The sequence below is a fragment of the Falco peregrinus genome, chromosome 2, assembly GCF_023634155.1.
Source record: "Falco peregrinus isolate bFalPer1 chromosome 2, bFalPer1.pri, whole genome shotgun sequence".
Classification (NCBI taxonomy): Eukaryota; Metazoa; Chordata; class Aves; order Falconiformes; family Falconidae; genus Falco; species Falco peregrinus.
Genome location: NC_073722.1, coordinates 46,247,206 through 46,316,540, shown reverse-complemented (window position 1 = coordinate 46,316,540; position 69,335 = coordinate 46,247,206). Strand labels below are relative to the sequence as shown.

The 69,335-nt window shown below is 41.0% G+C and overlaps 4 protein-coding genes across 15 annotated transcripts in view; 3 read left to right on the top strand and 1 right to left on the bottom strand.

Annotated features, from left to right (window-relative positions):
- The window catches only part of TACC3 (transforming acidic coiled-coil containing protein 3), a 20,368-nt gene extending 4,764 nt beyond the window's left edge, over nt 1–15,604 (bottom strand). Inside the window, exons 1-11 of one of the 4 annotated variants that reach the window (XM_055796200.1) lie at nt 15,448–15,604; nt 11,580–11,757; nt 11,297–11,442; nt 7,972–9,018; nt 6,726–6,825; nt 6,091–6,283; nt 5,039–5,091; nt 4,058–4,182; nt 3,275–3,386; nt 2,417–2,569; nt 4–80 (exon numbers count right to left, since the gene is read on the bottom strand). In XM_055796200.1, coding sequence (XP_055652175.1) covers nt 4–80; nt 2,417–2,569; nt 3,275–3,386; nt 4,058–4,182; nt 5,039–5,091; nt 6,091–6,283; nt 6,726–6,825; nt 7,972–9,018; nt 11,297–11,442; nt 11,580–11,756 — 2,183 coding nt within the window. In that variant the 5' untranslated portion in view covers nt 11,757; nt 15,448–15,604. Of the gene's footprint in view, nt 1–3; nt 81–2,416; nt 2,570–3,274; nt 3,387–4,057; nt 4,183–5,038; nt 5,092–6,090; nt 6,284–6,725; nt 6,826–7,971; nt 9,019–9,699; nt 9,917–9,974; nt 10,040–11,296; nt 11,443–11,579; nt 11,782–15,447 lie in introns of those variants that run through there. The other 3 variants (XM_055796202.1, XM_027791294.2, XM_013301938.3) reach the window with 3 other exon arrangements.
- A 2,218-nt stretch (nt 15,605–17,822) lies between these two features.
- TMEM129 (transmembrane protein 129, E3 ubiquitin ligase) lies at nt 17,823–33,936 on the top strand. Of its 6 annotated transcripts, none has more exons than XR_003555860.2 (5): nt 17,823–18,152; nt 18,848–19,322; nt 21,708–21,867; nt 29,578–31,796; nt 31,924–33,936. XR_003555860.2 is itself a non-coding variant. In XM_027791335.2 (5 exons), exons 1-4 carry the CDS (start codon nt 17,948–17,950, stop codon nt 29,824–29,826), a joined length of 1,089 nt encoding a protein of 362 aa, XP_027647136.1. In that variant the 5' UTR covers nt 17,823–17,947; the 3' UTR covers nt 29,827–29,837; nt 31,924–33,936. The 6 variants fall into 6 exon arrangements, 5 of the variants coding, with proteins under 5 accessions (XP_027647136.1, XP_027647128.1, XP_027647153.1 ...); XM_027791335.2 differs by having other exon boundaries at nt 29,578–29,837; XM_027791327.2 differs by having other exon boundaries at nt 29,578–29,837; nt 31,706–33,936.
- A 607-nt stretch (nt 33,937–34,543) lies between these two features.
- LOC101920918 (histone RNA hairpin-binding protein-like) lies at nt 34,544–49,731 on the top strand. Of its 4 annotated transcripts, none has more exons than XM_055794813.1 (12): nt 34,544–34,883; nt 36,552–36,668; nt 38,438–38,539; nt 39,247–39,378; nt 42,479–42,628; nt 43,505–43,636; nt 44,321–44,437; nt 45,427–45,534; nt 45,932–46,045; nt 46,345–46,458; nt 47,230–47,422; nt 48,325–49,731. In XM_055794813.1, the coding sequence occupies exons 1-10, from the start codon at nt 34,819–34,821 to the stop codon at nt 46,448–46,450; spliced, it is 1,143 nt and encodes a 380-aa protein (XP_055650788.1). In that variant the 5' UTR covers nt 34,544–34,818; the 3' UTR covers nt 46,451–46,458; nt 47,230–47,422; nt 48,325–49,731. The 4 variants fall into 4 exon arrangements, with proteins under 4 accessions (XP_055650788.1, XP_055650789.1, XP_055650787.1 ...); XM_055794812.1 differs by having other exon boundaries at nt 34,547–34,883; nt 43,502–43,636; nt 47,247–47,422; XM_055794811.1 differs by having other exon boundaries at nt 34,548–34,883; nt 43,502–43,636.
- Nucleotides 49,732–55,222: 5,491 nt separating this feature from the next.
- Nucleotides 55,223–63,413, top strand: SLBP (stem-loop binding protein). The gene is made up of 8 exons (XM_055797606.1): nt 55,223–55,416; nt 55,879–56,007; nt 58,450–58,554; nt 59,092–59,151; nt 59,392–59,523; nt 60,168–60,317; nt 61,605–61,689; nt 62,428–63,413. Exons 1-8 carry the CDS (start codon nt 55,373–55,375, stop codon nt 62,542–62,544), a joined length of 822 nt encoding a protein of 273 aa, XP_055653581.1. The 5' UTR covers nt 55,223–55,372; the 3' UTR covers nt 62,545–63,413.
- Nucleotides 63,414–69,335: the final 5,922 nt, after the last annotated feature.

Sequence of the window (69,335 nt, the reverse complement as noted above, 5' to 3'; positions counted from 1 at the left end):
TACCCCATTTCCTTGTATTCCATATGAAGCTTATCATACTTTTTTTTCCATTCCTGAGTTTCCAGCTCTTTCTTTTGAACCTTTGAGGGGAAAAGTAAACCTTTATTTATCACACAGGAAGAGATACAAGATTTGATACTCAGAACAGTCTGAAGGGCAGCTTAGGTATACTTGTAACTTGATATGGAGAAAAATAAGTTCTAACTGCTTAACAGAATCAAAATTAAGTGTTTCTTTATAGATTTGAGTCAAACAAGTTTAGATTGATAGGTACATTTCACATACATGATTTCCAGTCAATATTACCAATGTTTCTTCAGATGGCAAAACCACAGGCCAACCTCTCGCCTGCTCTTAATCATAGATGTCATCATTGGCCAATTATGTTCTTAATCATATACATTCCTTGGCCCATTAGGTTCTCTCAAGATACATGTTTCATTTTATTTACAAGGTAGACAAAAAAAGCCACACATCTGCTAATTTTAACACAGGAAAGCACAAATACCAGAGGTCTAGTCTAGTCAAGATCAAGCTGCTGTTTGGAGTAATTCATATTCAACACTCAATCCTCCCCCTACCATGTCTCCAAATTTAAAGACATCTCAGTTCACTTAAGAATAAACACAGTTCACTTAAGAATAGCCATTATTAGTTTCCCATTAGCTCAATTAAAGCACAGTCCACAGCAACAGTATTAGAAGTATAAGCACAAATGCTTTGTGCTAACTCCATAACCTTAATTTTGTCCTGGGCTTTCTATTCAGAACTATAACACTGACAGCTGGCTGTAGCATGGGAGGCCTTGAAGACAGAGGCCCAAAATACATAAAGTTGCCTGGAATTTTTATTTTTTTTTAAAAAAAAAGAGAAGGTCAGAGTACATGATTACTGCCGATTCCCCCCTCAAAGTTGCACAGTAGATAAATACACTGATTTTCAGTATTTAGGGTAATTTTAAATGTATTGTAATATTTCATATGACAGGAAGTGGGGCCCAAATTTAAAAAGGTACCAAAATTTTATGAAGAGAAAGAATTAACAGCAGTTAGGCTAGAAACAGATGTTACAAAAGCAAAAGTACATGAAGATGGAAACTTCCATCTGCAAACTCAACAGAAATGCTTTAGTAAACCCAAAAAAGCATGCTTCCATGAAGTGCTGTATTTTCCCAAAAAGGAAAAGTTTTTTCATCATCTCCCACTCCTGAGTTATTTCAGCAAAAAGTAATCTAAGATTTAGCCTGCCTTCCTTTCAGGTTAATATAGTACTTCCATACATTTTTGTTGTTGTTGTTGAAGTGACACACAACAGGAGTCATCCAGTCACACCTGTCTCGCTACAACTATGTTTGCATGTTTAAAATAGTTCTTTGAAAGAAGAGATTAGAGCACCAGTTTTTAAAATATTACAAGCTTTACTCCCTGTTACTATAGAAAGTCTTCATTTTAGATCAATTCACTAAGAGCTGTCCACTGCCAGAGATGCACTTGTTTTACCCAGCATGTTGTCTAGTACAGGAAAAGTGTCCTCCTAAATGAGGAAAAGCAAAAGTTACTCCCAGAAAAGTGAGTATCTTTTCACTCTGAAAGAATAACTGGGTGTCCTTCACATCAGTGCCTGCAAAATTCCTGACTAGGTATATTAAATGCTCCATTTTCTTCTGAAGTTAATTTTGAAGTTACATGATTAGCTTTAAGGGGGGGTTACGCTTAGGTACTCCTCTTACATCATTTAGTATCTGTAATGTTACATTCATTATCCTGAATCTGTAATGAATCAAGTACTCAAATTTCTGAAGTGAGTGGATACATAGCTCTTCCTGTATCATTAAGACATCAGGGGTTCAAAAGCAATTTCTGTAGCTACAGAACATGCTTGAAATCCCCCAACTACCACTAATCTACTCTCTCCCACTAATCTTTCTCCTCCAGAGCGAGCTCCAGATCTCTCATTTTCATTAGCCAGACATACTGCTTTGCCTCCCCATCCCACAAAAAAACCGATCACTGCACTAAATTGGATTACAGTTTTATGTTGTTTTAAGGAAATAGTTATAAGAAGTTGCTCCCTCCCATTGGTAGGAAGGGCTATTTCCTGCCCAGTTAAATAAAGGGTATTCAGATCACCAATATTAAGCTTAACCATTCCATCCAATAACAGATGCTTTTTAATACCTACCAGTTCTAAGGCAGAACCTGGCTAATACTGAAGTTCACCATACCTCCTTAGGTATTAGCTCTGAGGAGTTCTGTACCTACAGCTCCTATCAAGTGCACAGCAAGCTCTTTAGAACAAGGTGCTTATGTCAAGTATAATGGAAAGAATTGCCAAGCATAGAGATTTATACCAGATAATCTAAACAAAAGGGACTTTAAAGGCTATGCAATGTTCTGCTTTGGAAGGTTCGCCATACCTCTCTCTGAACCAGTTCAACAGCTGCATCCATGTCTTTTTGGCTATATTTTAGCACATCGATAATAGCATCCACTGCACTGTTTGCCGAAGCAGCAATAGGGAGTGGAGGAACATCGCTAGTCAGGGAATCTATAATTACGGGACCAGTGTCCTGTGAGAAGCAAAGAGTACAGTTTCAGCAGGTTCCCATTTTCATGCCATTGATTAGCTGTGTGCAGATTATCTAAGTCAAAATATTTTACTTAACACCAAAAATACTTCCGTAACTTTGTTACCGTAACCTTCTTACTTTAAAGATAACTACATACTTCTAAAAGATATCTACAAGGCATAACAAACTGCTATCCACCAATTACAGCTATTGGAAACAAAGTAGGTAACACCACACTGTTCCTCGCTAGTAAAAAAAGCACCACTTCAGGATGAACTGCTGTGTGCAGATCTGTACATAAGAGCTGTTCAAACTATAAACATTAGACTGTAGAGCATCGAGTTTAATCAAAATAGTGCTTTTCATCCCAGCAGTGCTATTAAAATAAATACAAGCTTGTCTTATTTTTGTGGCTCCAGCTGAATGAAAAAGATTAAAGCATTCTAAAAATGGCTCGAATTCTCCTAGACCATGTGAAATGCCACCAGTTTCCACAAAAATGATTTTTTAATACTTAAGAAAACAAGTACATCAAGAAATTCAACTTTTATGTGACTATCCAAGCTGGTTTTTAAGATAACAGTTTAAATAAGCATTAAGCATTCTGCAATCCTTACAATATCCGTGTAAGTCTTAAGTCCATAACCTAGGCCGCCCCTTTCCTGAAGTATCAACATGAAACCTGATAATTCTGAACACCCTTACAGAAGTTGTAAATGTTCCCAGAAGATCTAGCCCTTTTGGTTTGTCTTCACTTTGAAGATTCACTGCAGGATTTTCAGTTTCCTTCAGCAATTTACTTAAATCAGCAACAGGGCTAAAAATGAACAAACATACAATGTTGTGTTGAAGTGCAGCCTTTCTTTGTAAAGCTCTTGTATCAGAAATACTGTGGCCAGCAGGGCTAGGGAAGTGATCATCCCCCTGTACTCTGCACTGGTGAGCTGCACCTCAAATCCTGCTGTTTTGGGCCCCTCAGTACAAGACAGACACTGAGACACTGGAGCGTGTCCAGAGGTGGGCAACAGAGCTGGTGGAAGGGTGTAGAGAACAAGTCTGATGAGGACCTGCTCAGGGAACTGGGGTTGTTTAGCCTGGAGAAAAGGAGGCTGAAGTGGGACACCTTATTGCTCTCTACAGCTGCCTCACAGGTTGTAGCAAGCTGGGCATCAGTCTGTCCTCCCAGTAACAAGCAGCAGGACGGGAGGAAACTGCAAGCTGTGCCATGGGAGGTGTAGACTGGATACTAGGAAAAATTTCTTCACCACAAGGGTGGTCAAGCATTGGAGCAAGCTGCTCAGGGAAGTGGCTGAGTCACCATCCTGGAGGTATTTAACAGACTTGTAGATGTGGTGCTTAGGGACATGGTTTAGTGGTGGACTTGGCAGTCCTGCATTAACGGTTGGACTTGATGACCTTAAAGGTCTTTTCCAATATAAACAATTCTATGAGTGTACATACTATAGCCTAGACCAGTTCAACACATACCCACGCTGAAGTGGAGCCGTCATGATATTTGTATTTGTTTCAACAGTACCAGGAATTGGACTGTCTCTCAACAAAGGGTCAAACTTCAAATACAGCGACTGTTTCCTCAAGGCAGATTCTTTGAACTAAGGGAAGAGAAATAAACTGGCAGATATGCTGCTTCATAGCATGACACACACACATCACACACACAAGTAATCCTCTGGGGAGAGGGTAAGCCTATTCTTCAGTGACCAGAGCATTGTTCTCTGGAAAGAAATTACGTAAGAGAACTCTGTGCCCACAAGCTTAAGTCCTTATGTAATATCAAGTGAGCTCAATCTGTTCACAGACAGAACCAAAAGGGCAAACACATATGAACTATTCAGAACAAGCAGAAAACACTGAAAGGGAAAGATAGTATTGTAAGCTGAATGAGCAGTGTATGTCATTGTCTCTGCTCATACAATAAGGACAAACACAGCATGATCAAAAACAATGTGTGTACTCTCTGTATATGCAGAGCCACTCCCACTCTGGACCAAAGTAGGAGAAAGAACTAAGCTGAACTGATTAAAACATGATGTGCCCAATTTAGAGACAAATTTCCTGAAACTGCTCATAAAACAAAAGAACTTTGAAAAAAATATTTTCAAAACAGTGATCCTGCACTTTCAAAGCATTATGCTATGCCCTTGCAGTTTTGGCAATCAGAGAGACAAAATGTCAGCCATCTCAGTTTCACTGCTACTAAAGAAAAAGAGCACCTTTGCAAAATGAAAGCAAAAGACATCTGACTTTAGCCAAATTGCTTATAACTATATCTCCTTCTACCACCACACCATGCCCAGCCTCATTGACACATTCCTTGGGAACAGGACCTGTATTTCTGTGGGCAAGTTCAAAGTGAAGTTTTTTATGAAAACATTTAAGACTTGACAGTTTCATTTTCCTTTCTTCTCCCCTCTTCCAGGGAGGCAAACATTTAAGCACCATACTCACTGATGAAGTGCCAAACTGTTCCAGATAGTCTATTTCTATGCCCATTCCTAGAACTGGAAAAGAAGGAAATGATACAATGAAGATGTAATATTGTCATATTGTCTATAGTGAAGCCACCCACAGGTGCAAACAAATAGGTACGTATATAAAGCAAATAAATCCCTGCTCCCATCTTGTGAGCCCAAGTTTTTCATTCGCTAGTACTGTATTTCTATCTGGGCCTTAAAAAAAACATTGAAGGCAGGCAAAGATTTCTGAGCTAAGCAAAAAATACAGCTTCCATTTGTCCCCAAATACCAGTAAGGATATGTAGAATTTATCACACTGTTAAAGAACTTTTGCTGTTCTATGGTTAAAGAACACACAGCATACACACATTCAGATATTCTACTCATTGGCAATCTCACCATTAAAATTCGCATACAGCTCAGATGTGAGCAGTGAAGTTATAGCCATTTCTCAATACACCGATTCCACTGAAATATTAAGGTAAGTAACAGACTGCACTGCAGTCAAATCATTAGCTCATCCTACAAGGAATAACCCTTCCAGGTAGTTGTCACATCTATGCAGTAAGCTTTCAAGACTGGCATGCAAGTCCAGAACAACCATCCACACTGCAATATGAAGCCAGTGTTCAAGTAGTGCTAAGGCCTGCAATAATCTATAATACTCAAATACAGAAAGCAGTTGCTTATCTCTAGTGCTCTCAACTTTGAAGGTCTTTATTACCAGAAATTATTTCAAGGGACCACTTTTTCAGCACACAAAGCTGTGAATAAAACTCTAAAATTGTTTCTGTACCAGCCTAAATTTCATCCTTCCAGGCAGCTGAATGTTAATAGTCGGCTTCTAGAACTTAGCTTAATCCAGAGAAAATTTTAAGTATGCTTAGGTACATTTCCCACCCCTGCTAGTCATTATAGGTTTTACATTCCTTTCAGAAGAGCAAGATGAGACAAAAACTAGAATAAATGACAGAACTGAAGCAGAGAAATACATATACAGATATTGTAACACTATCTTTTCAGCCTGTTTTAAAGTGTCCTTACCTTCTGACGATGGTCTGAAGAGCTCTTCAGGTTTAGTGTTAGCTGTCTGCTCAACTGCTGCTATTTCAGTTCTGTGGGAACTAGGTTTAATTTCTTCTGCAGACATTGACTTTTTTCCACTGTCAGCAGAAACCAAATTATCTTGAGAGAGGACATTAGCTAGAGACATTGTAGATGGGCTCATTTGTTTCTCCTGATGAGAAAAACAGAATCCATTTAAATTAATATTTTAACAGTAAAAAGAAGATCACAATAATGATCAAATTTGTTTGTCATAAACCAACTGGGCAGTCAGTGTAATAAACCAAGAGCTCACAAGCATAGAATCTAAACTAACAACACTGAGTACAGCTCATATTACAAAGGAGTCGCTTTTTTTAGAGTCCACACCCTTATGCTTGCCCTTATATGTGACTGCTGATCAAAAAAGATAAACACCAAGGCACCAATTTGGCTGTCTGATGTTACCTTCAAAAGACAAGTCTGCACAGTTGATACCCATTCTAGAGCTGCTGAAGATACATAAACCCACTAATTCTTAGACAAAATATCAAACATGGGTTTGATAAGGTTAAGTCAAAGAACTGTTTCCTGGAACAACTCGGGAAGAACTGGCTACCTTTCCTATACCTTACCATGGCTATCTCTCCTGGAAGTTCAGCTTCTGCTTGAACTCCTGGCTTGTCTTCTTGAGTTCTGGGTTTGTCTTCTACCACATTCTGTTTACTGATTTCCCTAAAGAAAAAAGAAAAAAGTTAAAATCCAAGCCATAGACAGTTCTGAACTCTGTATTACCAGATACGTTGAAGCATTGAACAAAGCTTCTTTCAGAGTTTCTACTGCCACAGTACAGCAAGTCTTACAGAAGGTAGGGATGTAAATACACTGTCTTGCCTGATGATAACTTAAATGACGAAGTCCTTCCTCAATCAGAAGCAGTGCTATCTGGGAAGAAGAAAGTCACAGCAGTATCACTTATTCCCATTCACTTAACACTCTATTTCCATTTCTTAAGCTTTTTTTTTTTTTTTTAAAAAAAAGCCTATCTTTAAGAACAGAATTACAAGCAGCCTGCTACTCTTTCCAAAGTAATGCAGTGGTTACTGGTGTAAAACACAGAACTTCAGTAGTGAAGCCTAATATTTTAGCTACTGCTGACAGCACAAACTTAACTTCTTGCCTTGGTAAACACTAGCTGATCATGTAATACAGGGAGCAAGAGAGCAAACATTCCTGTCAAATTAACATTTTGTGCCAATCTAGTTCTGGTAAGCACATACCTGGCTATCCGCAAGTAATGCTGACATTTCATTAGTTAGACTTCCTAGGAAAAGCAACACAACATGTTCTATTCTCCAGAAAGTTTTATGTGGTGCCAAAAAAATGCACAGGTCTTTTTGTTGAAGACTGCATTCAGATACCAAGAACATGTGTGGAAGAAACAGTACCTCAAAGTTCAGCCAGGACACTAAGGAGAGAACAGAATTGCCTAGTCCCTTCACAGGATGTATGATGTGTGATGCTGCTGCCTACTTACCTGTTTTTTGAAAGACATCAACACTCAGTCAGTTCTTAACATTTCAGTCTAGTCTTGGAGGACTGACAAAAGACACTTGACCAAGGTACTAATGCTCTTCCCACATAAGCCTGTTCCCTCTCATTCCTCCATATTTAAGTACATCTTTTTCCCAGAGCTAGCCATGCTGGGATGGTTTCCCTGATGAGATCTTTAACTTTTAAACACAATATGTTGCAACGGCAACATGCAAGAGACTGCTAGCCTCAGACTAAGTCAGAGGTAGGAGTAGCTAGAGATAACATCTAGCTATCTTTTCCTCACGTTAGTTCAAGGCTCTTCTACATTCAGCTAGATTTACTTACAGATTTTTGGATTCTTTTTCACAGGTACTTGGTCTGTTGTCCTGCTCCACTGAAGGAAGCTCCCTTCTTGATGAGATACTATCCTTCTCCTCGTCTGGCAGGTGAGCTTTCTGAGGGCTAGAACACTTGGGTGAGCTGGAAATTTTAGAGCCTCCTCCAAACGGATTAAAGTTTGGATCATCAAGTTTGTCCCAGTCAAACTTATAAGATGCTTTGGGAACAGGGATTTCACCTTCCACATGACCCTTATTTTGCACTTCAGTTTTCTCCGTTTTTGTCTTGGTAACAGGAATTTTTTTGGAAGGTGGCTTAATTCCAAGTCTTTTACCTAGTTTCTTCAGAGGTGGCTTTCTAACAGTGGTATTATCAAAGTCAAATTCCAATTTTACTGGTCCCGCCTTGGTGACACCAGGCTTTTCTGCAGGTTCCCCTTTGGAGACAGCCAGCTCATCCACAGAGGCTTTTTCTGCTACTGAAACATTCTGAAGCTTTGATTCCCCAGTTTTAGCAGTATCACTGGGACCCAAGTTACCAGATAACTGCACAGCAGGTGTAGATGTTTCTTCTAAGCCTGCCAAATCATCAATTTGACTCACACCTGTGGAAGCAGACTTCACATCCCTCACAGAGTCACCGATTCCTTGCTTAAGGGACAACTCTGATTTATTAGACTCTGACTCTCTCAGTACAGATTCTTTTCCAGAGGAAAGAGTCTTCTCTTCACTTGGGCAGTCTCTGCTTGCTGTGGTTGAAGCAAAAGGAGCTGTATCATCCAGCAGAACAGAATCACTACTTATTTCAGAAGTTCTCTCAGGGCTGCTAGATACTCTTACAGGAGACTTTTGCAGGTTTCCAGGAGAATGCTGCAATTGCACTGCACTTTGAAAAGGATTGATGTCATTTAAGTTATCAAAATCAATATTGTAGGAACCTCGACTCTTCACTGGCATCTCATCATCTGGGTAAGGAGCTGTGCTGACCTTCTCTGGCATTTGTGTATTTATCACTGTATTGTTCGGTCCAGTTTCAGGCTTTTGTTGACGTGTGCTGCATTTAAAAAAAAGGATCACACATGCTATATTTTTTAGACATCATTTGAAGTCATCTTCAGAAATATATTTGCATAAGTAGCTTTGCACACTCAGAGTAATCTGATTTTTTTGACATAAGGCTGCTGGCAGCAAAAAGAATATTGTAACAGCAAGAATTCAGCTGCCACCTAAACAGAAGTTATGAGCTCTGGTACACATGAACTATAGGGAGATCAATCCTTCAAACTAGTCTGTATTCTTAAGCTACCCCTTCTACACAGCTATGTGACCTCATGCCAGCCGTTGCTGGAGACTGCTGCTTTATTCACTACAGCAGATTTCCGTTTCTCTGGACAGCGAAATATACATTTCTTAGGAATATTTACTAACAGTAAGCAGCTCAAACACAGGCACAACTAGTAGCACATCTTCATGTAGATTCCTCTATGAGTCTACGACCAACCTGAGTCATGATTCAGGTCCTCCCATTCTAGTCTCTACTCTTCTCCTCAAAGTATGCACCAGCATTTCATCTATGAAGGCCTACATACCAAAACAGAACTTGGACTGCAGGCACTTTAAACTCTGTACCATAGCAGATCTGAGATCCAAGTGGTACGTAAGAAAATACTTCTCCGGTAATAGAAAAATAAGATTCTCTAGAAGAAGAAACAGATTAAAGAGTTTGTGTACTCACTGCTGCCGAGTATTCTACAAGTTACCACTCTCCACTTCGATTCCCCAAACCCTACTCAAATTCAGAGGCTTGGCCTCAGACTGCTGAGAGTTAAAACATGACTTCCTGAAACAGGATTTCCTCCCATTGTTTTGCCCCTTTGTAAACTTATTACTTCTATTGCTATCCGAATCTGCTGTAGAACAGAACATGAATAGAAGTCACACACTAAAAACACCACTTTGATAAACCCAAAAGCAAAGGCAGGAGATAAGAGTTCAGGAAGTCCTTCTCACCCGTCTGAGTGCCTCTTCCCTGCAATAGCTCAGCCCCAGGCTGGTTCAACTGCTCAAGCCCCTCCCATTCTCCTTCAGTGTTTAACCTAATAAATGCCAGTCAAGAGTGAGACACCTGCTTGAAACTTGAATTACTTGACACTAGTCAAACGTGACTAGCAACACCTAGTGCTTTAATTTATTTGCTACAAACAAATCCTTGCATTTTAAAAAGTAGAAAGGACACGTACAGTAAGTAAAGGCATGTCTTCACACATAGTTATGCCCTCACTAAAACCAATTCGGTGCTAGCCCTTGTAACTCACTTGAACCTTTTATGTACTAAATCTTCATTTATTTGTGTGAGCAATAAGTTTGGGGCCTAAATGCAACTAAGTCACTTAATTGTGGTAGCTAGTTCACAAGCACTTTTCTAAACTGGAGGATACATGCAAGTTAACAGTTGAAGTAAATCATACATTTAAAGAGCATTTAAGTGTTCCCATCTTTCTTCCTTCTTCCCTTCCCCAAAACAATAAGGGTCAAATGAAAGTATTGGGTAGATAAAAACAAGCAAAAGGATGTATTTCCTTGCAGAAGACAAAGCTAAGGTCTGAGATTTCTTGTCACTGGGAATTACAGTTGTCAGATGCTTATACAAGTTTTTAAGGGGGTTAAAAAAAGTCAGTATTAAAGCCTATTAAATAACATTGTATTAGTAACCTGTTATAATAGTTCTAGTAAAGGACAGTTGCAAAACCCCAAACTGAAACCCTGCAGACTTCATGCTCTTCTCTAGACAGCTACCATGAGCCACTTAGACACAGGCTGTTAAACTATAAAGGTGCACAAACTTGTTTGTACTTGGGATTGATGTTATATTCACTTTGTGTCGCTAGATCTTCTTTAATCTTAATACTCATTGACTTGAGGTGTCAATCCAAGCTAACCCTTCAGAAGATTTACCTTATAGAGAAAAAAATCTTAAGAGATAAAACTGTACTTAACATACAAGAGAAGAAATTTTAAGGTTTAGCTTCAGAGTAGTTGTAGTCTCACATGAAAACCTTACCGTAGGAAAGTTCGTGTTCTCTGCCCAAGGTGTCCCTTAAGCTATTTATACGTAAGTCAGCTTTAAGAAACCAGTTACTGAGAAGTTAAGAGTTCAGTATTCAATATTACAATCAATATAATTGCCATTACTTTTGAGAAAATTTTATCTTTAAAAAAGCGCATCAGTGTCAACATAGTCAACATTAATTTTGTGCAGTTTATAATGGGGAAAAAGTCACTTGAGTGTGTTCCACATAGCTAGTACTACCAGTGGTGAATACATTACTTACTCAACATTGACAGGTACAGATAAAAGATCATCCACCAAGGCTTCACTGCAATCACCAAGCATGAAAGTAGTGTCAAGTTTGTCCACCATCGCAGGACTTAAGATTTTTCGAGTCTGAGGATCTCTTAGAGGAGTTTGAAATGTTACCTTTAAGAAAGGGGTGGAGGGGAGGAAAAACGTAGAACATGAACACCACAGTATTTTCAAGCTCCAAATAACACATGCATTCAGTAGCAGAGATCATAGAAGAACATAATCAACACAAAAGCACAAGTTTACCTTACCTTCATAGCTTTTGCCACACTTTTTCGTGGCAAGTTTTCTTTCTGGGACAGGCATAGAATAGAAGGTCTCCCTGTAGGTTCTGGTGCAAAGAAAAAGCCTGAGTCTTCCGCTGTTAGGTCATCCTTGACATTTGCTCCATTTTCTCCATTTTCTGCATTTAAAATCTGCAGACTCATTCTAGAACATCAACACATATAACATCTGCATGAATGAGAGGGTGTGGTCAGCCAGATGCACTTTCAGATAGTTTAAGAAGTTGGAAGCCTGCCACTTGCTCTCAAAGATTAACAGCTTCAAAAGAAGTTTTAGAAATACTAAATATTTTCATATGAAAAGGTATATTTCAAAAGACCCTGAAAGCATCTAAGCACAGCACTGCATAGGCCTTCTGCTTTTGTTAGACATCTGAGAAGTTAATTGTTGATATTACACTTTCCACAGTTAACATTATATCCTTACTAATCAAGCTGCCCATCCTTTAAGGGGAACTCTACCATCTGCAAGTTTTTTCATTTCCGACCCCTTAAAGCCTGTAGTGACATAGTCATGCATCTTGTAATAGTGCATCTAGCTACGCAAAATGACAGCTTTTGCAAGGGGCAGATGACAGTAATTCTCCATTTTGTTCACATTGTCTCATTACTACATTGTACATCAGCAAACAGGAAAACCAAACTTTGTTAGTTCGGGTGTGTTTAGGATCAGAGCTCTGAATAAAATCATTTGGCATTTTCCTACACTGTCTGAGCATGTGCTGCTTTTGTAAGAGACACAGTACTTGAGAACCTTTTGCTGCACAGGCATTACTGGTATGCAAATCAGAAAGAAAATAAAATTAAAAGGGTATTTCTTTAATTTTGTTCTTGCATTGGACATGCACAAGCTTTAGTAGACCATAGAGGTTGATTAATCTTACTAGTATTTCAAGTGTGAAGGACTTTAAAGCCTGCATCACAACTAAGATTTAGGATGAACATAAGTTGGAGAAGGAACACATTTCAAATATGCCAGGCAAACCAGCACATTATAGGTACTTTAACTCTGTCAGCCTTTCATTCCCATTGGAGCCTTTGCAGTTCTTTAAAGCTTTAACATTAATATTCAGTGATGCTATTGCTGTTTCTTTAAAACAGCAAAAAAAACCCCACCAAAAAGTACCAGAGCACAGAAGGCCTGTTAAGGCATAATCACTGTCCATGAAGTATGACCCCTGAGAAGTGCAGTTAGTTAACTGACAAACTGTTAACAAAGCAATTTCCTTCATAAGAACTGATGTGTTATCTTGTACCACCTCTGCAAGATAATCAGCATCATCAAGTGGAGATGTTGGCTTTCTGCAATGAATAACCATGCCAAGTGATCTCAAATGCTCAACTTGACCAGAAGTCTAATCCTTACTTTGTTTTTCTGTCCTCCATCATGTAGTCAAGATTAATCCAGGAAATAAGCCGAGGAAGACTTCAAATGATTGTCTTCATTGTCATAAAGAGGTAATAAGAACACTCCCACTGAAAGTTTTAAATTATGTTTTCAGTCTCATATACCTCTGATATATTCAAATTTCTGTATTTAAGCCTCCATATGTGTTTTCCAACTGTTACAATAATCCTTATGGGAAAATTTGCTTCATACTGTCCAGTGAACTAGCTGCTCTGTCTGCAAGCCTGACAACAGCACTTCTAATCAGTAATGGAATGCAAACAATGGCTACAAAAGCAATGGCAAGCAAACAAGCCTGTATTAGCTATTTCTTCATTCCTCCATTATTCTTGATCATATTGATACTTTAGCCCAAGTTATTTCATACATAGACATTTTTACATTAACAACTTTTAGAACTTGAAGTGAACTTCATTGCTTTCCTTCATTCCAAACTAAAACTGAGACAACAGGTCAAGTAAATCTTTAAAAACTGTTGCTGTTTACTGTAATTACTTTAGAAACAAAGCCAAGGACAGGACAAAGTTGTCAACACCTTCTAAAACAAGCCTCATAAGCAGGGGAGGTTTGTTTTGATACTTTTGCAGGTTTGTCATTGAGCTACTCATACACCCTTGCTAAACCAGATTCAGATCATTAAAATATCCAGTAAATTGACACCATATACCTACACCACTTTTGCCCAGCATTTTAGATACTGAATCCAAAAATAAAACCCACAAAACCCCCAAAACCTCCTTTCTAAGATTAAATTATTGCAAGTAATTCAGCATTTAAGATATTTGCAATCAAGATTTGATCTAAATTGTATTTAAAAATTTGTTAGCTAGCAGCTGTGATAAAGTGAAAGGGAAGCTTTATTCAAGACATCTTTTTGTTTGAAGTGGTCAGTGTCTAAGGCATGCAAGTGTTGTGAAAGGCAGCAAGTTTTCCACTACGGCCTATCAAAGTTCAAAAAAAATGAACCTGCTCCTAGTTTTAGAAGCATATTTATCTGCACACAAGCAGCAGTCTGTCATTCTGTATTTGAGAATGAACATAAAATTCAATTACATCAGATAATTAAGCCTCAGGTACCTGTTGTATGTAAATTGAGGGCTTCATAGCAACTACCTGTTGTTTCATGAACACTGGGGCACAACATTCAAAACACCAATTTGGTCTCTAATGCCTGAAACGTGCCACTGAACATTCAGGGCAAAGATGGAATTTTTCTACTTAATTACCCTTCTGAACTTCGCCAGGAGCCAAGATGCAAGACACTTGCTCACTGACAAAGTAACTTAGTATAGGCTGTGAATATTTCCATACAGAGTGACACAAAGCTGACTACTTTTTTTTTAGTGCAAACATCTCAACTCAGAACAAATCTGTCTGGTTAACCGACTCTTTCATATTCACGACCTTCCCCCGACTACAGAAGTCGCCCGACTCTCAATACACCAGTGCGGGAAGGGGAATTTGCAGCAGCTTTAGCCAAAACCAAGCTTGGGAGGCAGCAGATGCCGAGCCCCAGCCTAGCCGGCCTCGGTACCCCCCCGCAACAGGCACTCGGGCCTGCAAGTGGCTGCGAGGGAACAAAAGGTGGCCTTGGCCTTCAGTGGCCGAGTCGGAGGCGCCGCTCGGGGCGGGAGTCGGCGGTGAAGGGCCTCCGCGGGCCGGGCAGGGCAGCGGGGGAGCGGCGAGGCCGGGCAGCGCCGCCCCTGTCCATCAGTGCGCCTAGCCGTGCTTTAAGGCGCAAGAGAAACCCAAACAAAAAAGCCCAAACCGCCCCTGTCGCAGCCCCCCAGCTCACCGGGTGCTCCCAGCGCTCCCGAATCTCTCCAGGCCACAAGAGCCCCCCCAACACCCCCCAGCCGCTAGGCTACCAGAGCCTCCCTCGGCCCCGGAGTCCCCCCCGCCTCACAGAAGTGCCCGCGTATATCCCCTCAGAGCGCCCACCCGGCCCCGCATCGCCCTCAAAACACACAGAGATGCTCCCGAGGTCCTCCTGAGCCCCACCTCACCCCCGAATTCCTGAGGAGCCCCTGAGCTCCACTCCATCACCCCCCCGCCCCCTCCGTTACCCCCCAGCTCCTAGCTCCACTTCATCCCCAAACTCACAAAAGTTTCCCACAAATCTCCTAGCCCTAAGCTCACAAGTGTCCCTGAGACCCCGCACCACCCCAAGCTCAAAGGGGGGGGGGGGGGGGGGCGGGGAAGGCCTGGGCCTGTGTGTGCGTCCCCCAAGCCCCGCACCACCCCAAGCTCACAAAGGGAGGTCCCCGAGCCTGCCCCCCCTTCACCCCCCAGATCCACACCACCCCAAGCTGCTCACAGAGGGGGTCCCCGAGGCTGTGTGCCCCCTCCCAAACTCAGTGGGGCAGCCCACAGCTCCGTAGACAATGGGAGCAGCCCCCTCCCCACACCCCCTCAGAGGACCCCTACCTGCCGGCGGGGCCCAGGTGCGAGCCCGCAGGACGCTCGGCTGAGGCGGTACGCGGGTCCTGGCGGCCTCAACCTTCCCCACCGCTGAAGCCACCGCCGGGCAGCACCCGCTCGGTAGCCGTCACAGGATTTCAAATTTCAACGGCAGCCACGGCCCGCGAATGAGGAAGCGGCATTCGGAAGGCGCCCGCCAATCAGAAACGCGTCCTGCAGGGAGGCGGGACAGCCGCGCTTCGTGGCTGATCAGCCCTCGCGGGAGTGCGCTCCCGCGCGAGGCATGTTGGGAAGTGTAGTGCGCAGGGCATCGCCGTGGCGCTGGCGGGAACGGCGGCTGAATGCCTCTGCCTGCTAGCGGTCCGCAGCGCAGTCCTGCTTCAGACCCATGCTCGGGCAAGCGTGTACTGGCTTTGGGTCAAAAACTACGCGTTTTGTGCTCTTCGGGAAGAACCATGTGTCGTATCTGGCGTTACTGCTAGTTCAAGATCGGGCCCCACAGGCATTAACTGTCTCTAGGAGCAGATACTTGTGTCTGCAAATTCTGAGGTAAATAATGCCACCCTTTGGCACGAAATTTTAGAAATGCGAACTCTCAATACTCGAACCCTTTTGCAGTGGAAGGAACAAAATAAGAGGGCTGGGACAAAGTGCTAAAGGCCCATATGGATTTTCACAAACCCCAGCATGCCTCTTGGGCATCAGCCTCTCCGTCACCTTGCTCAGGCAGCCAGGCAGGCACTTGCCCATTCTCAGTGCTGCATGCTATGCACACTCTGATTTCTGCGCAAAGCAAGACTGGGCCAGAATTTGAGATGTAGACTCCAGTATTATTCTTGTAGGTGTCTGCTATGGAGGTATTGTGTCAGCGGGCCTACACAAGCTTCATAAAAGAGGTCAATATAAGTAAACTTGGAATGTCCCCTAACACTCAGTCCTGTGCTGAGATCATGAAATAGTGTTGATACTATTAAGACTTCTTAAAGTAAATGAAAGTTGCTGACACAGAAGTTAATGTAGGGTCAGCCCAGAAGCTGGAAAGCTTTTGGAGGAAGAAGGTTCACAGTTAGATTTTGAATGATAAATAAACGACATAAACTTCCATCATCTTCAGGACTTTTGCACAACTGTCTCATGTAGCTGTTAGAGCATGTTACCTCTCTTAGCCCCTCACAATAAACCCACTGGTCCCCTGTAGCCCCAAGCACATCCACGTCTCAGTCATTCTGCTTCAACAATTGTCTGAATAAAACCACAGAAAGAAAACTTGCTCTTTCACAACCTGATTTTTATTATTGAACTTCGTAGTCCATTCTGCAAAAACAGTCCTTACTGTTGAGTCGTTAGACAGCAACAATGAAACGATTGTTAAAACAGTAAACTTGCTAACAATGACGTCTTTCAGAATGAAATAAGATGCCCAAAATCCAGGCATAACTTTACTGATGCAACTGTTTTATTCCACTGTCACTGGATTCCTCATGTCCATCAACAACAGTTACACATCAGCCATCTGCCAGTATAAAATTTTGCATTCTGTGGGCTGCATTTCCTATTGATTTAGTTCCCCATCAGTAGTGTGTAACATTGCATGTTGTTTCCTCTGCTGTGCTTTTCCAGTTGTGCAATTTCCCCTTTCTCTTAAGAGACAAATAATGGCTATTTATGGTTATTACAGGGTGCACGCAGTGGGTTTGTTGCTTTCTAAGAGAAATGGTGATTTTTGTGACTGTTAGTTATTATTTGTACTTCAATACCAACCAGAGATGTCAGGCTTCTCCCTTGTACTGTGTTCAGGAGTGTACAAAGGTGTCTTAAAATCTGTCTCTCTTTAAGGCCCTTTAAGAGCTTACGTCCCTGTCTCAATCATTCTGGGAAGAAAACATTACATAAAATATACCAGGAAAAAAAATGGTTTTGCAAACCCTTAAGTGGAACAGGCCATTTGCCAACTTCAGGATGCTGCCCTCATTCTGCAGTTCTTTTACATTTAGAATCACAGAACTGTAGAACCATTTAGGTTGGAAAAGACCTTGAAGATCATGGGAATTGGTCTCTTTTGCCAGGCCTGTGAAGCATGACCTGAGAGGTTTGTAAGGCGTGAGGCCACGGGGAGGGCTGGCCGCTGGGAGATGCGAGCCCTGACCAGCCCTGGGCAGACGGGGTGAGACAGCCAGCCAGTCCCCAGCGGGAGCGGGGCCCCGGGGGCTCGCCCCGGGACGGCCGGGGCGGAGCGGCTCCGCGCCTGAGGCCCGCCAGCGGGAGGGACCAGACCCGGCCGGGGCTCCCGCGGCCGCGCCGCCGCCCCGCCCCGCCCCGCCCCGCCCCGCCCCGCCCCGCCCCGCCCCGCCCCGCCCCGCCCCGCCCCGCCCCGGCGGAACTGCCAGCCCGGCAGCGGCCGCGCCGTCCATCCGGGGCTGAGGCGGGAACTACCGCTCCCAGGGAGCCGCGGGGCGGCGGCGGGTCGGGCCGCGGTGGGAGCGGGCCGTGCCCGGTGGGGCGCAGCATGGAGAGCCCGGCGGTGACCTTCACGTTGGCCTACTTGGTGTTCGCCGTCTGCTTCGTCTTCCCGCCCGACGAGGTGCGCTCGGCGGGGCTGACGGTGCAGAGCCTGCTGGCCGCCTGGCTGGGCAGCGAGGACGCGGCCTTCGTGCAGTACCACCTGCGGCGCAGCACCGGCACGCTGCTGGCGCACTCCCTCCTGCCCCTGGGTGAGCCCCGGCCGGCGGCGGGCGAGGGGGCCGGGGGGGGTCCCCACGGGCAAAGACACAGCGGGGAGACTGCATCGAGAGGCGAGCCCGTTGCTGGGTGAGCCTGCGCTCGGAAACCTGTTGTGCCCGGTGTTCTTCACCCGAGTCCACGTGTTGGGTGCACGCAGGTGTGGGTGAATCAGGCTACACAGATTGGAAATGCAGGGTTTTACTGTCGCTCAAGCTTCTTTGCAGCATATACCCTAGGCTTTGTAACTAGTTGGCTGCATCAGCATACATGCAGTTACAAAGGAATAGCATTTTATTTAACCAGCAAATTCAGATCAGCTTCCTTTAGCCATATACTTCTGCTAAAACTAAGTGGCACCTTACAGGTAAATTTATTCAACCAGCAAATTCAAATTGGCTTCCTTTTAAGTATATAATTCTGTTAAAAGTGGCATCTTACAGGTAATTTTATTTAACCTGCAAATTCAAATCAGCTTCATATAGCTATGTAATTCTGGTAAAAATCAGTGGCAGGTAAGAATTTACCTCCGATTGCTTAGGACAAGAGGCTTGAATTTGAGTTGTCATCTGGAAGTACAACAGCTCTCTTGGAGGTGAGCTCATTGGTTAGATAGCTGTATGATTCAGGGGTATGTGTTTATGTGTGTACTTAATTGCTTTCTGAAAGTAAGTCTTTTTCCTTGCAGGTTATTACCTTGGTATGTGCTTTGCTGCACCTGAAAAACATCTTTGCTTTTTCTACCTGGCTTCAAAAGGATGGAAAACTTTCTTCTTCTTTGCTGTTCTCTTTCCAGCAGTCACCAGTGCCCTGGCGTATTACTGGTCACGGAAAGGTTGGAATAATCATCCGTTAGCCCGAACACTTGCTGTTCATGCTCTCCCACAGTCTGGTTGGAGGGAAGTAGCTTCTTCCATCAATACAGAATTTAGGAGAATCGACAAATTTGCTACTGGAGCCCCAGGAGCGAGGGTGATTGTTACGGACACATGGGTGATTAAAGTGACCACCTACTGTTTACATGTTGCCCAGCAGCAGGACATTCATTTGACTGTGACAGACTCCAGACAGCATGAACTCACCCCAGACTCAAATATGCCTGTGCAGTTCCTCACCATCCGTGTTGCCAGTATTAATCCCTACGTGAAGGCATTTGATATCCGGTAAAACAACTATACAATTATATCATATATATGCCGTCTGATGGTGCTAATGAAGTGCTTTTGTGGCAGATGTAAAGACTTCTTGGGTCTCGTCTCTTCTCCAGGTTTTGCTCCCTGTCTGGTGTTCAGAGATGTTTTATGTGCAGTTCTGCCACTCAGTGCAGTGAAGAAAGGTTATTTATAAGGATTCACACACCTGCAGTATTGAATGCACAATAGTTAAACAGAGGGACTTCCCTGTTTGATCTGTTCTTAAGAGGATTGTACTGGATGCAGAAAGAAGTAACTAGAAAAACAGGTGAAAGATGGAGAACAGGAATGAAAGGGAGAGTCTTTGCGCTTCACAATTTTGGAGGAGGAGAAATAGTTATTTGTCTAACACTGGCTGTTGTTCACCCATGACACTTCTTTTCCTTCTGCTCAAGACTCGTAGTTTTGTCACTGCTCAGAAGAGTTCTCGCTGAGCTACTGCAAGCCAAATGCCCTCAGAGCAAGGAAGTAATTTTGATCCATTTCTGATGTATGTGTTCCTGTAGCAGTAAATCATAGCAAACGTGCTGTGAACTGTTAGGGCTTGTTTTCCAAGGGCCCATGAAATTCTTTTCAGCAGTCTCTCTGTGTAGTTAGGCAAAAGTACAAACTGCAGAAACCCGTAACTGAGTAGAATGGTGCTAAAGTCTGTTGTTACTGTGTCATTAAAAGGACTACACAAAGCCACGTTGGTGCTCCTAAAACTATATATTTGAAAAGGCATTTGAATACCTGTTTGCTGTAAATCTGTACATCGGCAGCATTTATTTACTAGTTAACTGAAAGTAGGCATATGACCAGACTTGTGGGTTAGCAGAGGGGTCCTGGCAAGCATAAAGAAGGCATAGAGGTGGTTTTGTTAGATCTAGGTGAACAGAGCTCAGAACGAGAGGTTAGTTAAGGCAAGCATGACAATCCTAAGAAAAGAAGAGACTTTTATAGACCTGTGAGAGTGGTGACCAAATAAGTATCAAACAACTAATGATTTTCTTCTGCAAGTGCTTCAGTGCCAGAGTGATAAAACTACATCTCCAGCTGAGAAAAATCATGGTGGCTTTGACAAGTCCTTTTAGGGAAAAAAAAATCCAAACCCCCAAAATTATATTTTGTTGCTAAACAGAACAGCACTGAGAAACAGTGTTTCAAAGTTCTTATAATAAGATGTGTCAGAAATAGCAAACCTCTGCTAGAATGCAGTCATAGAGGATTTAAGTGCCATAGGAAAAAACTCCCCTATTAAGGATATAGGATCATTGCATATATCCAGAATCAGAATTAGATACAGTGGGGTGTTTCTGGAAGAAAAACATTCTTGTGCAGGCAGGCCACATGGTCCCATGTGTTCAATGTGAATTTTTCCTCAGGATAGAAAGGTCTCTGTTATTTGCACAGATAGCTTCTTTTAACAAACAACATTATCCTATAGTAGTTAAAACAATGGAGACCACCGGGAGCTAAAGCTAAGCCAGCGTTGCATTGTACTGGAATCCAGTCAGTGAGTGGTAGGAAGAACGAGGAATTTCAGGGTGATGTTCCCAGGGCTTCTCCATGAAAGCTGTTTAGTGAATGGAAACATCGAGCTGGGGAGTTCTGAATCTACCATTTAAAACTGTTATAGTAAAAAGGGGTAACAACAGTAATGTGTCATTAAAGGATCTGCACAAGGTTTCATATGCCACTTGAGGTCTGTGGGCCTTACTTAGACTTCAGCAGAAGCAACCTAGTGTGAAACGCAACTTAATACAGGCTTGAATCACAGTGCAAGTCACATTCAGCAGCTGTTTGTAGCCTTTGTGAAATTTCAGGTTTCATCTAAGCCTGTATTATAAAATCACAGTAACTAATACCGATTGACATTCTTCTGACGCTTACATGTACTGTATCGCCTTGTGATACGTGCCACATGACATAACTCTGATTTCTGTCCTCAGGAGTTTATAAACTACATATAGTCTAAGTAAGTAGGCATTAAAAGGTGGACAGAAGTTGTGCGTGCAATACTTTACAGTTAATGCATTATTTATGTACCTGTGTTGCTTTTGTTCATGGTGATTACTTCAAAAGCCATCCTTTATTTTTGTATGATGTTTTAGTTAATCTCTGGCATATCTTGTCAGTAGTCTGACAGGGATATGAAGGAGGACAGCGTGTTCTGTTGTCTAATATAACTGCAACTAAACAGCAAAAGAAAACAAAATGCTTGCTGTGTATTTATTCTGGTTAGTATGTGACTTATATTCTGACTAAATAGCTTTTCTGTGGATTCACTTCTCTGATGCTAGCCTCTGCAATGTACTATCAAGGTATTTGAATGGATAATCATGATGACATTTTGTTCCATCTTTTCTTCTTCAGGTTGAACTCCACAGAGTATGGGGAGCTCCGAGAAAAGCTCCGTGCTCCTATTATCAATGCAGCTAATGTTGTGATCCATCAAAGCCTTAGTGATTTATTTCTAGAAACCTTTACATCTCTGGTGGAAATTAACCAGACGTATTCTGTTCCAAGCACTCAGGTGAGACCTTCTATCCATATGAGACTGTAATAATTATATTTGCAATATAGTTGAGCCTGTGATTACTCTGTAATTGATAACTGTTTGCTGAAGGCTGTCACAGGTGAATTATTAAGAGAAATCATTCTTCTGGGGTTAACCCAAAAGTTTTATTAAAGTCTTAAGCCAAAATAGAATGATGATTAAATTATACTTATTAAATTATTGTTATTAAATGGTAATTAAACAGTAATCAAAAAGTAATTAAATGGTAATTAAACAGCAGTCAAACACTCTACAACTTTACACTTCTAATAATCAAGCTAGCTTCTAACTTGTATACAATATGCTTTAGATCTAATGTAAAAGGTCACTTACTTCACTGTAGATAACTGGTGCTAGGTCACATATCTCTCAACCTCATGAAATAACCTTGAAAGGCATCCTACGTAAGGGGTGATCACCACTGCGCAGCCTGCTGCTTTATGGGAGAGCTCGGTGGGCTCGGGGGAGCTACTGATATTTATAGTGTAAAATGATTGACTCATAGTCAGCCCCCCCTTTGTTGTATGTGCAGGTGTGCAGCCATGGCAGTTCTAGTTACATCTAGTTCCAGCTCAGGCTGGCATCATCAGCTCCTGAGAAGACATGGCTTAGATTCCCTACCTTCCTGAGAAGACTTGGCCTAGCACAGTTTCTCAAGGTCTACACAGCAGGGCTGACTCCAGTCAGGTCTCCTTGTCCGTGAAGGCTGAACCAAAATGCTGTTCAGTTGGTCATGGTGGGTGCATCCATCACACTCCACCCCGTGATGACGGTCAATTCACTTTGCTTCACAGAGTGGTGGTACAGCCATCTCTTGCCTCTGTGCTGTAAATACGAGGCAGTAATAGCATCATGTTGTCTACTGGAGGGTTAAGTGACAAATGAAAAAAAAAAAGTAAGTTGATTATAAGATAGGTCCATACAATCAGTAGCAAGATACTGTGTATGTTTTATAATGAGATACACCGATTGGTCCAAAACCCAGACTCAAATATATAAAAAGACAGTAACAGCAAAACAAACTATCAGGAAGGCAAACATTATTACTACAGGATGTAACCTGGCATTCAATACATCTGTTGCCATTGGAGACCATCATAGTAGGGTTTCCTACCAGTGATGTTCCCCATCTTTCTTCACTCTTCCTAGTATGCAGAGAAGTATGTCTTCTCTATTGCGATGTACAGTTACTGCATTTTTGCTTTGTTGTTGTACTTTTTGTAATAAGGCCTGTAAGTCTTTATGTTTCAAGTAGCTTGTGAAACAGTGTCAAGTTTATTCCGATGAGAAAAGGTAAAATGTCTTGATACAGTGTATAGTTTTCCTTTAACAGTACGTATGAGGTCACTGGGGCTGTGCAATTGAAGTCACATCCAGTAATGTTTACAAAGTTATGAAGATACACATTTGATTGATTGATCACATTATGGGTAAGATTTCTATCAACAATTAAGTCTTTCCAAAGTGTTCTTACATGGATTAGTATATATGTACAGTTTTACCCTTTTCAGGGATCACACCAGGTTAAATATGACTTCTTCCTGTTCTGTACATTTATTAGTGTAGGGGTCCAGTCACAGAAATTTGTGGATACGTAGCTTGGTCAGTTGTGGGAATAATAGAATAGGAAGTAGGTTGATAGGTAGTAGCGGCAGTTGTTGGCATAGTGTGAGGTCAGGGAGTAGATGGCAGCATGCTTTTAGGGATAGTCCATTTTCACTCTCTCTCCCTTTATCTGTCCACAGGTGCACTGCTTCTATAGTTGTGTCATTAAAGAGGAAACTAACAATACAATTTGGGCATGAGGGACAGCCTACTTTGCTTTTTGATTGAGTTTGATTTATCTTCTTGATGATCATGTAGGTGTTTTCCTTTGCATAATTTGTCACATTACATTCAATAGAGATTCTTGTCACCTAGTGTAACAGAAATAAGGTGATTCTTACTTGCTTTTACAATTGTCATTGTTAGGTTTTTTATTGGTTCCCCCAATATCCCTGTACTTCCATCAATTTTAAACATGGATGATGCAGAATGTACTACAGTTACCATATTGTTTCGCACAAATAAAAGAAGTGAGGGCCTCCACCCTGTGCACCGGGCTTGTCGAGGTGTAAACCGGATCTGGTCCATCTTGATGATAATTACTCCTGTGAGAAGGATGAATATTCCTCTGATGATCAATCCTATCTCCAAGAGAGGCATTCCAGTCTCATTTCCAGTACTGTTACTGGAAAGGGAGAATAACACAAGTCTTGGCAGGATCACTCTGGACTGCTTACATCTTTTAGTAGCCAGGATAGATCTACCTAGCAGTCTTCGCAGACAGCTTGGTCCTATGAAGTGAATCTTGAGATGGAATGCAGAAAAATATTTAAATTCTAGAGGTCTTCTGCAATCTTAACAGCCTCAAAACACAAGGGGAGAAGTGCCATGCCTTTTACATTCAGCCTACAAAGGATTCTTACACAGTTAATGACTGTCTGGCACAGACAGTAAATGGCATGCTTCTCAATGTGATTGATCCAAGTAGTTTGGAAAAATACCTGGGACTACGTATAGAGGCCGTGGGTTAGAATATCTAAGCCAAAAGTACTAGAAAAACAACAAATGGTTAAAGCAGATTGGGCAGGCTTTGTTGAAGTTGTTTCAGAAAGTGGACATCTTGAACAGATACACTATCTCGTGATTGATTTACTTAGCAGACCAAGCCAGTGTGAAAGCCACATGCCTACAAGACCCTTGATCTGGCAATTCACGCGGCCATCAAGGATTGGTTACATCTGCCTGCATGTACCTGTGATGCCATCCTGTATTCCAGCACTTGGTGTGGAGGGCTGGGTATTACCAGGCTCTCTGGATGGATTCCTAGTGTGCAGGCCCATAGACTGTAAGGAATCACACAGTCATTGGACGATGCTATAAGATCTATTGTCTGGCAAGAAGGTATAGAGCAGGGGTCCTCAAACTTTTTAAACAGGGGGCCGGCGTGCGGATGAAGTGGGAGGCAGTCATCTGCGGCTGCTTGGTTTCCCCCCCCAACCCCTGGTGGGGGGTGCGGGGGGTTCTGTAAATACTGGGGGCCGAATTGAGGACCCCGGGGGGTCCGTATCCACCCCGCGGGCCGTAGTTTGAGGACCCCTGGTATAGAGAAAGAGTCTGAAAAACTATAGATTATGGCAGGTGGTGATAAAGAGAAAATGCCATCTACTTGGGACCCCTGAGCAGTCATGTCAATCTCAGAAGCTGTGGGCAGTGGGGAGCCAGTCTTGGAATGGGAGATGTCTGCTCTGAAGGTCATCTTTCTGAGACCCTGTGACTGGTGAAAGCAGGAATTTTTGAATTGGACCAAGTTGCCATCCCAAGGCCATGGGATTACCAACTTTGACAAGGATAAAATTAGTAATAACTGGATTTAATATTATAGGGATATTCCTCACAGAAAGCTCATCACCGAATTACAATTAAGAGCTAAAGTCTACCCCACAAGAGAGCTTTTGGCAAGAGGTAAGGCAGGACACACTAATTAAAAACGGCATTGTCAAGCAGAGAGTGAGACATTTTCCATATTGGATATTGCGCTGTGGTTCAAGGTGCTAGAGTAAAGAGACACAACCACCTTGGCAGAGGAAGCTAAAAAGAAAGAACGGGTAATATTTCAGGAGCCAATTTAAAAAGACCATCAAAATTAATTATGTAAACTTGACATGATACTTGTCAAGAGAGGTCAGGCTTCTGTGATGGACTTAACTGTTAGATATGAGAGTAAACCATCATCACTGCTGATGCAGTGGCTGAGAAAGTTAGGGAGATATCAACATCTTAAGGAGCATATCCAGGAGGTGACAAATGCCAGTAATATAAAACTCGTTTGATTTCCTGGATGGATTGAGAGCAGCCCTGAGGAGAAGGACTTGGGAGTACTGGTGGATGAAAAGCCAGACACCAGTCAGCAATGTGTGCTCGTATCCCAGAAAGCCAACTGTGTCCCAGACTGCATCAAAAGCAGCATGGCCAGCAGGTCAAGGGAGGTGATTCTGCTCCTCTGCTCTGGTGAGAGCCCACCTGCAGTACTGCATCCAGCTCTGGGGCCCCCGCATAAGAAGGACATGGACCTGTTGGAGCAGGTCCACAGAGGGGCCATGAAGATGATCAGAGGGACGGAGCACCTCTCCTATGAAGGCAGGCTGAGAGAGCTGGGGTTGTTCGGCCTAGAGAAGAAGAGAAAGCTCCAGGAAGACCTTATTGGAGCCTTTCAGTACTTACTGGGGGGTTGTAAGAAAGATGGGGACAGACTTTAGCAGGGCCTGTTGCAATAGGACAAAAGGCAATGGTCTTAAACTGAAACAGGGTAGATATAAGGAAGAAATGTCTTATGATGAGGGTGGCAAAACACTGGACCAGGTTGCCCAGAGAGATGGTAGATGCCCATCCCTGGAACCATTCAAGATCACATTGGTCAGGGCTCTGAGCAACCTGATGTAGTTGAAGGTATCCCTGCCCATGGCAGGGGGAGTTGGGCTAGATCTTTTAAGGTCCCTTCCAACCCAAAATATTCTTTGATTCGTATAGGTGCACAAAGGAAGTGGTATGAGGGCAATTACAGACTGCCAGCACAATTAGGACTCTCAAGTTCCTAGCAAGAAAAGGTTGTCCATTTTCTTTCAAATTGGGCTTTATTTACATCTGTGGACTTTTTACATATATTTGTGAGCCAAGCAAGCATTATTGTAAAATAGTAATTGACTGTAAATAAACTGATTTTTTTCTTTTGTTGCTTTCTTTCAACCTTATCTTCTAAGATTTGCATTTCCCTTTCCTTGCATTCCTTATACTGACAGGCTGCTTCCAAACATGTTTCCAATGTTTTGCATATTATTTCCTCTTCTTTACCGTCTCTCATTTTCCCATTAGTGAGGTTTAACTGTTCCTCTATCTTATTCCAATTACCCCAGTTTTCACATGCCCAATATTCCAAAAATTTCAGCAAAGGGCTAATCCCATGCCTCCATAAGTAGTCAGTGATTGAGCCCGCCCTAATGCTGACTATGCCAATCCTTGTTGCAGGTGAATTATTAAGAGAAGTTGTGGGGTTAACCAGTTTTATTAAACAATGATTATATTATGAGCAAACAATAGTTATTAAACAATGATTATTTAAAAAGAATAAAACAGTAATTAAATAGTAATTAAATGGTAATCAAACAGCAGTCAGACACCCCGTGACCTACTACAATTCTAATAATTAAGCTAGTTTGTATACAGTATGCTTTAGATCTTATATAAAATGTCTTACTTCATTGTAGATAAGAGATGCTGGGTAAGGAGTCTCTTGACCTTAAGGAGTAACCTTGAGAGGCGTCCTGCCTAAGGGCAGATCACCACTGTGCAGCCCGCTGCCTTACAGGAGAGCTTAATGGACTCAGGGTTGGGGGGGGGTGGGGGAGCTATGGATATTTGTAGCATAAAGTGATTGACTGGTAGTCACACTCCCCTCCAGTGAGGGTGTGCAGCTGTGGCAATTTTATTTTCGTATAGTTCCAGCTCAGGCTGGCACCATCAGCTCCTGAGAAGACATGGCCTAGCACAATTTCTCAAGGTCTGCACAGCAGGACTGACTGTAGTCAGGTCTCCTTGTCCGTGAAGACTAAACCAAAATGCTGTTAGCTCGGTCAGTGTGGGTGCCTCTGTCACAGGGCTTACCTTCCATTTCAGTAAACATGCAGTAAATACAGTTCTGGCAGCTTCTTCTGTGCCTTCTGTGAGGAGATGAACTGTATCATGAGCATTGCATTTTTAAGACATGAGAAACAGCATAGTGGAAGAAAGTCCCCTATAATAATTTCCATTAAAATTTTATTTGGAAATGGTGAGGTTATATTTCCAGAAAGTTTATGGGGAGCTAGAATCGCAGTTGTAATGCCTGTTCTTTAGGCAGTTTGCTGCATTACAGCTTGCTTTTCTAGACAGCCAGATTTTGCTGGATCTTCTGCTGAAATAAATGAATTATTCTTAACTGGATCTTGCTTTAGTTGTCAGTAACGCCATAGAGTCCTACCTTCAGTAATATTCACGGAGACCTGGTCATTACTATACTTGTTCAACATTTGGAAGTGTGAGTAGAGCACTGTTCAGTGTACCAGAGGTAACTAATAAAACTGGTTCTGGTGACTTTGCAGTGTGTCAGATGTTTCAGCTAATGTAGTGAGTAGTTGGTATCTTTGGTAATGTCATGCAGCTTATATGGTGTCTTCACTATATGGTTACATGAGCTAGCTAAAATAAAACTGGATCAGATATGTCTGCACATAATGTGGTTGTTTGTTCTGATTGCAGTGCCAGCGTACAGCAAAAAGAAATGTCCAAAATAGAAGATACTATTCACTTGAGTTGCTTTCTTGCAGGGCTTTTAATTAGTGACACATTTAAATGTCAGCTGAACTACTGAACTTTGGTATGACATTGAGTGATAAATAACATCAGAAGTTATGATACAGACATTAAAAATACAGCATGGGGTTCCTCCCTGTTCTGGAGCTCTATTAATAAGTGAAAAAAGTTATTTAACTGTTCTATGCTAAGAGTTTTTCCTGCCGAAAAACTAAGATAAGCCCTAATTTTCTAAGTTAAAGCTGATAACAGCCTCTGAAAGAAGCAGTCCTGCTTCCTGCACACTCCTTGTCCCCATGTTGACACAAGACTTTGCCTGCAATGAACCTGGTTGGAGGAAGTAATTGAGGTTAAAAGAGGCAAAGAAAGATGACTAGTTTTCATCTGGATCCGCCCCACAGTCAAGCTGCCAGTGTGGTTGAACAGACACTTGAGCTGATAAGGGAAGAGACAGTGGAGGTGGGAACTAGAGATCACAAAGCAGAGCTGCTTTTTGTTACACCAGTAGTGGTATGAATAGTATTCAGGTCTCCGTGCCTGTTCAGTGTGCTGTCTTTTGAATTTTGTTAAGTTCTTGGGGAGCATGGGCTGGAGTACACATGGGAAACGCTAATTATTGTTTATTAATTGTAAATCACTTCATAGCAAGATGATCTTCCTATATGCAACTGCAAGTTTGTGTGGCGTAATTAACTTCAGGGAAATATGAATTATTCTAATATTAGCCAAGAAAAATTAAGTGGATTTCTGGTTCTTCAAGATGAGCGCCCATTGTGTTCAGTAAAGCCCTAATTTCCTCTGTTATTTATGCCTCTTACTTACCAAGACGGAAGACAAGAACAGCCATTTGCTGTAATAAATGGTAAGAACTGTTTACTTTGTTTATTGTCCTTTATATTGGTATGCTTTTTGAAAAATACTATGTCTGAATGATAAGGAGGGCTACTTGCATACCTTGCTCTGGCTGCTGTGCTCTGGAAACAGGTGGCGCTCTTCAGAGGGAGAGAAGATGTTTATTTCCAGTCATTTTTGTTTAATCAGTCTCATGCAGCAGTTTTCAGTTTTCTGTTTAAAGAGGTATTTTGTTCTCATTCATTAGAGGGTGTTCTAATAAAACACTGCTGTGAAGATGGAAACCATTTGGTGTCTTCTGATGGGGCAGTTCTGCTTTGAGGCTCTGCCCAACTCAGATTCCTGCTATGCCTGTGCACAGATAATTTTCCAAAAGCCTTTGAAAAGCAGTAACAGAAACCATTCTGTGCAGTTCATTATTTTGACATTTTTCTCCTCCTTTAGGAGCTGGAGCCATGCATAGGGTGTATGCAGACTATCGCTAACATCAAGCTCGTCAAGAACTGCCAGGAGCCAAATGAAGGGGAATGCCAGCAATGCTACTGTCGTCCCATGTGGTGCCTCACCTGCATGGGCAAATGGTTTGCGAGTCGACAGGATCAGCAGCACCCAGAGACCTGGCTGTCAAGCCAAGTGCCTTGTCCAACTTGCCGAGCCAAATTTTGCATTTTAGATGTTTGCATAATACGATGAATAACACTTGGGTATGTTTTAACTTTTTTTAATTTGAGTGTGTTTCATAGTGGGTTTGGTTGAAAGGCCTGTTAGATTTGTTTCTGAGACTTCATATTCTACTGGGGTGCAGACTCCAAAGCTTTCTTTTACAGTGTTGAAAACAGGTGTAAACCTTTTCAGTTCCTCTCCACTTTTACCTCTTCCTTGGGATTTTATTCACCAGATGTCATTTTTTGTAATTACTGGGATTTTTTAACCCATATTTTGCTTTCTTATGTCTTGGATGGAATAAGGGTATCCCTCTATATTTTTCAGTACTATTCTCTTTTCAAGTTTTAACGTAGGTTAAATTCTTTCAATTTTTAAGTTTAACTTGGGTTTTGACTCTTCAGCAAAAGGGCTAACTGAGAAAATTACTTTGGTTAGACTTCATTGATACTTTTGGTTTTCTTTAATACATTTGTACAGTTCTTACTAATCTTTGCAAGTGTTCACCAAACTATACCAGTTGTATTCCTTCTCCTGGTCCCCTACACTTATGAAGGGGATAGGTTTCTGTAGGTTAAGGAATTTAATCCTTGAAGATTTAAAACTCCTATAGGGAGCTTTTATTCCATTAATCTGCCTCTAGCTTATTTTTTGATGGATGCATTTATTTCAAACAACAGCAGGATTCAGAAAAATATGCCATCTACCTACATGGTTATGCTATGCATCGTTAAATCTATCAGTTTCCAGGAGCTACATTGCTTATTTCGATGCTTTTTAGGTGATGGGCTTTTTTTATACTTTTGGAGGGATTGCAGCAAACATCTGAACTATCTAAATACTCTGAAGGAATGCCCAGCTATTCCAAAGCCTGTAAGCTTTTCCTGAGGGGTAACCTTTCCACTGAAAGAGATGCCAGGATCACAAAGGTCTAAGTCGCCATGCTACATACCCGAAGAATAACCATCATTAACAAAAGTTTTTCAGGTTTGCAATTCAAAAACTGATCATAAGCAGTAGTCACTGTTTTAATATTCATAGGGTCTGATGCATACTTCTTGATCTGATCTGCATCAGAATAATTTGTAAATTACAATAAAAGCATTTCCATACATTTAAGAAAGCCCTACTCCTAAACCCAAATGCAGTGCTTAGTGTTTTAGCTATCCATCACACCCTTCAATGAACAGTTATTTGGCATACTGCTTGATGGAAATCCTTGAGCTGCTGGAGAATGTGTGAGTTGTTACACTGACCTGTACACAGCAGGGGCTGAGATGCAGGTATTTGCTTGCTTGGGTTGTCCACCTTAGAGGGGTAGTAACCTCAGGCAGACAGGTGGGTCAGATAGTGAGAGAAAGGAATGTTTTAAAGCTTTGGTCTTATAGGAGAATAAAAGCCCTAATACCTCCTACCTGCATGATCAGATGGATCTTATCAGTAAATCACTGCTGTAGGTGACATGTCAGTGATTACATGAAAATGTCTTGATTACCATGACAGGCAACTGCTTTGAGCAGGAATAGGTGGCAGGATGTTAAAAACGGTAGAAGTACTGGAAGCACAACCATGAAAGATTAGAGGCTCAGCCTAGCTACAGGATGCTGAACTGCACTTAGAGCCAGCCAGCCAGAAAATGGTTACAAATGTGGCTGCAAGCCATGTTTTGGAGAGGGATAAGGAACTGAGAACAGATTTGACAGCGTCATTGGAGAACTAACATATACGTTCTATTGTTGGTGTTGAGTATTTTGTTTGTGGGGTTTTTTTTAGTCATACACTTAAAAAAGTCCAAACTGTTTGGGTTTAAGGATGCTAATTGCTTGAGCATATCTCAGTTGTTACATATACATTTACTATGCAATTACCTATACTACCTATTAATAAGGGTGATTTTTCTGTTTTTCAGTACCTGTTGGTTTGGATTGTACAGACTGAAAATTTGACATTAAGACTGGTAGTATGGTTTTGTCACTTTTTCTCAAAAAAGATCTTGAGAGGTATGTCCCTCTTCAACTGAATAGGATTTAATTGAGTTCCTGAGTTTCAGACAGATTTGTTAACAAATCTGAAAATTAATAAAAAATGAAGGAACTGATCAGTGATTGAATTTAAAATATTTTCCAGTACATCTGTGGGAAAGTTATTAGGAAGTCTGAAATGGCCTCTTCAGGATTTTTTGACCTTTGGAAGATTCTTCCAGGGCCCGGGTAGTGTCATCTGACATACACCTCCTCACTACACAACAGCCTTTACAGATAAGTATTTTGTAACATTTACTTCTAGCAAGTTTGCATCATGTGTCACAGATAAGGTATGTGGTCCGGTCCTTGAAATAGTTGCAGAAGAGAAGATAGGATTTTGGAGTTGTTTTGCCATTGACAGTCATTCAATTCCTACAGCTTTTTTCCTGTTTGGAATACAAATATTTATTGTAAAGATGTGTAAAGTTAAAATCACAAAGGCCTTGAGAAACTGAGATAATAGATACTTGTGGTTGCAGGTGGTTTTATACAAGAAAAGTAGTTCAGTTGCCAGTAGTATCTCATGTAGTAAGAGCTTTAGTCTCTTAATTGCTTGTGCAGTAGAGTTGTTCTTTACAGAAGTTTACTTTTAATTGATTGGAAGTTTTCATTTCAGTGGACCTTTGCTTTTATTCATCTTACTTCTTTTGCCAATATAACAGTATGACAAAGTAACAGTCATAAGTGTGTAATGCTCTTGCATCTTTTAATGGTAGTGCTCTATCCACAGAAGTGCCTCTTAGAAAACTTAGTAATAATTACCAAAATAAAATTACAATTTATGTTAATAACAGTGCCTGGCTTAAATCCCTTAAAACAAGCATTTTTTTCCCCAAGTTTAAATTTTCAAAGTAACCTGGCATGCCTCCACAGTTTGTAAGCTTCTTAAAGGCTGTGTTAGAGAACCAACTTGTAAAAATGCATGTGATGTATTCTTCTTAGAGACAGTAGAAGGTGAAACTGTGACCTCTCCCACAGCACAGTCATGTGATATATTACTTGTCTTGAATAAATCACTGAACGTGAAAAGAACAGAGTACAAGAACAGGCATTTTTCTACATGATAGTTTCAGGTCATCACCTGAAGAACCACATGCACATATAGGGCTATTTCTAGAGAAGATCTCTCTCCATCTGCAGTAAAAAGAAATACATTACCTCCCATCCAATCTTGATATGTTTCTTAAACATAACGATAGGGTTTAGAATCAGCCTTTTTACAGCATTTTTCTAAGAAAAAAATGAACTAGTAATGTGATGCGCTAAAATACTTAAAGAATTTTCTTGAATTACTAGTGATTTAGTGTTGCTTTTCCATGTCACTGAATTCCACACCACATTGTGGGTAGGCAATGTTAGTAGTCTGAAGTATGTTATATAAATGTAATGTCATTATAATACGACAATCTATATGTGGGTGCACAGTGTCAGTATAAATACCCCATATGTGTGTATACATGTATAGCCCAACTTTCCCTGTGTGCTGCAGCTGAACAGATGTTTCTGAAAACATGGGCTGTGGCTGTATTATTTATTTGCACAGTTGTGCTCTTTCTGTAATTGTAGCATTCCGGAAAATAGTAGCAAAACTTGTTACATATCTGTTGATTTTTTAGGTTAACATACTTTGCTGACCCAAAAAAGGCATTTTGTCCAAGCAGGATTTGGTTTGGATCCATGATATGAATGCAGTTGTTTGCCATGAGGTTTGCTATAGCTTGAAACCAAAATACCAGGTTATTATGTGATCTCTTCAGTATGAGTATTTTTATTGTGTTGAAACTTGATAGACTGCAGCTATGTACCGTTCTAGTCAGGTTAAACCTCAATAAGACATAACTAACTAAAGTTCTGAGTGCCATTTCTAAAGAAATTTTGACTTTGAGATACAAATATTCAAGCTCTTACATGCATTGCAAGCATTTTCTTCCAAAGATACACCGCAGGGTTGGTTATTTGTGGTTGGTTGTTGGGGTTTTTTTACCTGGATAGCTTACCTATTTTTAAATGGACAGTATTACTTGGATAGGCTTTAAGGAAAAGGCTTAATGAATACATGTAGTTAATCTTAAAATTCTCTGGAGAGCTGAATAAAAATACAATTGATTTTATATAAGACTTCTGGTTTTCATTTTGAAGTTATGTTTACCAGTAAAAATTTTATGTGGGTAGAATGCAGTCTGACTTACCAGAATTTAGCTTAGAATGTATGAATACAATGAGGACTTAAATTCTTCTGAAGGTGCACCTGATAATTCCTTCTTTGATGAATTTTCCTACTGTAACCTGAACGCAGAGTGTTGCACAAATGAAAGGAGGTGTGTAAAAAATTGATGTATGTATCCCAGGAAAAAAAGATACTTTCCCTAACTAGCAGGGGGAGGGATTGACACTGGATGTCATGAAATCAGCAGCGGTGATGACTAGAAATTTGTCTTTCCAGGGGAGCGGTGGCCTATAGTGGTGAGATATCCTGTATAAAACAACTTTTTTATTGTGGCCTTGCTTCGATGCACTGACAAGCGCCAGGCTACAGAAGGCAGTGCATTTCAGTAGCAGGATGAGATGTGGGGGACATTTCTCCAGCGTAAGTTGTGGAGCCTGTCGACTCCCCTTGCTGAGCTCATTCACGTCACATCTAGCAGGAGCCTGGCTCGGCCAAAACCGAATCCTTGGCTAACGAGTGAGGTAATCGGTGGGCGGGGCGGGCCTGGGGGACCAGCCGCCGGGGAGGCTGTGAGGGAAACGGTGCCCTCGGCCTGAGGAAAGCTGCGCCCCGCCGCCTCACAGGAGCGTGGGCTGAAGGACGCGCCTTGCCCGTGTAAAACCCGCTCGCTGCCGGCCCGCAGCACGGCCCCAACAGTGCGCCAGCACCCACCGGAGCTGGTGCGCATGCGCCGGGGCCGCCCCGCCCGGCAGGAACGGCGCGCGTGCGCGCTGCCTCAGGCGGCGGGCGCAGCCATGTTCGGCGGGCAGCGGCGGCTGGCTCGCCTCAGCCATGTTCGGAGGGCAGCGGGGCCCGCGGCGCCGGGGCGGCGGCGGGGAGCCGGGGGAGCTGCGCAGGTGGGAGCTACTGCGGGGGGCCGGGGCGTGAGGGGCATTGCCCCCTCAGGGCGGCGGTAGAGCTCCCGGCGCTCTGCTGTGTGGGCGGGTGGGCGTGTGGCGTCTGTGGGTGGGGGTAGGCGGTGCGGCCGCGGGGTGGGCTTCGTTCGCCTTCCCCGGCCTGCAGCCCGGCCCCCCTCGGTAGCCGGGGGGGTGGTGGGGGGAAGCAGGTGCTAGCAGCTCGCCGTCCTCCACCGAGCGTCTTCAGCCCCTCGCTGAGGGCATGTCTCTTGCGGGGGGCTCTTTTGGTCTCTTCTGGCAGTGGGAGGGAGCTGGGTCGGGGCAGACGGGCTGCAGCCCGGGCAGCAGCCTGTGGGCCCGGGTGGGGAGGGCGCCGGTCCGGCGGGGTCGCCTTAGGGCGGACCCTGAGGTGGGCAGCGACTGCACGGCTCGGCAGGTGAAGAAATACTGGAGTGTTTCTAAAAGGCATACTTTTCGGTTACCGTATTTCCCCAGATTTTCAAATAGTGTTGTCCCTAAGGTATGCTAGGTGGTGTGCCTTCCCGGTCTTTTTCAAGTCTTTTGAGTAGTTGTTGTTGAGGGTGATTGGAGAAAAGTTTTATCCACTCGCTACCTTTGCAAAAATGGAATGTGATGTGTTGAAAGTGTCTGTTTGCCTAGATGCACGATTTGGAGTGAGCTATTTGTGCTGTGTGTTAGTAACTTTGAGGCCTCTGGGAGCAGGAAACTCCCAAAGCCAGTCAGGGTGGAGGAGGAAGGGGAAGAAAATGGGTTGTTAATGCAGGATTAAAATAGCAGAAGCCTTCCTTCCCTCTCGCTTGTTGAGTTAAAAAGTGATCTCACACATGCAGAATGTGTGTTTGCTGTTTACTCTCGCATACAGAACAACAGTATGTTTACAGTGTGGAGTCTGCAATATGGGATCATTCTCTCAGGCTTGGTGGTGGTGCATCTGCAGGTGTGGTCCTTAGCCCAGAAGCCAGGCCTGATGTTAGCACATTCTGTGATGGTGTTTTGATTAGTAACCTATCATTTAAGATGCCAAAGCCGCCAGAACTTGAGGAGGAAAATGTAGATAACTCCTTGTCCCCTGCTTACTTGTGAGGACTCCACAGCAGTGTCTGGTAAAGAATTTCCTGTGTAAAAGTGTTCCCATGTAAACATTTGACCTACTTCTCCTTAGACATGCTGGTTTCTTATGTTGAAGTGATGTTTCTGTATTTGCCTCTTCCGCAAGTTTAGTAGCAGGTAGAATGGCATATAAATGTCAAATAATGCGTTGCTGACAGAAGACAGTCTATGAATGTTGGCACATATCAGCAGTTCCATAAGCACTGGTGACAGTCCTCTTGGGGTTTTTTTCCCCCTTTTTGTTAGCCAAAAGTATACCCTTTCTGTTTGCAATCTAAGTATTAATAGTTTATTTTAAAATTCTGATGTCTTATTTGGATTACTCAAAGATCTTTTCTCAGCAATTGCATTGTCTAACAACTTTGTTAAGTTAGTGTTGCCTGAATGAGTAAATTGACACAAATAACATATCTGTATGCCAAATCTGCATTTTGTAAATATAGATGATGATACTCTTTTTGTCCATGTTTGTTTTGTATAGGCAATGTTCAGCGACTTCCAGTGACTTGATTTCTGATGAAAATTCTTGTGTTCTAGTTCTGTGCAACATCCATACTGCTGGCATCAAGTACAGGAATGTAGAAACTGGAATGATTCAGATTCTTTGGTGTTTGATGAATATCAACGTAGACATTTAGACCAATGGCTGGAGAGGTAAGGAGTAAGTGCGGTTTGTTTTAAATCTTCACTTTGCTGTGCTCTTTTCTTTAGGATTCCAACAAAACCTTAGATGTGATTAGATGAAATGTTTAATACAGTAGTACAGAGTTAGCAGACAGTATCTGCATTGTGCAAGAGTAGACCATTCAGTTTGGCTAATTGAAATACATGCCATAATTTAGCAAGTATTCCATTTGAGAGAAATGGTACATGTTGAGGTAGTAGTTTAAGCCCTTTATTGTGGAGGTCTTCAGTGTTAGTGTAACATTCCATTAAAGCAATATGCTTTTATATAAAGGTGCATAAGCAAAGCATAAAAAGTTTAAGTGTGGGCCAAGCATGATGTTTGCCTCTTCACTTGACAGTATATTTGGTATATTTAGCTGTACTACAGTTTTTAGTAAATATTTTCTTTTCCTGTAGTCCAGTACTGAGAACATTCTGAGATGAGATCAAATTTTATAGGTAGGTAGTTTTAAGAGTATTTTGCTTTGCTTTTGGGTATTTTAGACTAACCACCTAAGGTGGAGGCAGGTTGAGATTGGTATCTTAATGTCTGACAGAAGTATGAAAAGTGGTGAGTGCTTGGATATGTGCAGATAACTGGGTAGAATGTAGGTTAGAAGAGATTAAATATTTTACTGAATAAATATATAATTTGTACATCTCTGGGTATTACATTGTACGAAGGCTATTGTAATTTCTGTGGCATGTTTGATATTGCTTCAGTTAATAAATGAATCTTTTTGAGGAGCTTAGGAAAGCCTTTGTATTCAGGACTGTTTTCTGTCTTTGATACTATCATAAAAAATATTAACGGTATATTATGATTGTGAGTCGCATTGGATGTGCTAGCAGCATTTTGTGTTTCTCTTCTGCTGAGTAGATTCCTCCGTGGAATCTTTGTTGTGTGTTAAAATAATATTGGTGGCATAGATGGTAATTTTGTCTATTCATGTGAAACTGTTTAGGGTAAGTATGACTATAAGCTAAATGTACTTCTGTATTGCTTATGTTAACTGTTAAGGCATTAATGTTGAAAGAAGTGGACAGACTAAAAGAAGGGAGTTTTCATCACTGCAGAATATTACAACATTATACAGTTTTCATTTATTATATTTTTTTAAGTTAATGAGGAACCTGGTAAGTGTTTCTCTGCTTGGAGAGCACCGGTGATCCAACTGATTATTTAACTAAGAGCTTCCTGACTCACTCTTTGGCTTTACATACCAGACTTTACATTCTTGAAATGATTATGTTGTGATATGACAGTGTCTGACAAAATGTTGTTTCTGCTCACATGATGGGCATTTTTCTATTTTTTGAGCATCTCCCTGGTCCTTTACAAAGTCCTTTGCCAGTGACAGAGAGCAGCAACTAGATATGAGTTTGACTTCAAGTAATTTCATGAGTTGTGCCCTTTAATGGCATTGCAGTATTGAGAAGGTCCTCGAGTAGTAGAAAGGTGGGTTCGCATTGGCTGAGCTGGGAGTATTTTAAGAGGTTGCCAGGTCTGTGTTCTGACATGAAATTCACTTCATGTCCATTTTCTTTCCTGGCAAAGTAAAACTGATAATCTTACATCACTGCTGAAGGTGACTTGGGCTGAAATGTTTTAATTTGTTTGACTTTGAACTGAAATAAGAGTAGGGGCATGCCCGTGATGTTATAGTTATGAAGCTGTTTTTGTCCACTACTGAAGATTCTGTTCATTAAAAATGTTCATCAATAAATGTTCATACTGAGTTATCGTTATTTTCCAGCTCTACAGCACCAGAACATTCTAGGCCTCTTTCTAGTTACCCTGACTGGGAAAGTAGAATTGAAGAAGACAAAGCAATGAGAACATCTAAAAAAATTATGAAGTAAGTACTGAACAACTATTAACTATTGTTGCATAGCAATAGCCATCTGATGATCTCTGACTACTTTACATGTATTAATGAAGGTTTGAAATACAGTCAGGCTGTTGCATTTCAAGCCTGAAGGAATCCTTAAGGACATAGTAGCACTGAGAAGTCTTATCTCAAAAGCTACTTGTATGATCATTTCAGATTATCTTCTTCAGTTTAAATTGTACATTCATTACAATTTTCCATAGGAGAAAATACAGGAATTGTGAAAGGAAAAATGAAAACCAACCACTGAGGCTTGGAGAGAGAAATGACTATTAGATTATTTAAGCTAGCTTCCTTTATTATTATCCGTCTTACTGAGTTTAAGCTTTTTTCATATTTGTATTAGGAGGTTACATACATATGCAATAATCATGTACCATTTGCTTTGCTTGTAGGGCTAGCTATAAGCTTCTAGTAAGGCAGCTCTAGCACCAGTACCCTCAGGTGTATGTTTACTTGTTACAAACCTGAGCAATTGCATGAACTTGCAAAACCTGCTCTTGCGGTGATTCATTTGGTTAGCACAACTTTCACTTGTGTAAACTAGTGAAGTAAGAGTTGTGCTTGCTGTCTGTCAGGGTAAGAACCCAAGCAGTTCTAGAGTACGTGTTCATATAACTTGCTGTGAAGCTATTAAGGTTCTTTTCAACCTAATTCTAATTCTTATTTCTAAGTTCTGTTTCAAGTGATTCTGCTAATCCAGCTGAAAGGGAAACCGATGAAGTGGTTCTGAGGAGAAGACAGAAACAGATCAACTTTGGAAAGAATACTCTTGCATATGACAGATATATTAAAGAAGTTCCAAAGTAAGTTGCACTGTGTCGCACATTTCCAAATAAACTCTTACTTGTTCCTGGTGTGTGTGTAGATTGGCACACAGGTTTAGTTCTCTTAAAACTATATGAGCAGTAAATGAAGAAAACTTAAATTTATTTTTATCAAAGAGAAGCTAGGTATTTTCTGTATATGAGCAAATTTAGCGAAAATTTAAAGCTAAATGTTCCCTTTGTGTATTGCTGTTACTATTAGCAAATATACTTTAAATAAATTCTGTATTAATCAGCTCCTTGTGATGCTTCTGGTGACTGTGCTGCTAGGTCAATGTGACGTTAATTGATACCAGAAAATGTCAGCTTTGAATGAGGACTGAATCAAGCCTTGCATTTAAGTGTTGGTAAGGGAGAACAGTCTTTAATAATTCATCAGTAACTAACAAATCAAAACCTGAATTTTTTTTTGTCATTCTTTGTCATTCCAGTTTGGGCTTCAGACAAGATTTCTTAGCCAGCCCCCTCTACTTACTGCAGAGCTGTCAAGATTCAGAAGCTAGTTTGTAGCAATGTGTGGATGTGTACTTATGCTATTGGGTTTTTTTGTGTTTCGTTTGTTTGTTTGTTTTGAGGGTTATTTTTTTAGAGGTGTTTTTCTAAATATGGCTTGCTGCTTGCAGTTGCCAGCTTTCTATGGATTCTACCTGTTAAGAGTCTGGGTGAAAATTGCCAGCCAAGTGCAGTGGACACTGCAAGCTTGTTGTTGAGCAAAACTTGAAAGATTAGACTAGATGACTAAAAATCAACTACAGATACCATAAATGATCACAGATATCACACAATGACATGGTGTTGTGGTTTAACCCCAGCTGGCAACTAAGCACCACGCAGCCGTTCACTCAATTCTTCCACCATCCTGCCCCAGCAGGATGGGGAGGAGAATCGGGGGGAAAATGTAAAGCTCATGGGTTGAGATAAGAGTTTAATAGTTGAAATGAAATAAAATAATAACTATTTTAATGAAAGGGGAGAGAGGAATAAAACCCAAAAGAAAAAACAAGCGATGCACAATACGGTTGCTCACTACGTGCCAACCAACACCCAGCCAGTCCCCACGCAGTGATTGGCAGGCTAACTCCACCCCAGTTTATATACTGGACATGATGCTCAATGGTGTGGAATAGCCCTTTGGCTAGTTTGGGTCAGCTGTCCTGGATCTGCTCCCTCCTGGCTTCTTGTGCACCTGCTCACTGGCAGAGCATGGGAAACTTGTCAAGTCCTTGGTTTAGAGTGAGCATTACTGAGCAACAACTAAAACATCAGTGTGTTATCCACATTATTTTTATACTAAATCCAAAACACAGCATTGTACCAGCTATTAAGAAGAAAATTAACTCAATCCCAGCTGAAACCAGGACACACTGTCACATCTTCAGTTACACTTTTTTTTTTCTTCAAAGAGTCTGGGATTGCTTTGTGAATTGTCATTTTGCTTGTCATTTTGTTGTCGGTAGTAGGACTGCAGCCAGTCTTATGGTGATGCCTGGCACTTGCATAGCTGTGCTGTGTTCAGTTAAATCATAGGTGGAAATCAGGAAAAGGTGAGAACAGTGTTCAGAAAAAACATGGGATAAACCTTAAAAAAAAAAAAAAAAGAAAAAGTGTTTTGGGTTGCACTTTAATGGGGTAGTTTTTAATACTGTTCCTTAGCAGGGATCTGTTTATCTTAACTTAGAAAAAGTGTTATGGTATGTTGATCTGTAAAGCTGGTAGACGGAACCACTTAAGACCAAGGTACTTACTATGATTTAAAACATTATTGTAATATACGTCCTGCCAGGCATAAAGCTGACTCTGATATAGTAGGACTATAAACGGGATTGTTTTGTGCTGTAGATACAGTTTGAGTGAGCTCTCCAGTAGTAATCTGGTGGGCAGGATCTGGGTTTGAGATACCAGCTGAGAAAAAGTACTTCCAGCCATGAGATGATCCCAGACCCCATTGTTACAGTGTCTGCTCAGTGTAAACTCAGTGGAAAGGCATATCATTTACATTTTACGCAGAGAGTGGGGTACTTTGTTTTCTAAACTCCTAAGCGACAAATGCTATTTAGAATTCTAGCAATTCCTGTTGTAGTAACGCATGGACAGTGGTGAAATAAAAGTTGACGTAAGATACTTGTGCATTGACCCCTGCCAGTAGCTAAGTACCCACACAGCTACTTGCTCCCTCCCTCTCCCCAGTGTGATGGGGAAAGAATAGGAAGAACAGAAGCAAGAAAACTGATGGATTGAGATAAGGGCAGTTTAATAGGTGAAGAAGAGAAGGGGGGGGGGGGGGGGGGGGCGGGAAGCAAACGATGCAAATGCACTCAATCACTCTCACTGCCTGCTGCAAGCAGACTGGTGCCTTGACAGTCTCTGACCAGTGGCCGCTTTGGAAGACACCTCCCCTTCTTCCTGTGCTCTTGTTTTTTATGCTAAGCATGATATTCTATGGTGTGGAATATATCTCTTTAGGTAACTTGAGTCAACTGTTCCAGCAGTTTGCCCTCTCAACTTCTTGTTCGCCCTGAACTTAGTGGCTGCGAGAGGGCGCAGGGCAGAGTGGGGGAAAAAGAGGAGGCCTTGAAGCTGTGCAAGTACTGTTCAGCAATAGCCAAAAATTTGTGTGTTATCAGCAGTGTTTTAGCCATAAATCCCAAACACAGTACTGCTATGAATGAAGTTAACTCCATCCCAGCCAGACTCCGTACAAGGCTAAACACAAAGAAACTGCACCTGTCTCAGTAAAACTGAGACAGAAGTAGCTGGAGGCTAGGATGCTGTCAAAGGAGTATCAGTTATGCTGCTTCTGTTTCATATTTGACCATGGGCAGTAGGGATCAGGTTTTGACAGCTGTCAGATTGCTGGACTTGAAGAACCTCTGTCTGACTCAGCATGTTATTGTTAGTTGTTGCTAGAGTGGTCTGGTTTTGACAATGTTTTAGAACATAGGCATTTCAGTTAAGTGTTTAAAAATATGAAAATTTAATTTTTTAGGCCACTGACGCCTGTGTGATCTGATAGACTGAGGGTTTTTTTTAAGAACAGAAATCATGTTCTGAAATAATAAATGTTACTTTGTATTTACAGGAATCAGCGAATACCAGGAGTGCATCCTAGAACTCCCAACAAATTTAAGAAGTACAGCCGCAGGTCCTGGGACCAGCAGATCAGGTTATGGAAGATAGCACTGCATGCCTGGGATCCTCCTACTGAAGAAACCTGGGATCTGCAGCCAGTGTGTGTATGGGTGAATTAAGTCGGCATGTGTCTCTAGCTATACAGGAGGACTCTCTATTTCCTTTAGAGCATTCCTATCTGTATTTCCTTTAGAGAATTCCTAACTGGGAAGAAAAGAGGGGATCAGGCTTAGAAATGGAAGTCTCCTTGAATGCCTTGTTTTCCTTTTGAATTGTTAGTCTTCAAGATATTCCCATTATTTAGTCTAAATTCATCTTCAATACGGCGCTTTGGGGAGCAAGGTATTTGGTCTGTCTACATTAGTATGCTTCTTTCCTCTGGGTGTTTATGCTGGTGAGCACAAGGTGCAATTATTTTTCTAGAAAAGGATAGGCATAAGCAGAAATTCCATTATTGCTGTGCCTTGACATTGATAACCTTTCCATATTTCCTTTTTCTGATGTCAGTGGAACAGCCTTTCTCATGCAATAAAAATACGTTAGAGGGTTTGAGAAGTGTAAGAGTATTAAGAGATTTCTGTGCTCTGCAGGACAGTGGCAGCTATGTTCAAGATGGAATTTTTTTTATCTTTTCAGAACTTTGTATTTCTGTAACAAGGCTAGCTCTGCTAATGGACACCACCTAAAAATTTGTAAGATTTGAACTAGTAAATTGAGAGGAAAAGAGTTAATGGAATTCTATTAGCTCTGTTACTGCATTGTGTAAATAGTTTTAGCTGTGTTGTAATTGACCTAAGGTCGAAGCTGCAGTTGTTTGCACCATTTCGATGTCATACAAGATGAACTGTTAATTATTACTGCAGCTTAACTGTCTTCTGCTTGGAATGGTAAGCCAGATGGGTAGCATGTAAAATCCCTTTTTTTCCTTCCCCCCCCCCCGGCTTTTTTCACTTTTTTAATTTCTTGGTTTTAGAAGTACAGAACCCTCAGGCAGTTCCCAGGAATGGTTCTGCAAAGACGAGGATGTTTCCGGCTCCTTTGTATTTGATGAAAAGCAGAAAAACGAGTGTGAAGATGAATGCAGACAGACTGACCACGCACTGGAGAGGTATGAGGTCACTTCTATGGTTAACTTACTGAAACAATTCAATACACGTTGATGCTGTCAGGAATGATGTTTTGTAGGAAACATTTAACAAGGGAGGGCAGTTAATGCTCAGCTTTGGAGTTTGGCACTTTTGCTGTTGAATGTAATCCACACTGGTATGGAGTGCTAAATGTGGAAAAATATCAGCATTACAGAACTGCATGATTAACAGTGGCAAAAGGGAGTGTTTTTTCAGCTTCTGTGGTTATACAATGGGGTACTGACATTTCTTCAACTACTGTTGCCAAATGCTGAAAGTAGGATGGATACCTTTTTCGGAAACAAGAGTGACCATCATTAATTAACAGTATTATGCCTGTGTGCAGAACAGCAGGGAGACTTAACAGTGCAGCACCTCATGCACTTCCCTGTTTACTGAGATACCTTGATCTGGGGCATGTGCATGGAGCTGAAAATGGTCCTGCTTCCAAGTTTCTTCTGCGATTGTGGCTGGGTTCACTTGCCGGAATACAGTGGAGTGGTTACCAAAATTTGAGCCGTTTTCTCTGTTCTTCTGTTGTGACTGAAGAGTGATACCTCAAAAAAAGTCTTCCTGTGTAGCACGTACTGTTATTTTGCAGGACTCTGATAAGCATTTAAACACAAATGAGAAATGTTGAGTGTGTAATTTGTCATTTTTTGTAGTCCCTGTTCTCCAGATTCTTCTCCAGTCTGGAAACGCAGAAAAAGAAACAATTCTGACTCCTCTGGGGTTTCACAGAGCAAAAAACATTATGTGCATATGTGCCACACACTGGAAAGGTATGAAATTATTTTCCATATGGAGATTCATTGATACTATGCACTGACTTTTGGAATATGGCTAGTATTTATCCCTCCATTTCTTAATAGCTTTACTTTTATCTAAATGTGTGTGCAATTTAATGGGGAAGGGAAATCATGCCAGATAATTGTGTTGTATGATAGCAAATATTTGCAGTGATCCTTTGCAAAAGTGAAGAAACTTCAGTGTCAGAATGCACAAAATAGCACAGTCTAGTGTGTAGATTTAGGCAAAACTAATGTGCTGTTGCTTTCTCGTGGAACTTGGTTTCTGCTTCAGAGGTTGTAATTCTGAACTTGTTAGGCATCTGCCGTAGTTATTTCTTGTACCTCTTATGTGCACTGTATTCTGCTTTTTGGCTTGCAGAGTGTGTACAAGTTGATGAATGTCATGGTAAGGGAATCAGCCCAGTGTTCATTGCAAATCTGTCAGCAAATACTGAACTTGCTGCCTGTTTAATTCTCACCATATTGCCTCCTTTGCTACAGGTATTAAAGAGAATACGTATCCATGAAGGAATGTGAAAGAAACTTTGTGTGTTTTAGTTAAGCTTTTCCCTGCCTTTATGAAAGATGGTATGGGTAGATGGAAGAAAAGGGTAGAGTTTTTCAGGCTACGTCTTCATTTGAAGTTGTTCAGGAATTAAACTACTCCTCTAGCAATTGGTCTTTATCATATTTCCTTTTTTTCCTTTCCTAGCTGCTTCACAAGAAGTCTTCTTATAAATGAGAACTGATAGGCTATGTAGAGGAGAGCATAGTTTAATTATACAAAGTTTTGTCAGAACCCCAGGAAAAGTGGAACAATTACTTACGTTTTTGGGGATTTAGTAGACTTTTCACACTAAGTTTAGTTTATACAGGTGTGGGTTTTTTTTCTCTCTACTTAGCCCCCTTACCCTCAGAAGAATTTAGAGGAACTGTGTTGCAAAGGTCCATGGTTTCAGACCTTTTCACTTTCTTTCTAGTCTTACTGAATCAGGATGTCAGGAGGCTTTTTCAAAGTGCTCAGAGTGGGAAGCCTTTGGTGAAAATAACGAAGTAATGACAGTACAGCATGGTATAGAAATAACAAGGTAAATACCATAGTCATCATGATTTCCTGTCTATTGCTTGTGCTGTGAAGTTGTCCTTTGCTTTTTATCTTTCTTTTCTTTCACTGTTTAATACCACTGTTTTTTTTCTTCTTCCATTTCTTCCAACATGCGGTGTGTTTGGTTGTTATTTGTATTTACTTGGCTTTTTCCAGTCTGATTCTCCATCTCCTGCTTCTGCCATTAAGTAATGCTGGAAAATGGTGAACCCCTTTCACCCTCTTTGTATTATGGAAAGCAATAGCATTTTACAGAATTGGTCCCCATGGTTGTTACTAGCCTCTCACTTGCACAGCCTAGGAGCTGAAAGCTTCCTCTCTGCCTCCTTAGAGGTTAAGATGTTTTGTGCTGATAATGATAGTTGTTTGTTTTTATGCAGTGACCCGATTCCAGCTAGCTGTTCTTCAGGATGGAACAATCAGAAACAGAAAAAAACTAACTTCATTCTGCCTGACAGCAAAATTTGCAGAGGTACAGACTGCAGGCTGGAGAGGTATAAAATGCAACTCATCGATCAGGGGCTTTTCTTTCCGTATTAAGTTAGAAACACAGTTGCTTTATTGCTGTATTTCAATCCAAGCTTTTCTTATAAACATAGATATTTTTTTTTAACTATTCTTCTTAGGGATGTGTTGGCCAGTATTTATATGTTGTGTGGTAATATTATGTCCTTAATGTTCTTGTGTTATGGTCTGTATTAGAGTAAATAGCAGGTTGTAGCTGTATTTAGTATAAAAGGTTACCATATTAAAACAAATTGGTCTTTGGTTTTTGGGTTTTTTTCATTTGTAGGCTTAAACTTTGTAGCAGTTTATTGGAAGGACATCAGCCAGAATACCCTGAAAGGGGATGGGGAAGTGCAAGTGCTGAAGGTAGAATAATGAGGAAAAAAATTTAAATACCAAGGTGAGCTCATGCTGACTACTTATTTTACCTGTTTTTTTTCAGTAGCCAATATATAGGTGTCATTCTACAGAATCCAACTGTTCAGTTCAAGCAGCCCAGTTTTTCTTTTTATTCCTGTATTGTATTAGTATTTTATCACTTCTGATTGCATTTAATGCAGCAACTTAAAGATCTAATACTTCGGACCCGGTAAATTGAAACATTTTACCTGTTCAGCCAGAAAATTTTTATCACTGTGTTATCACCCGAATCATAACGAGTCAGGTTTTTAAATTATTTCAGTAGCGGCTTTGTTGCCTTTTAATATTTTTGTGATGAAATCACAACTTCGCATTTGCAGCAGTAGATTTCAATGAAAATTTTCTCTTGGACTGTAGATTCCTTTAGTGCATTAATAGGATGGGTAGTAATCTTGAGTCAAAATAGCTTTTATTAGCAAATAGCCTTTTGTATGACTTGATTGTCTTTGATCTACATTCAGTGCAGGCTCTGAAATGTTATGGACTAGGATGTAAATATCTGTTTAATAGTGATGTGGGAATATTTTGCATAGTAAAACATATGGCATTAAATATACAGCACAGTATTAATTTTAGACTATGTAGATTTTGAATTCTAGCAATATGAGGAAAAGGCAGGTAGAGTAAAAAATTGTGCTAATGATATTTTTATGTTGACTTTATTAATTTTTAATTTAAACTCTTTGAGCATGAATAAGACAATACGGATTCACTTTAGAAAAGTGCTAATTCAGTATTTGAAAATATTTAGTCTCTCTTTGTATATAGAAGTATCGAAGAAGGACTTTCTCCTGTGACAGAAAATGATTTGAAGAATAGGGTTATAGTCGTGAGATCAGCAGATCAAGTCTTGGAAAACTGATGCAGTCGCATAAAATCTGTACTGAAAAAGCAAGAGATTTACAGTCAGCATATGTGCAATCAACGTAAGGTGAAATGTGCAGGTAAAAGAAGCATGCCTTTGTACATCATAGTTAAGAGAGCCTTTCTGATCTTCTGTATAATTGGTATTTAGCTGCTTTGCAGTTGTCTTTGTAAATAAGGCTCTATTATGGAATATATATATTCAGTGGGTTCGTAATCACTCATTCTAATTGAAAAAATCTTTGTGACACGTAAAATGTAGAAAGTGAATTAAATAGCTTCTCTGTGGAGCAACACATGGGTTTCCTGGGGATGCAAAGATCAGTATTTAAGAGACACTGCCTTTAACCATGGGTTTTAGGTGTGATGAGCTCTAACTCAATTGGCAGAACGTCAGCTGTGGCAGGGAAAAGTTGCTTGCAAACCAGATAGTGGTTTACATGGTAGAATTCCATACCGCCTGCCTTTTTGCTAAAAGAAAACTTCTGTCTTAAATGGGAAAAACAGAAGTGGCTGTTTTGAAGCCCAGTTAAATGTCTGTAAGTTTGAATGTATGTGGTTGCTTTTGAAAGGAAAAAACCTTAGTAGGACACTTATGATACAGCAGAAATGTGTTAATTAGAATTGAGATAAAAATGTATTTTATGAATTAATAATGACATTTATGTGAAAATTATGCAAGGGACTGGGAAAGATAGGCTCAGCTGCTTCATTTGCTCTGACAAATACTTCAGGAGTATAGAGTATGTAGTATTCTCTATGTTTTTCCAATAACTTACATTCGCAAAGTGTTCATACTATCTGTAACTTTCTTTAGTATTGACAATATAGGTTTGTCTTTTATACTGTGTTTTAAGCTCACCATATGCAGCGCTGTGTTTCATTTACTGTTACTATAACACTGCAGCTTAAAATAGTAAATGTTTTGCTCTTAATGACTAGATAGATTGTATTTATAAAATGCTGTTATCTACCTTTTTAGGTTTCTCCAGTTCTTTAAGGATAGTTTTCTGCAAGCTCTGCCTCAAGTGTAAAACTTCAGGTTTCACTAAGCCTGTGCTACAATGATGATGGATGTTCCTTAAAGCTTTTGCGAGAACGTTTCTGCTGTACCTGTGTTGGCAGATGACATGTGCATCGTTATAAAGGCTGTTTCAGTTGATGGATCCTGCTGTTGCCATTTGGAGATCGTGCTACTTAGCATGCTAATGTTACGCTGGTGAATTGGTCCAATATTGAGTCAATCTGCAGAATGCCACCCTTTAAACGAAGGAGTTAAACTCTGTTTCTTTTACTGGACCAGAATTGTAACATCCAACCTGAAGAACTGCTTCAAAAGAATGTACATAACTGTAACCTTTCTCCAGTTAAACTGTTCTTAGCTTTTGGATTGGTTGCTCATCCATTTGGCCTTATTTACTGTTCTCTGAGATAAGATATATTAAGCTTGAATTTGTCTGTGCCTAGTGAGAGAAAAGAGAGAGCAAGGGCAGATGGTTTATCAAAATCTGATCCCTCTCTTTAAGGGGGTAAGTGACTGTATGAACAGCAACACAGTGTAAATACCTGGATTTTGCTTTTATGTTATTGCATCCTGACCTGAAGAGACAATCTACTGCTAAGGGTATTAAGAGGATGAGTTCAGTGCCTGCTGTTCCTACAGGAATTGGAGGTGAGCAGCAGCATTTGCAGGTTTGGAGCTGCTTCTGGGCACGGGCTGTCTGGGCTAAGGGTGGTGATGGTGTTGAGATAGGCTCTCCTTTGTTTTACTCTTCTAGCACTGTGATCAGAAGGTCAAAGTGAGGGCTGTGGCTACAGTAGAATTTAGACCAGATTCATGTGCCAGTTACAAGAATTTTTTACAGCCCTTGTGGCATTTTGTGTGTCATGTACTGGGATACAAATGCCTGGTAGAGCTGGGAATTGTCTCTCTGTAGGAGTTTGGTTGGTGGTTTTTTTTTTTTGCAAGACCACTGCAGAACTATGTCAGGCCTAGGGATGACACACAGTGGCCTTGTTGTGGGGCTGGCAGTGTACCCAAGGGCCAAAAACCTATTGTGCTGCTGATGTGGGAGTAAGCTGCTTCCCCAGGAACTACTCCCAGTCCCTTCTAAAACATGATTTCCTAGCATGCTCGGGCATAGCGTTCAGTAGTGTCCCAGCACAAGGGTGGCTCAGTCACACACCACAGAGCACTCAAGTGTGTGTATAGTAGGAACACAGTTGTACAGCAGTTTTCTAAGAAGTAATAGTAAGAATAACTTAGAACCTTGTTGTTCCAGCCTGCATGCTTTCATGTGATTTATGGTGATTGTAAATACAGGAATGTGTTAAATTTTTGGCATTTTGTCTTTATGCAGCAGAATTAAAGACTTTAACTTTAAAGATCCCTATTAGTCTGCTTTTGATGTTATGTTGTCAGAGTTTCATTACAAAAGGAGCATGTGGGTTCAGTTGTCTTTTTTTTGTTTTTGTTTTATGGTGTTTTGAGTTATTTGTAACCCTTGCTAAAAGGGGGAAGGAGGACTCTTCAGAGATGTAAACTCTTAAAGGGAGTTTACAATTTGAGTTGTGTCCAACCCTTCATTTTTTATTTTGACATCTAGTCATGAACTTTAGTGCGTTGTAACCTAGTGGAAGGGAGCAGCTGAAGCCCCAGCACTCATTCTGCCATGAGAAAGGTGTCCTGGAGAAGATGGAGCAGTTGGGTAAGAGTAATAGGCTGTCATGGAATACTTAAGGTCAGCTGTCAGAGCCCTTAAACTTTTGCCTATGATGGATAGGACCTGTAGTGGATATATGGACACAAATCCATAGGATTTGTAATTCAGCAGTCCTTAAAAGATCTTTTATTTCTCAGTTGAAGATACTTAGACTAGAAATAGAATATAACCATTTTGCCTGTGGCAGTTAAATTTTGGGCAGATTTATTCCCTAATCCAGGTTCTGTATGCTTGGCCAAGCTATGGTAGCACAAGGAAAGGAATGATACTGAGATAGGTTTGAGGTCTGCTAAAGTCGTTCTTGCAGTGCTGCCACTGGATGTAGGACCATCCTAATGTCTTCTAATTAGTAACAGTAACCTCATCAGTCTGAGCAGAGCAGTTAAAACTGGAATGCGGACAGTCCACTAATTTGTTTATCCAAGGCTGTTTGGCATAAGAGTTTACAACTGAGGTAGGCAAAGCTGAAGTCTGGTAGTCCATCTCCAGTTTGTATTTGCTAGCCTTCCATAAATTTTACCTATTTTAATTAAATCCACTTTGCATATATCTGCTCAAGTTTGCAATTAAGTCAAAATAAACACTGAACTTGAACGGCCAGGTTTAAATTTCTTCAAAGAAGTGACACGTATCTCCTGTTGGCATGCTTCCACTGGGAGAATCTCCTTACAGATGATACGTTATCTGTGCTTGTAGAAACAGTCCTTCACCAGCAGTTCTGCTATGCCATTGGTTATGTGTACTTGTGGTGTGAAAGTGTTTTCTTTGAAGGAATTTCTTTGCTGACAAGGACAGAAAGATGCAAGGCAGCTGTAATCCCTAAGCTGTGTTACAGCAGGCAGTTCTGCTGGATAAACTGAATTTAACTTGTACACAGTGTTGTGCTAGAAGTACTGTGTGGCCTCTAGGCTGGAGCTATCTGTCTGGCTCACTTGGATGTGTTCAGGTAAACGTGCAGTTCAAGACTTCTTAGAGCAAGAGTTTGTATGTGTTTTGAACCCGTGCTGTACTTCAGGCATGTCCTTGGTTCAGGAACACAGTTCTGTTTTTCATAGCAGTGTGTGGGAAAGAAAAGGTGCTAGCATGGCAGACTTTCCTGCAGGAGCATGGGTGTTTATGCAGATGCCACACAGGAGGTACATGCGTTTGTACGGTTATGGTAAGGCCAGGTAAAGGGAAAGGAACTTCCAAGGTAAATCCTTTACATTGTACTATTTAGTGTTTTACTGAGCATAGAGCCAGCCTGACTGTTACCGCCCAGAGGCAAGCATTTTGGAGACATCCTACAACAGAGATCTCTGAGGACATTAAGTACAGGAACTGTGTACAGCCTTTGAGGAAAAACTGAGGAGTTGATGGAAAGTGAACACAGTTTCCCCTTACCTCCTCTCAAAATACCACTGATTTCAGCTAGGAGCACTAAAGTATGTAGTCATTCCAACCAAAAGGCATTAAACAACTAAAACACTGTTTCCAAATAGATACTTAGCAGGAGTCTGAGATACGCATCATGAGAATGCAGATGCAGTTTGTAGAAGTGAAACATTTGAATTCAGTGAATTCACAAATGGGGGGGGAAGTGTAAAACCATTGAAGAGTCAAGCGAAGTAATGCAAGATAACTCAATACAAAGCAAGCCAACTGCTGAGATTTCAAACAGTTTTAATTTCTAAAAGCTATTGCAAATTATGTCTGAAGACTCTTGGTCTGGCCTGGTGCAGTTCCCAAGGCAGGCTAGCAGGGAGCAGTCGTCTTCCCACTGCTGAAGTTAGTTTTGCTGGGAGGTTGGTGTGAGTGTCTTGTGTGTACTCATCCCTCTGTTGTCTAGCACAGCTTTGCAAAAAGGAGGAAAAAAAAACCAAAAAACATCCAGGTGGTTGAATGGTATTTGTGCCTTTTTGGAAAAAAGTAATGTGAGTTTTTCCCACTTCTAACAAGACAATGTACAACGAGCTTTCTGAATTCACCGTGAAGAGGGTCTTTCGTGCATCTGAGGAATCCTGAGCTTCACTGAGCAGGTGCTTTCTCTTGGCTTTCAAGACCACATATATAATACAGCAGTGGTCTCTGGTAGAAGAAAATTCAGCAGTTTTTACTGGGCTGATCCGAGACCCTTATCTGACCTCTACCTTCTTTGCTTTGGTCTTATGCCCAGAGTTAAAAGCAGCTGTCGATACTGTACTGTATGGGTTTGCACAGCCTTGAAGAAAGCCCCTTTTTATACCTGCAAAAGGGGTAAGGAAGGCTGTGTGGTTATTCACTACACTTCAGCTGGGATGTTCCTGTAGGCCATTCAGTTCAAATCTGAAAAAGATGAATCAGGAAACGAAGAAAATGTGTTCCTGAAACTACTCGAGGTTTGAGTCTAGAGACCTGGAATTAATGGGAATATGTGGTGAAGAAAAGGCAGAAAGACCTAAGGTATGTATTGCGTATTTGCAGGTGCTGTTCCTCTAACAGCTGTCTTAATTACTTAAATAATACGGGTCTAGAGGAATGTATTTGTTTCTGCTGCAGTTACGCTGTTCAGGTAATTCCTTCTTCCTAGCACGTGAAGGTGTGTCCTGCCACCCACTCTGCCTGGTGACTGTTCTTTCTACTCAACTTGTGGACCACAAGAGTTCCAATTCTATATAAATGATAACCAGAAACACCAGTCAGAGTAGCAGGTATCTTTCATTTCTGTAAATAATTGCATAAGCTGTGTAGTTTGTGAAACCATGCAGTAGAGAGATGCAAATTCTCCCTCTCGATATATGCTTCAACCCTGCTAGTACACGTGAAAAAAATCAAAACAAAACACCAGCTGTCAATGTGTGCTCAGAAACTCTCTCCAAAAAATGTTGCTGGGCTTTGGTAGTTTCTTTTTTGTGTTAAGCTGTTCAAACAAACCCAAAGAAACCAACTTCTTTTTGCTACTTCTGCCATTCATTTGACGCATTCCATTGCTGATCTTGCGAGTATTACTCAAATACAGCCTTTCATAGTAATGAATATCACCCAGGTTCGTCAGAAGACATGTTTTATGCTTTAATTTGTAAAACACCTACTCCAGGGCTGCTTTGCACGTGCTCAGTTGACTATTAAATTTTCCATTGCTGCTCTTCAAGTCTTAGAGTGAGAGGGCAGAGATTGAGAACTGCACTGGTTGTTGCAACCTTGCTAAACAAATAAGCAAGTTAAAACAGCAAGAAATCTTGATTGCACTTTTTAAAGTAGTCTCGTATCCCTAAATATCATCAGAAGTATTTTGGACTACGGCCATATCAGCACTAGAAAGCTTTACTGGTGAAACCTGCAGAATTTTTGTATTGTTTTCAGAGCTAGATTTCAGATTAGACTGAATCCATGCATTTATGAGCTAGATTCAGTATGAGCCTATAACTGCGTTTCTGACAAGTAACCAGAGCCCAGGTTTGCTGGCTTTCTGCTACTCGCGAGAGAAAGCATGTAGCAAAAATGTAGACAAGCAAACCATGTATGATCCTGAAGAAAGCTTGCTAAAACTAAGTTTAAAATCCTGTTTTCTGTATCCTGTTACCATGACTGTAATACTGCGCTGGTTTTGGTTTGTTGTGGTTTTTTTTGGTTTTGGGGATTTTTTTTAACTTTTGTTATCATAGTTGTACAGTGGTAATTTTTAAATTTTTTTTTTTTTTTTAAAAAGGCAGCGAACACGGATGGTGATAAGTTAATTGTATGCTGCATGCAGTAACCAAATACTATGAAGAGGCAAGCTGGGCCAGTGCAACAGATGATTGGGTTCATGACGTGGCTAGTAGAAACCATGTTATTAGAATTAATGCAAAATTGTGCCAGCTTATATGGCAAGTTAGAGCTAATATGGCCATAGGTGACAGTAGCTCTTAGCCTGTAATTCTTGAGAACTTATCTTTTGACAGCAGAAAAATTATGACCAGAAAAATTAGGATGAATGAGTATTACCTGAGTGTGCTGCGGAGAAAGGGATTTAATGAAATGGGCTAGTTATTGTTAGAGTGGGGGAAGAAAGGATGACTGTCCCCACTGCATGCTTTCTTCTCTCGCGTGTTGCTCCTGTGAACTGCAGCAGTAGGCGGCACCTTTTTGTAACTTTAAAGGTCAGTTGGGGTGTCGTGATGGGGATTGTTGTGGTATACTGAAAACAGACTGAGCATTGGGACAGGCTTCCCAGGGACGTGGTGGAGACACCATCCCCATCCCTGGGGGTATTTAAAAGCTGTGTAGATGTGGCGCTTAGGGACGTGGTGTAGTGGTGGGCTTGGCAGTGCTGGATTAATGGGTGGACTTGATGATCTTACAGGCCTTTTCCAACCTGAATGATTCTGTGACCCTAAGGCCAGAAGAGGAAAATGCTGCCCGGTTTGTGTGCATCTCTCTGTGAAGTGTTCCAGCAGCCTTCAGTCCACAAGGGCTGCAAAGGCGTTTTTACTGACAGCTGTGCTTGTGTTCTGCCGTAGGCCTTCTCCAGGTTGTTCCCAAGTGACTGTTGCACAATGTCCGTATGTACCAGATCCCACAGATAACAGGATCTCATTCTGTGTCTGCCACTAAAAACACCTGGAAACTCCACTTCCTAAAGCATCGCAATGTTGTGCCATTATCCAACCTTAATCAATATTGATTAAAAAATATTTCATATGTCACGTTATGGAATATAAATTTGCCATTTATATTGGGTTGCAATGCCATGCGCTCTCCATGGATTACAGAGCCGATGACTGCGACCCTTCACCTTTAAACCACGGGACACTCTCTTTTTCCTTTTGTTTGGGCTGTTTTTGTCGTTTAGCGGGGCGGGTGGTCGCGGTGGGGGTCCCGCCGTTCACCCCGGCCCCGCCCCGCAGCAAGCGCGCGCCAAAACCGCGCGCCGCTGCGCTTGATTCTCCCGCCAACACGCCCCGGGGCGGGGCCGGGGCGGGCCGCAGGGCGCGGGCTAAACCATTACCCTAGGCGGGGGGGTGTAGGGTGGTAGGCGCCCTCAGAGACGCGCGGGCCGCGGCGTGGGAGCGGGTTTGCTTCGCGCCCAGCGGCCGGCTCGGCTGGGCGGGGAGGGGGCGGGGGCTGGCCGCTGCGCTTTCCCTCTTCTCCCCCTCGTCCGCCCCGCGCACCTGTCCTCATGGAGCGGCCGGCGCAGGCGCCCCGCGGGCAGGCGGGGCGGGCGGCGTCAGTCCGCGCTGGCGGGAGATGCGAAGGGGCTGAGCGGGTAGACAGGCTGCTCTTCTCTCCCGTGCCGCTCGCCCGCAGCCTGCGCCGGTCCCTCGCCGCCCGGTTCTCCCTCCAGCCTTCCTAAGGACACTCCGTGTCATGTCCTTCCGCCAGAGGAGCCCGCACGGCGGCACCGAGAGCAGGTGGGGCGGCGGTACCATTGCTCACCCCTTGCCCTTCTGCCCCCCCCCCCCCTCCCCCGGGCGCGGAGCAGCGGGCGGCGGCGAGCGGCCCTCGCTCCCCGTCCCCCGGGCGGGCCCGGCGCCGAGGGGGGCGGGAACGGCGGCCCGCGCTCACCTGCGTGAGGCATGGGCGGTTGCGTGGCCGCCGGCCGGCGTCCGCCATGTTCGGCCGCCCCTCGCCGAGGTGCGGGTCCCTCAGGGAAAGCGAGGCCGGGCCGCCGCTGTCCGCAGCGGCCCGGTTGCCTGGGGTGGGAGAGCCTCCTTCTGAGGGGCTCTCCAGGCCCCAGTTGTGTCGCTGAGCTTGGCTGGGTGAGGTAAAATTAGTAAATAAACTACGGTGCCTGCATGCGATGAGGTTTCCCAGAGGTTAGTAAAATAAAGCCACCTGGCATGCTCACGTCGTCTTCGCTTTTCTGCTGCCAGCCCTCAGCCTCCGCCTCGCTGGTCCCAAGGAAGGAAACGTGGTGCGGATGGGAAGCGGAGAAAGCAGAATGAGCCCGATTCATCCGTTTTTGAGGAAGAAAAGTACAGACCTGACAGCAGACTGGACAGGTAGCTACCGCTTGCAAAAGAAACTACTCTCTGCCGTTTTGTGTATCAGGAGCTGTTGAATTGACTGTTGTACTCTGTTTTTCAAGCCCTGTCTGTTTGTAGATCACTCATCATGAACAGCTGGTCTTAAAGGAGGGGAAAAGAACCTAGTGCAGTGTGCTTATCTTGGAGTCACTTCTTAAGAACGAACATTTTTCATTCTTATGTCTTTAGTTATATTCTTCATAATTTTCGGTTCTATTTCACGCTTTTTTTATTGCTGTTTACCATGATGCAATAACTGCACAAACTAACTATGTTTGTGGATGTAGGTTGTACGTACTGTTGCATTAAAATTAAACAAGACAACAAATTAAAAAGTCAAGTCTTAAAAGTCAGGTGCCTTCATGTTTCTGGAAGCAGTACAGACCATCTTGGGAAGTTTTGTCTAAGTATGTTGGCACATGTGTGGTGGGGTCCACTTCTGAGGTCACTCACTCTTCATACTGCTGCTCACTGCCTTCCTTACCATTTCCCAGCACAAGTAAACTTCAGTTTAGTGAAAGTATCTTATTTTATCTCAGTTTTCATGTCTGAGCTGTTTATGCCATGGTGCTTTTAGTCCCTTTTATTAGTGCATGGGAGTTGTGGCCTGCAGCCCAATTGATTGAATCTAGATAGATTTCTAATCTAAAAAAGATGGGTTATGCCCTGTAACTCCCCATTTTTCTTTGCTGAGAATAAGCAGGGAAGGCACTGGTTAATGGCTCAAATTACAGTATCTGGTGTAAATGAAATTCATTTCAGGACCTGTGTCCTTCATCAGTTTCAACCAAAATAAGCAGTGCTTTTTTGTGTCTTCCATTGTTGAACTGAACAGGCATACTTTTTGGTTTAGTTTGGATTCGGCTGATTGAAGTTGTTCTCTTCCTGCACTAAAACTACTTCTTATTTATGCTAATTCAACATTGTCAAAATAAAATTTTAAAATGGGAAGGGGATCGAGATGGAGGCAGGGCGGTTATGGCCTCGTTTTTCTGCCCCTCTGGCAGAGTTTGAGCACCATTTGCAGTCCTAGCACAGCACCAGAGCTTCTTACTGAGCATGAAATAGCATGTGGGGATGAGAGGCTTTAGAAAGATGGCTAAGCCTAGTATGTCTGACACCAGAGCAAATTAATCAAGAGAAAAAGCTGTAGACCCTTCCATGTTCTCCCTAATTCTCTGTATACGCAGCACAGGTTCAGAATCAAACAAATATGAAAAAGTATGACACATTTTTGAGGACAAAGCTCAGATGGTGAGACTAACAGAGTACTTCTGGGATTGCACTGTTCTCTGCCATGGGAGAGCTGTAACTGAACGTGACCTGCATTTTCTTCAAAGTTAGAAATCAATATACACAAATGTTAAAAATCCTTGGAGTTTGAACAGATATTTGGAGAGGCACCTGTACTGTTTGCTATGGATTTTTAATTTTTCTGAGGCCATAACTGGATTTAATCTAAAAAGAACTTTTAGTTTGAAGTTACTAAAAGCTTAAAAGTGTAGTGCGAGCCACTTGCTGAGCTGGGAGCAGGGAGGCAGTTGGAACTGGTTTTAGCACAGATGCATCTAATTCCCTGACTTCAAGGCACTTATTTACACAGAGTCCTGGTAAGTCTCCAGAGCTTTTCCAGGTCTACTGAAAAAGCTCTGGTCTGTAGGATACAGTTTTGAGTTTGTACTTTAGGAAAATTGATCATCAAGGGGAAAAACTGGAAAGCATACTTAATAATCTGAATGCAAGCTATTGTTGATGCTGGGAAGGGATATAAGTTTATTCCCCTGCAACAGTCTGAATCTGCTTGTGATGCTAATGGGCTGCAATAAAGTTGTTAAATACCGGTTTGCAAAGTCGTAACAAATTTTGGTTTGCTAGCTAAAAATAGATGGCTTTTCTTGTGCCTTTGCCTTCTCTACTAAGTATATTTTCACATGCAGAAACTCTTGGTGCTATTGTGTAATTTTAATTAATTAGTTGTACAATTTAATTCTGTGTTCTAACTTTTGTCTCATAGCTAGTGAGTCTGCGATCATGAAGAAAAAATATTCGTTAGATTGTTCAGTGGAATGAAAATAAATGAGTAAATAAGTGAAGCTGATATTTCACATACTGCTTTGTGAAGGATACCAGCTTAAAGTTATTGAAAGTGTAGGCTAGGTTACATGCTGCAGTGGTATGTTTCTATAGATATCTACATAAACTTTTTAAGAATAAAAAACTCCAAACCTAAACCAGACAGCTTCAAGGTGGAACTCTAAACTGATGCTTAACTTTATAATGATGACAATTTAATTCAACACAAGATTTTTACAGCCATTGTGAATACTATAAATTAATATATTAAATAGCTATTGAGTTGGGGGTGGGAAATTAAAAAAAAAAAATACAATTTTAATGTAGAGTTGGGTTTTTTTCTAGTTTTACAACACCAGAAGGCCCTGGACCCCTTTCCCGGAGTTCAGACTGGGGAACTGCAGTGGAAGAAGATGAAATGAGGACCAGTGTTAACAAAGAAATTGCCAGGTATTCATGGGTGTTTAAGATGAAGTGGGGAAACGAGGGGAAACGGTAGTTGTCTTGCAGAATCTGTATTGACTTTTATTTTCAACTTCACCACTGCAGTAAAATAAGACCAGCCTTAGCTTCTTGTCTGGTGCTTTTAGGTCAGCTTTGACTTAAGTCCTGCAGGAATAACGTAGCGTACTCTCTGTAGAGTTGATGTGTATCATTAAGTATCTCCCTTTTGGAAGAAGCCTTTCCTGAATCTCTTGGATTCGATTACTTGGCATGTTATTTCACTAATTACTGTTTTTGCATATCATTGCTATAAAAAGATTTTTAGGGAAAAGACTTGGGAAAAGAAAGTCCTCAGATTATTTTTTTCTTTTTAGTGGGAAACTGAAGCATCCAGTCCATAGTGGAAAGACTTTTACAGTGTCTGGGTTGTCTTTAAGACTGCTGCTTAGTTGAGAAGTGGAATCAACTGTAAGCTATGACAGTGCAGCCTTACATGTTATCTCTGTGTATATGTATTTTTAATACTAATTTGAACTCTTACAGATACAGAAGAAAACTTCTGATAAATGAATTTACAAGAGAAAGGAAGTCCTCCTCTGGAAGGTAGGATAAATTTCTAGCTTAGCTGAGGAAAATCCTGAAACAGATCTGAATTTTCACACGTACCATATTGCTTCTGAAAATGCTTGTTTTGAAGTAGTTCATTTTAAGCCCCAACATCATAGTTTAGTAACATTCAAAGCATTCATTTGAAAAGTTTTAACATGTTTATAATCTTTTACACGTGAGTTTGAGCGGTGCTTGTTTTCTAGTAGTCCCAAATCGATGATGTTTTTTCTTTAGTTCTGATTCAAAAGAGTCCACTGTGACAGTAGAACTTGAGACAGATGAAGTGGTTTTGATGAGAAGACAAAAACAGATAAACTACGGAAAAAACACAATCGCCTATGATAGATACATTAAAGAAGTTCCTAGGTAAGCTGCTTGAGTTTCTGGAAAAGTAATGTTCGATTGTAAGCCATACCTGTTCTTTATAAGAATATTAACATACTGAACTTGGTATTTGAGACACATGCAAATAGGAGGCATCTACAAATTAAACTTTCCAAGACATTTTTTAATTGATAAGTCATACTAACAATCAAATGAAATGTGGATTTTTTTGTTTGACTAGTCAGTACATGAAGAATATCCCTTCAGGCTTTCCCATGCTGCAGAAATGGAAGTGAAAGTATTTTTTGTTGTGCTCATCAACTAGAGGAAATGAAACTGCTTTTTGCAGTCAACTTTCTAATTAGTAAAATAAAACACAAAATAGACTACAGTTGCTCCTAAGTTTGAAATGAGGTTTTCAGACCTATGATTGATATGCCTTTTTTAAAATTTTATTTTACTTTATTTCATTTGACTCAAAGACAGAAAACCTAATAATTTTATCATACAGCTGACATTCACTGAGTGCTGGAACTGTGTAGTAGTCTTTTCTCATAAATGATATAATCCAGAATTTGCTGTGTTGTAATGAATCTGCGTAGCCTGCAGTCAGTCTTAGCATTTAAAACTAAATGTTAAGTATGTGAAAAACACTAATGATTTTTTTGTGTCCAATATCTGAATAGATGCCATCGTATACCAGGAGTTCATCCCAGAACTCCAAATAAATTTAAGAAGTACAGCCGTAGGTCATGGGACCAGCAAATTAAACTATGGAAAGTTGCATTGCATTCCTGGGATCCGCCTACTGAAGAAGGATGTGATCTGCAAGAAATGTATGTACACAGTATTCAAGATACCTTTATAGAAATTAATATATAAAATGTGATGTTAAAGAACCAACCAAACAAAAAAACCAGCATAGCCCTTTTTGAAACAAGTCAGTGATTACTGAATGTTTTCATTAGTTACTTGTCCACACTTTAGTGCTATTTCAGTTCCTCCTCGGTCAAAATATCTAAGAGCTTTCTGGACCTAGCTGGAGGGATTAAACTTACGCAGTATCCTTGCAAGGGTGTACATATATATATCCCTTACTTTTTTAATGTATATCCACTTGGTGAAATCAGAAAAGAAAATACCACACCATTGAGGCAAGCTGATTCTTTCAGAGCAGTCTGCAGACTTATCTGTGGTCAAGCAGTGCTGGAGGGTTCTCACTAGTTGACAGATCTCATGAATATTGAGCTTGGACCAGTACAGTGTACAAGAACCTGCCTTTGTAGCCTCACTTGCTAGTTCAAGAAAAGTGGTATAAATGCTTTTTGAGCAGACAGGAGGAAAGAAGTACTTGTAAAATCATTGCAAAATACCATTAAATTAAAAGCGTGGCCACACATTATTCACAGTCCAAGCTACTATGGTATTCTGCTCTAAAAGATGTAGAATAATGTGACTAGTTATTTTCCTCTATAGAAAGCAATAAAGCTAATCAGGGAACATCTGAAATAAAACTGGGACTACAGAATAAAGGGGACACAGATGTAAATTTATTCCTCAGGAAACAGTTTTGTGGTAATAAACTACTGTTGTTTTCCATAACGGTGCTGATATTAAAACCAAAATGGAGCAATGGGATCTAAAAGCAAAAGCTTACTTTTAGCTTCCTTATAATAGATGAGATGGGAGTTGGTATTTCAGCCTGAACCCTACTGTATACATTGGTCTAGAAATACTAGTCTTGTCTTCAGATGCTGGGGTCTAGTTCTGTGTATAGTAGGTGTTAAATCTTAGGTTTCAAAACAAGTTGATGAAAACCTTATTTGGAAAAAGAATTTCCTGGCTCTTTCATAACATTCATCATCATTTGTGTTGGGGCATTGTTTGAGTGTTGGGTGTTTTTCTTTGCCAAAGACTAAATTAAATTCTCGAGATTGAATACTGCAAGCTGTCATTTTGGTTGTATTGAGTTGACCTGTTTGGTCTCTGCAGTTTGCATTGCAGTTTGTCCCTAAAATCTCTGCACGTCTCTGCTCTTGTTTGGCTATCATTTTCAGAACTGCACCTACTACTGAAAAAAAAAAATTTGTTTTAAGCTGTATTGTTTTTTAATTATTTTACAGTAGTCCTGTTGACCTTGGTGAGATGGAGACAGAATCTGTTGGAAGTAATTCTACTGAATCTCAAACGAGCTGTCAAGATAATGATGTAAGCATATCTGTCATTTACATAAATAGTTGTCAGTAATTGGTCTGTAAAGAATTACATCCAGAGTAGCCTTAATACACGAAAAATTCCATAATCCGCTGTGTTTAGGGACTGTTCATAAAGCTGATCAATCTTCAAATTCAGACATTTTCTCAGCTATAGCCAATATCCATCTGTAGTCTGAGTCCAGAGAATTAGAACTTAAGTTACCATCTCAAATGACAAGTGTCTCATTTTTTCATAGCCTGCAAAAGAAAATGTATCTGTTCAAAGCATGTTGGTTATGGACTGTGATGTACAGTGGAAATACTACTTTAGATTGCAATTTCTAATGTTAAAATAAGATGTAATTTTCTCGGCATACTCAGGCTTTTTGAAGTAGGCTCCTTTTATATCCAGAAAGCATTTAGTACAGTTGAGCAGTAAACTTCAGTAAAGATGTAGTAATGGCTTTGTTACTGGATTTGTTTCTCTGGTGAATATTGAATCTGTATAATGTTTCACTGTATGCATAGATAGAGCCTTAAAACATTTGCAGGAAATCTTAGAATGTGGTTGAATGGGCAGAAGCCTTCATTTAACTCTCTGATCTTAGACTAGCCTTGGGTTTTGTATGGCCTTTAAAGTGTTTGTAAGCCTCTGTTACCAGGTGGTCTAAATGAATTACAGGAGTGAAATGAATTACAGCATAACTAAACCTGTATTTAACTGCTAATTATTAACTGCTTTGTATTCCAGGATACCTGTGCTGGCATTGTCACCAAAGTCAGACATGTTGATTATCAAGCAGAAGGTGAATTTGACTTGGAAGTGTGTTTAAGTGAGCCACTTAAAGATTTTGATACTGTGAGTTAAATAGTGTTGTGCAAGCTGTTTTAGAGGAAGTTTATTTTAAAATTTGAAAAGTTAGCTTGAATCATAAACTGTTAAGAGTAAGAAAGCTTAAGCAAAGTTGAAGACTGTTCTCTGTTGTGGTTGGTCTACATAATTTCTGAACAAAACTTATGTAAAAATACAATTAAGTTGTGTGACTTCTGTTTAACTTTTAATTTATGTATATGAGATTTTTTTAATGAAAGCTTCTAATAATAAAACTAGCCAAAGGCAGTACTGTCTTCAAGTAATTAAAATTAGTTCAGCAAGATTTTACTGATACCCTTCCCCCACCCCTGCCATTGTGTCCAAAATTTCAGTTGTCCACCTGCAGACCAAGAGCAAAGGGAGATATTTTTGAGCATCTATATGTTACCTTGCTTTTTCATCTGGCTCTTCTACAAAGATCTGACTTGAAGTAATATGAGTGGTAACTAAACTATACTGCTCATTTTTACCAGTAAACTCACTCCTGCAATAATTTACTGTAAGATTAACTGCCTCACCTTTTAGAAAAATAATTTCTTTATTTGCAAAAATGTTTCAAAAACAATTGGGAAATGAAATACTTTCAAGAAATTGGAATTCAATATGGTGTAGCCTAGGCGATAACGCTTTAAGAAGCAGTAGCCTGAATTTGAAATTTGTAAATAGTCAGGAGTCATTTGTTAATACAGTCAAGAAAACAATGTCTAGGGAAAGTGCTTGTTTCTTCTGTTTTTCTGATTTTTAAATGTAAAACTGTTGTAAATGATAACGCTGTACAGATTTTCTGCTGAAAGCAGTCAGTGTTTCTTTTGCTTTTGTATGAGTTGTTGTTGGAAAATAAATCGAATTGCATTTACTTACAACTCTTCTTCTTCATTTCCTACTAGTGATGTTCCATGGATAACAAAATGCAGGAAAATCCTGAAAGCCATGGATCTAAGACTGATACCAATACTAGGCTAGGAGATGTGTTAGCGCCGTGCTTTAACTTAAGGAGACCTTAAAAGCTGTTTATTTGTGTACAGGCCACTGGAGTGAGTTTAAAACTTGGTTATAATGGGTAAGCCTGTTGTTGACCTTTTGCAGACTCCTCAGAAGCGGTTTAGTTTAGTAGATGCCTGTTAGCTGGTTACCAAGTTCTGTTCTCTAGTAAAACTGCTAGAATAGCTAGATGGGCCCTTCAGTCTTGTTTACTCTACAGGACCTTTTTTTAAAGTCACTGTACCTGGTTATATCTCTAAAATGGGATTTCTGCGTGTTGGTGTTACGACACTGTCAGGCTCAGTGGAGACACTAAACTTTTCAACTCAAGTGAGTACTCTAACTGTAAGCAATACTACTAGATATCCAGTTTGCTAGGCACTCTTAAATTAAATCTGGTAGCTTGATCTGATGGGGAAACTTAAAAGAGGAAGCAGTGGCATTGGGATAAGGTTGGAGCTACACTCGGGTGTTAAGGGGACAGCCTTCCTAGGATGTATTTTTTTCCAGAAAAGGCAGCAAAGTGATAGTTCATTCTGCTCGCTACCTGGAGTAAACCCTCTCTGCCCTCCCCAGACTGCTTTTCTCATGGCACATTTTCTGACTACGCTGTCTCTGGTTGTTCTTAAGTGTTTTTGTTGTGTAATGCCTGATTGTAGCTTCAGCCGCAATTTGCTTTGGAACTTTTTTATTGAAGGGGATATAGGAAGAGTGGTCTTAATGTCAAGCCAAATTCTTCCATGTCTAACTAGAATCACTTGATCCCTTTACTTAAGGCTTTTATATAATGTCTAAAAGGGGTTTAAACAAGACTTTCCAGGTAGCACAGTAACTTCTGAGGGTTTCTGGTTTTGACCTTGATGATAGGCCTGACAGACAATTGCATATGAAGCTACTTGGGAACACTTTCAAGTCATGGCTACTTACTGTTAGGTTTCTTTAATGGTTAATACATCTAATTTGAGTCAGCCACTTAAAGCTTAACGCAGTTACGTCTCTGTGCCACTTGACCATTAGTAATTGATGGTACTAGACTATTTTCATAAGAGAGGTTTTTTGAGAATGTGTGTTACTTCTGAATGTTTTAAAGGTTAGTAATGAGTAATGTGAAGCCATGTTCTTTGGAATCTGTACTGGAGGAGGAAATGTACGAGTCTGTAAGATTTAGGTGTGGGGGAATGTGGGGAAGACATTGTGAAGAACCCCAATACTATGCAGTATAGAAAGGTACTAGGCAAACAACTGAGACTAGGACTTTTCTGTTACAACGGAACATAGAACAAATATTTCTACTTTGGCAAATGTGTTGCTTTTAAGTTTCTGCAGAGTAACTTCTAAGTGGTTAGTCCATAAACTCATGTCTATTTGAGACAAATCCAACTAACCTGCTACTACTCAGCCAAGATTTTCAGTATAGGCCTTGGGGTGTGATCATCTTGCTCTCAGCATTGCATGCAGTCTGCCCTGTTGCATTGCACTTGCATACATGACATCCCTGTTGTTGCTTTTCACTGTGCTGCACTCAGTTCCAACTGTGTTCCATCCTTCCATCTTTCAGAGCTATGCTGTGTCACTTCTGCTTCAGGGTATAAGGTCCTGTGTTACTGTTCCTTTTATGTGCTAATTTGTCACCTGGTTTTTTTTCCTCTGATGTGTTCCAGGAAGCTTACAGATAACTTAATTCTGCTGCCTTCGTTATACGCAAACCTTAGGTGCTGCTCAGCTTTTCAGGTGTATGCTGTTCAGCATGTGTGCTTACCCAGGAGCTAGGTATGTGTTGGTAAAACATTTCAGCCTAGAAATGTAGCTGGTCCATGTTCAGTAGCTGTTTGTGAGACAGGCTCAGATTTTTTTTAATTTATCCTGAAGCAGCCGGGAATCCACAGTAGTGTCTTTAATCCTGTGAATTAGTCCCTTTTGCTTCAGCTACTTAGAGAACTTAGTTTTTATGGATTGCATTTAGGGGGAGTGCTTCTGTTCTCTTGAGTTTGGATGTTGTTTCAAAGGTACCAAACAACTGAATTGGAAAAGAACTTTTTTTGCACTAGAATAAAGCCCTCTGGAGGTTATGTGTGGGATAGCGTCAGTCATTCGGCTTCGCGTCTGGTAATAGCCTAATCTTAGGGAAAAATAACATCGATATGCTCAGTTGTGCATAGCTGCATACAGTGGAGTTTGCTTCAGATGGAGCATTGGCATGTACCGCTGTCAAGATTTAGACTTATTAGGTTAAATTCCTTTAAAAATAAAAATGAACAGGTTGTTACGTAGGCAGCAGAACCTGTCAACCCTGCTTTTTATAGATTTGTGCCTTCTGTTTTAAGTTTCTCTTACTCCCTTCACACCGAGTCCTGTCTTCTTTCAACATCCTTCATACCATGCCTGGCTAACTGACATTAGTGTCAGCTATGGCTAATTTAAAGCTCCATCTGTTTTGACTGGGTAGTTGGTATGCAAGTGCTGATAGGATAGCAAGCAGAACATTTAAGAGCTAAGCTGTCCCAACTTTTCCTTCACTTGGGCGTTAACTGGGTCTTCCTTTGTTTACTTACCTGTTGTCATGTAAAATTTAACGGAACATATATACCTTTTTGTTAAATACCTTGAAAGCTAGTTCAAAAATTAGAGGGGCAGAACAGATGTTTTGGAAAAGACAAGACAGTGCAACAATTTAAGCCTCTGAGTAAGCCAAGCTAAAACCACCTTTGTTCTGTGGATCCGTTTTTAAGTCAAAAATACCATTCTAACAACATGTCGTTCATGCCTGTATTTACTGAAGCTGTTTTTGGGATTATCTGCTTTGTCGTGCTGCTAATGCAAATACAACCCCTGGTAGAGAGGCAAGGCATGCGTAGAGCAACGGTGTACACTGGAGTATGGATCTATGTGGAAGTCTGCTGGGGGATCAGGCATTTCTTTATCAAAACTGGATGGGTAAAAAAGCCATTTTGAAATAATCTTGAACTTACTGGAAGTTCTTACTCATCTGTGTTTTCTTCTTCTACAGTTTCTCAAAATGTGAGAGGATTGGTGACTAACTCTGCAAGAATAACTTTTTTAAGTGCTTCCTGATAAACAGGCGTAATTTTGGCAAAATGTATAAATAGTTAAAGAGATTGAAGTTACTTTGGGAAGTGTCAAAACCCCATTTTATTTTCAAAGAAAACAGCGTAGTTAGGATGTAGTGCATATACTTGGATTGGTTAGAAGAGAAAGTGGTATTGCTGAGCAGAATTTATTCTATACATGTAGTATATAATTTTGTGGCATCTGGGTAGTACCTAAATGCAAAACATGCAAGGAATCAAGATCTAGCATCTGTCACTTCTGGTCCCCGCTGCATTTTTGGATTACCAGTGCTATTCATTCTTTGAGTTTGCCACTTACCTCTCTTGGATTGTGTTTGAGCACAAGAGCAAACTAATTTATCCAAGAAGTGCCAATTCATGCACTTGAGAAATAACTTAAAGTGGGAAGTTGGAACTTGTTCCGTGGATTAAACTGGGGTTCAGCTGTCTATGCTGGGAGCCTTCAAGCTATTCAAGTTTCTATTGAGAAAGTTCCTGGGAGGTACAGGAATGGCTCTAATTATTAGCCAAAACAATGTTCTCTTTTGTGTTTCTTTAGAAAGGGGCTATTCCATTTCTTCTGAAAAATGCTTTGTTTTCAGAAATATGAGTGCAATATAGAGATGAAGATTTGCGCCTGCTCTTTCAATCAGCTTTCATGTGCTAGAATCAAAGTAACTTTGCAGTACTGCAGAGGGCAGTAACAGTGCGTGTTTAATTACATGCACACAAAAGAGATCTCAGAGTTGCTTTACATTTATTGTAAATGCCAGGAATCTAATTATACTTACTGATTCTGACCTTAGGAGCAACTCACAGTTCCAATAAAACCCCTTCAAGTCTGTCATCTTTCACTGTTCTTTCCATTTCCAGTTTCACTTGATCTTAAGCCCATTATTACAGGGAATGGGAGATAATAGTAACTTAACAGCAGAAATGAGAAAAAATGGACTTCAGGGGGGTAAAAAGTCCTCCTGACAGATAGTACTAGCCTGCTTGCATTTAAAATCCTTAGTGCTATACAGCAGAATTATCTGAAAATGCTTAAATTGCTTGATGAAGACACTTCTTTTTTTACTTTTGTAAAGAATAGAGAAAACTGATTTTTTTTTTCCTGACGATTTGAGATTTCCCAGGGAAGATTAATTTCAGGATTTTATCCACAGCTAACTACTTTCAGAATATTCCTGAACACTGAATCCATATTCTTTGACATTTGTCAGAACATGTTTGTCTCTTGCACCTACTGAATCAGCAGTGCTGTAAAAGCATTGCCGTCTGAATTAAAATTACACATTGTAGTTGGGAGTGTGGGATGGGAAATCAAAGCAGGGAATTAGCAGCAACTGAAAAGAGTATGTTGATCAGGTTATCCCATGTGGTACACGGAGGAAGGGCTGCCAGAAAAAGTAATCGAGAGAGTCAGTCCCATCTAGAGTCTGCTTGTAGCCTGAGTGACTGGACATTGTATGCAAGGACACGGTATAAGGAATGAAAGGATGTTCTGGTGGTCCTCTGCAGTTCAGCACTTACCTGGAATGAAAAAAGACATTGTAAGCCAGCCAGGCTTATCTGGAAGCAGACTCATGCCTCAGTATTCTGCTAGAATTTCTGGAACAGTGTACTCTAAAGATAAGACTAGTAAGAAAATACACAGTACTGACTAAGAAAGAATGGCTTGAGGATGCTTAAACACATTTAATGCTAAGTCTAGCAAACTGGTTACCAAAATAATCAGTTACAATATTTCTGACATTTGCCCATAAAACTCCTTATCCTCATTCTTATTGGACAAACTAAATTGGCAGGAACAATCTTTATGCTAGGCCAAGTATGGCAGGAAATGTAAAGCACAGAGCTGAGGCTTTGCCTGATTCTTTATCTGTTTGTAATGGCATTCTGACCCTTCTTTAGAATACCTATAGAGATGCATTCGCACTTGGTCAGTTTCTCCTCACGACAGTAAACATAGACACATTAATTATTGAGATGAAAATATTTTATAAATAATATTTTTTTTAAATCTACTGAAATATTGACATCAGTGCTTCCAGTATTAGTGGATACCATTATTTATCTGAATAATAATCATGCCATAGATTAAGCGAGACCTAATGCGGTTTTATTATCGGGAACTAAATAAAGGATGGCTGGGTGGAATCACAGGGTTTGCAAATCATAATCTGGGCCGGTTGAAGTAGTTGTATTCAAGCAGGTGCTGAGTTCTTCAGGAACTGTCCAGAGCTGGGTAGGGACAAGCTTCTTATGAAGTGAAAAATTTCTATGTATGGATTTTTTATTTATTTTTTTAAATGAAAAAAGTGAAGATGTCACTCTGGGAACTCGGATTCAGATCCTTGCTACGCCTGCTGTGGAGAAGGCGGGCAAACCAAGGACTCGCATCCCTGCAGGCTCTGAACTGTTCTTCACTTGGGGACCTGGTTCTCCTTGTGATCAGAAAATATTCCTGAAGAACCTTCCTGTAAAAATGTCATGAAGTCTATGTTTTTACATCAGTAAGTAAATAATTTTGGATTATGCTAAGATATTTCATCCAAAAAACTCCTAAGCAAATTAACATAAATTTTCAAGCTATAAATCTTGGCGAAGTGGATTTGAGTAATGTGGAGTAAGATACCCTTAGTCTTCCAGCACCAATCTGCTTCACTAGAACCACCGGTAAAATTTAGGCCCTCTGCTGGAATTCAGCATAATTTTTTTTTTTTCCACATTAGT

What these genes read in the sequence shown, in the direction of transcription:
- TMEM129 (XM_027791335.2), top strand. Translation starts at nt 17,948, where the DNA reads ATGGAGAGCCCGGCGGTGACCTTCACGTTGGCCTACTTGGTGTTCGCC. An exon ending in GCACTCCCTCCTGCCCCTGG is followed by an intron (nt 18,153 to 18,847) that starts GTGAGCCCCGGC and finishes TTTTCCTTGCAG; the next exon opens with GTTATTACCTTGGTATGTGC. An exon ending in GTGAAGGCATTTGATATCCG is followed by an intron (nt 19,323 to 21,707) that starts GTAAAACAACTA and finishes TTTCTTCTTCAG; the next exon opens with GTTGAACTCCACAGAGTATG.
- LOC101920918 (XM_055794812.1), top strand. Translation starts at nt 34,819, where the DNA reads ATGTTCGGAGGGCAGCGGGGCCCGCGGCGCCGGGGCGGCGGCGGGGAG. An exon ending in TTAGACCAATGGCTGGAGAG is followed by an intron (nt 36,669 to 38,437) that starts GTAAGGAGTAAG and finishes GTTATTTTCCAG; the next exon opens with CTCTACAGCACCAGAACATT. An exon ending in ATGTGCCACACACTGGAAAG is followed by an intron (nt 44,438 to 45,426) that starts GTATGAAATTAT and finishes CTTTCTTTCTAG; the next exon opens with TCTTACTGAATCAGGATGTC.
- SLBP (XM_055797606.1), top strand. Translation starts at nt 55,373, where the DNA reads ATGTCCTTCCGCCAGAGGAGCCCGCACGGCGGCACCGAGAGCAG. An exon ending in CCTGACAGCAGACTGGACAG is followed by an intron (nt 56,008 to 58,449) that starts GTAGCTACCGCT and finishes GTTTTTTTCTAG; the next exon opens with TTTTACAACACCAGAAGGCC. An exon ending in TACATTAAAGAAGTTCCTAG is followed by an intron (nt 59,524 to 60,167) that starts GTAAGCTGCTTG and finishes ATATCTGAATAG; the next exon opens with ATGCCATCGTATACCAGGAG.